At 31.1% G+C, this 65,119-nt stretch overlaps 2 protein-coding genes across 2 annotated transcripts; both read right to left on the reverse strand.

Annotated features, from left to right (window-relative positions):
• Positions 1–11,128: 11,128 nt before the first annotated feature.
• LOC148272136 (proton-coupled amino acid transporter 1) lies at positions 11,129–31,433 on the reverse strand. Its single transcript, XM_088240472.1, has 6 exons — positions 31,327–31,433; positions 28,027–28,177; positions 24,838–25,047; positions 24,238–24,510; positions 22,550–22,728; positions 11,129–11,372 (listed from the first exon to the last, which is right to left on the reverse strand). Exons 2-6 carry the CDS (start codon positions 28,126–28,128, stop codon positions 11,360–11,362), a joined length of 777 nt encoding a protein of 258 aa, XP_088096598.1. The 5' UTR covers positions 28,129–28,177; positions 31,327–31,433; the 3' UTR covers positions 11,129–11,359.
• A 14,397-nt stretch (positions 31,434–45,830) lies between these two features.
• Positions 45,831–53,792, reverse strand: LOC148272137 (uncharacterized). Its single transcript, XM_088240474.1, has 2 exons — positions 53,655–53,792; positions 45,831–46,702 (listed from the first exon to the last, which is right to left on the reverse strand). The coding sequence occupies exons 1-2, from the start codon at positions 53,736–53,738 to the stop codon at positions 46,118–46,120; spliced, it is 669 nt and encodes a 222-aa protein (XP_088096600.1). The 5' UTR covers positions 53,739–53,792; the 3' UTR covers positions 45,831–46,117.
• Between the last annotated feature and the right edge of the window lie 11,327 nt (positions 53,793–65,119).

Raw genomic sequence — 65,119 nt, forward strand, 5'->3', positions numbered from 1 at the left:
GTTTTACAATTTCTGTCATCATACATTCGTTCTACATGCTCAAACCATCTCAGTAGCCTTTTCTTTAACTTATCAATAATACCTGTATCAAATTTTCAGATTTGCACTCTAAATACACAAAACATGCTTCCCAGATACACAAATTCTTCTGCTCCTTCAAAACATTTGTTGTTCACGTTAGTTTTGCACTCAGAAACCTTATTTCCCCTTTCAAATACCGTAACTTTTGACTTACTTTCGTTTATCACCAACTCATTCCTAGAAATACATCGTAATATTATAAGACTATTGCAAATCCTTCTTGCTAAAAGAAATGCATAGTTGGCGTATACAACAAACAGATTACTGCAATATTTTCCATTTTCGCTCGAATACCCGTACATTCTATCTATTTCATACAGTTGCCCGTGTTTAGAATATGCAACCAAGGTGACATTACACATCCCTATTTTACGCCTTTTGAAATCACAAACCATGATGTGAATCCTTCATTTTAACGTTTATACCCGTTTTACTTTTCTCGCAGAGATATAATACCGCTCGTATACATTTATTGTTTACTCCGTACTTTTTCAAAATGCCCCGCAATTTCATTATATTTACTTTGCCATACGCTTGTTCCAAATCAACAAATGCTCAGAACAGTTTTCGGCTTTTGGCCAAAAACTTCTCTGTTAGTATTCGTAGCGTAAAAAATTGATCCGCGCATCCACATCCACTCATGCTCGTAAAGGCTCTTGGCAAATTTCACACTTAATCTTTCATCACCTTTCTTACTCAATCATTTTTTTCCAAACAGTTTACCGACGCTACTCGGAAGACTAATTCCCCTATAGCCGTATAATTTCCACACTCCGCACGAGATTGCTTTCCTCTATAAAAAACCATGACAACTGCCCTCCTCCAATCCCGAGAACACGCCTTTCCTCTAAAGAGAGACTGAAAAATCTTTCCCGCCATGTGACCTCGATCTGACCACCACTTTTTATATATTCCACAGCAACCTATCATACTTTTATATAATACGAGATAAACCTGACAATGCTTTGCTATTGCTTGATTTGAGTACGTATTCATATATACGAGTAGATTAAATGAACACAATTGAAAGTTTGATATAAATTATTGTATTTAGTCCAAATCAGATATGTACATATACATTATTGTTTTTGTTATTTCAGTTTACATAAATTGTGAGGACAGAGAATTTTTATAAATACTTATAAGAATATTGTTTTCCTGTCACTGTCATTCAGATGCCTCCCTGATACTGTGCGAAAAAGACAACTGCATGTCAGGCCTTTAAGTTTTAAAAACTAAAAAATGAGTAAAAAGATGAAGTTTTTATAAATATATTGACATGTGTTTGTCAATATATTGATTTCTTTAAACTTATCTCTAAATAATTTTCTGGTATTCATACTGTAAATTGCTCAAACAGCTCTCTTCTGCAGAACAAAAACAAAATCAATATTTGCAGCATTTCCCCGCAGCAGTTTACCGTAAAACATATCGCTGTGGAAGTAACTGAAGCAGCCGGAAGTAACCCAACCTAGCTGTTTCTACATCAGTAAGATGTCTTATTTTTTTAACAGCGTAGGCTGCAGAACTTAGTATGTTCGATAAACCAGCTATACGTGGACCCCATTGAAGCCTAGAATCTAATTTATGCCTCCATACAATAGTATCAACAAGATCCAGTTCCTTGTCTTTGAGTTTTACATTAAACATAGTTTGTTGGACATTACGTGTCACAAATATGACACATTTAGTATTATCAAAACAACTCAACACCGTGGAGAGAACCATTGTTCATGTCGTCAATAGCCGATAAGTGTCATTTTATTTTGAATGGAATCGATATATCATCTGCAAATAATACAATCTCCTAATAATTATTTAAGTAAGTTTAATTTAATTCATATAGACGAGGAATAGGAAAGGCCCTAATATGGGACCTTGTGGTACACCCATTGTAACAGTTGATTTTTGAGATTTTATACTAAATTTACTCTGTAAACAGTTTTCTTTTGATATCTTTTCTTTTACAACTTATAACTTGTATAAGCTGGCCACAATGACCAGAGTCCAATTCACTAATTGAGCCTTTGCCTTGAATAACGTTGTATCCAACAATAAACTAGTTTTGAGAAATATAGAAAAAATTAAACCAATGACCTTTTTTAACATTTTATCATTTATTCATTTTCAATGTACTAAAAAAATATTTTTAACAGTTTTAAAATTAAAGTGGTGAAGGAAAGCGATTAAATAAAAATTTATATTAAAAAAACAATGTGAATTGGTGGAAAAATGTTGTATATGAAAATTTCATAAGCAACATTATTCCGCAAAATGTTTTTTTGTTATTCTGCTTCACTCAATAGAGCCTTATAAAAAGCAGCATGTTCATCTAACATAAATTCACACATGTCAGTGATATCTTTGAGCTTAGCAGACTTTATATGTAGTGGATTTGAGTACATTTGTGTGAGTTCCAGGCTTCTTAATTGCATGAAATTATTCCAAATGGTAGCCAATCTTCTCTTTCCACCACGAATAGATGATAGTAGGCTGTAGGAGATACATGACTCCAATTTATTGTGGGAGGTTCGAGCTCTAATTGTGGCGGGATCATCAGCAGAGTGCCGAATCCAAATGGCGTCAGTGATTTTCATTCTTGCTGGCCTCTGCATTGCATTCTCAACTCCAGTAAATTTTTTGAAGTCATGCGTTATTGCCATATTCAGTGTATAGAAGGGGTTGTTAAGCTTTCTTTAATCACTCGGTTCCCCGTCTGACCACAAAATAAGTTTTCTCTCTTGATTGGTTTCAAGTACTGGAAATTAGCCTTTGATGTATTTGAGTAGGCATTATGCTATTTCAAGTGAGCCCCGCCCCTTCTTGCAACAGACTCGTTCTACTGGCACATTGTTCCATCTCCTGTAGACATTTCATGAACTTCGTAATTGTAACAAGAGAATTGACGCTGATAGAAAATATTTCCATGGGTCAATTGAGGCGTAAACAATACTTGTATATCGCCACATATAACATGCAAATTCGGATTTCTTTTAGCAGCTTCTCTATTTTTCTTTAAAACTGCATAGCCTTTTTCGGCCTTACTTCCCTTCACTTTTGTTCAATATGTATTTATAAAATGTTTTTAATAATAAGAGTTATAAATCAATTTAAAACGATTTACGTTTGACGTAATAATATTAAAATTGTCATACAATCAACAGAACTGTCAAATTGCATACAACATTATTCCACAAATCTGCTTCGGTGGGTTAAATGCAGGCTTAATAATATTTTTTTCTCGATAAATACTCTTTTCCTGCCTCCTTCAGTATTTTGGCTTTGATATATTTTCAATTTAAAGCATTAGATATCCGTTTTTCCCTCTATTTCTATGAATTAATCCTCGCTCCGTGATATTGACAGACGGCGGTGCCATTTCGTGTAACAACATACAACGTTATTCCACAAATCAGTAACTTTAAAATGTTGCGACGTGCATTAATATTTTTTGTTTGTCATAGTTATTACCTTAAAAGATATTTAATAACATACCCAACATTATTCCATCAATAACTCAAAACTCGCATTTTTTTTGGATACAACATTATTCGGGGCAAGGGATCAATTATTTATTTATGTATTGGTACAATATCAATGAAAATATCATCAATATATGTAGAAATACTGGCAGTTATTCTAGTCAGCCCATAAACAAAGTTATTAGATAAAAGTTTTAAATAAACTTTTGATTTTAACAGCTTAACATGTGGTATCTAATAAGTTCATGTTAAAATCGTCACCAACGATAGCATTTTTTATTTATTTAAATAGTTATTTACAACTTTTTCCATATTTTTTTTGGAATTTCTAGTTCAGTTTAAATTTGGAATTTCTAGTTGTCAAAATACGGCGTTTATTGTCAAAAAAATGAAAGAACATACTTGCAATATAAAATAAAACAATACGAGTGTTTGACATGTAAAAATTGCAGGAAAATATTCTAATATTATATTGAAGTCATCATGTGAAACTGATAGATGTCTGTTTACACATACAACAATAAATTGTTCCAGTTCTGTAAAATTTATTTCTGTTTTTCTCTCAATAGAGAGACTCATAATGTCAACACATTCTTTAACTTTTTATTGCCTGTTGACTAATATCGGCGAACCACCGTGTATTTCATTCACTCTGTTGAATGAACTGCCAAGTTGGGGTAGTTACTGAAATTAAACATTAACTCATGACGTCATAACCAGTGCTCCGTTATACAAACATTATTACTATTCATGAACAAGGCAATTTCTAAATCTTTTTAATTCATTCCTCGGACATAATGACTGAACCTGTAACAAACGATTAAGATAAACTGAATTTACTTTTTTTTTCGGCCTCGTGGTGTAATGGTCAGCGCGTTTGCATTCCAAGCGAGAGGTCTCAAGTTCGATTCCTGACATGGTTGATATGAAATATTTATTTAAAACGGTGTTTTCACACCAGAATATTTCATAGTATCTGGACTGGTACTTGAAGCGTAAGACTTATCTTATCTTCATGTAACAAAAAAAATAAATTGTATGCCGATGATACTGTCATTTTTTATCATAATAGTAACCTAAAAGAACTAGAAAAAATAATGAAGACAGATTTCGATAGTCTTGCCGACTGGATGCGATTAAACAAATTAAGTTTGAATATGAAAAAAACATCATATATGATTTTTGGGAACAAACAGGATTTGAAAATTAATATTTCTCTAGGAACTGGCTATATTGAAAAGACCAATGTTACTAAATACTTAGGACTATATATTGACTCTCAACTTTCATGGAAATACCAATATGAACATGTTAAATCAAAAATAGTACCCGTAACTGGCGTTTTGCATAGACTTCGTGGTCTGCTTCCTCACTCTGTTTTGTTTGCCGTCTATTACGCTATGATACATTCTCACCTATCCTATTTATGCTGTATTTGGGGTTTCGCTAACAAAAACCAGATTTCTGAGATTCAAGTTCTTCAAAACCGAGCTCTGAGAAGCATTCTTGGTTTGAAATGGGATTCCCATGTCAAGGATATTTATCGTAACACAAAAATACTTCCTTTCAAGGTAATGGCACTGTATGACATCACTAACACTATTTCAAACATCATAAACTTTTCTGCTCACACAAATTTAAAACTTACATTTAATCATGAAATTCACAACTATAATACACGACATGCAAAAAATCTTCACATTTCTAAATTTTGTTCCACGAAGTTCGGCAAAAGGTCTCTGGATTACATTGGTCGTATACAATTTAATAAACTGCCTGATGACCTTAAAAAGGAAATGTCGAGTGGTAAATCTCAAAGACCAGAAATGAAGACCTATTTCTTGAATCTTTTTGAAAGTGATAGTTTTTAGCTCAGTTTCTGTGAATAGTCTATATATTGTGTTTTAGGTTTAAATGTTTTTCTTTTCTTTTTTTAATATTAAGTTCACAGAATGTTTAAATGTTTTTATTTTCTTTTTTAATATTAATTTCACAGAATGTTTAAATGTTTTTCTTTTCTTTTTTAATATTAAGTTCACAGATTGTTTGAATGTTTTTATTTTCTTCTTTAATATTAAGTTCACAGATTGTTTAAATGTTTTCTTTCCTTTTTTAATATTAAGTTCATAGATTGTTAAAATTTGTTAAAATTTTTATTGTTTAAATGTATACTATGTATTGTTACAAGAAATGTACTATTTTTTTTATGTACCGTCCCAAATGAGTTTTCTCGTACAACTCCTGGGAATATAATATCATGATATTCATGTCTTATATGTTTTATAATAAATAAAAAAATAAAAAAAATGATCGAGATACGCTGCGATTGGTGTACCAACAGTGCCCTATGCACCATGAGGTGCGGAAAGGGAATGATGATGACATTACTTTGTAATGCAATGCCCCATGCACTATCAGATGCGCATAGGAGTTTGATGATGATTGTTAGAATACCTATTGATCACTTTTTATGATATGATCTCATATCGGTTCTGATAGCGTAGACTCATAGCTCATGACATGTCAATATTATAAAAACGTTGAACTTTCGTGTCGGACCATATGTACATATTATTAAATTTTACAGACTTTCGAGGGTGGTTTTTTCAACAGATAATTTTCTTGGGTTTCAACTCAAACTTTTACATGCATGTGTTTCAAGTAGGTACCTACAGATATTACCGAAAATTATATTTTCTTTTTGTTTGGTTATTAAGTGGAACAATATAAATATATCACAATGTTATACGAGTATATGTTTTGGCTGTTGCCATTACGATCACAAAGATTTTTTCATTTTCCTTTTAAAAAAATATTATACAATCGTGTCTCCACTGGACTAGGGTAACCCGTGCCGAGGATACCTACTAATTATGGAGATCAAAACCTTGGTGTCAGCTAAATGTTTCAACGGTTTTAAACAAACTTGTACAATTTATGATTTTTTAAATTCCATTATATAAAAGATACTCAGGTTTAAACGGGTTTACAGCCTGTTACTGCTGTGTGTGGTACTACTGATACTTCTGTACCTAAAGTGTAGGAAACAGGACACGACGCTCTAACGGCGTGCGCCTGTGTAACTGTGTATACTTACATGGATACCACCTTACACATATACTGCCATCGGACCTGTTCTCTTGTTACTATGTCAATGTTCTCAATATCCGTCTCTCTTTGATTCCTTGTAATTTTATTTGATCCTGTCTGAAGTCATGGTAACCACCGCGCCATCTCAGCATCTTTTGACAGGGAGGTAGGGTCGTGTTGTTTAATGGAATTATATTCAATACAGGATGAAACCAAAAAATAAAAGTTGCCTATTTAGTAGACTATCAATTACCAATGTCTAGACGACCTTTTAACGTATCACGTTTGTTTTTATTCTGAATACTTACGGTTCTAGGTGACTCCAATGTTAGTGAGTCCATTTTTAATATTATTGAAATAACAACAGTTACCTATCTTTGGAAAATCATTTGAAAGATTGTCAATATTGAAGAAAAGATATCGTAGGATATTTGTTATTAAGACACTTTTTATTAGCGGTGTAAACAAAAACTTCTAACCAAATGTTTATGAGGAAAAGGTGAAGATTTCTGGAAGCAAAAAAATAATTACAAATGCTGTTTTATTGAGGCAACACTTACGTATTAAAATAATATTACAACTTCAGAAAAATAAACAGATTTTTTTATTTTTAATAATTTGTATTTCCACCCTTTGTTTTAAATGTTTCTTTTAAGACAGGCGCCGTGGCGTAGTTGGTTAGGCGGCCAACTGTGAAACTGGCGTCGCGGGTTCGATTCCCGCCAGTTGAAAGAAAAAAAAATCAAGAAAGATTTTTTTCTCAATTGGTCGGGGTGTTGTGGTGTATTTTTCATTACCTCCTTCCATATCCCCTCAATCCCACCTGCTGACAAGCCTCAAAATTAGCTTGGCGGGTTATTCATTCAAAGAGAGAAAAAAGCATTTTGGCATACTCAAAATAATCTTTAAGCCTTTTGAATTTTTGGACCCCTTTAAGAATTTCCCCTGCATATTTTTGTGGGTCAAATAAGTTTGTACTTATCTGGCTGTATGCTGTATCCTGCTGCACAACAAACTTATCGCCAACGAGTTATTTTTCAGGTGGGGATGGAATTATTCTCCAGAATGTTCAAATACCCCTCAGCATTTAATTTTCCTTATATTTTTACCAGGTCGCCAGCGCCAGATCCAGAAAAATATACCCAAGTCATGACAGAAACTCCTCCGTATTTGACAGTAGGTGCCAAACGTTTTTCTACATATTCGTCTCCTTCTCAGATAATGACGATGACAGGAACCGAAAATTTTTAATTTTGACTCATCAGTCCACAACACTCAATTTCATTTTTCCACGCCTTTCCTGTGTATTTTGCTGGAATTTCTTTCTTGGTCTTAAAGATGATACTTTTAAAAATTGCAATGCTGAATCAGTAAGTTTCTTTGGTCGCCCGCTTCTTTTTATATTGTCCACAACAATCCAATTACAGTTCCGTATTATTATTTTAAATCAATATATTTAGTTTTTCTACTGTCACTTCTTGAAAGAACTGCATTATTAAATAATAAATATACGTATTTAGTTAAATTCTACATTTTTGAGAAAATTCTAATTAATTTTTTTTGTGCTTTCACCGGGAATGGAACACATAACCTTCCGCGCGTGAGTCAACCGTCTTCGCCGCTATACCACACCCACGTATTTTTATGTTTATAAATTTCTTTAGAAGTTATTGTTTCCCTAATGTATGATATATTATATTAAATATTTTCTATTATCTTTTTAGTATTACTTCATATTAAATACTGTTTCCTTAAACCTTTCTCAGAAATATGAAAAAAAAAACTCAATCAATATATTTATTAGTACATACGTAACATTATGTAAGTTATGATATGTTACTCGTACCCATTTATGTCCATTTGGCCGTTATGTACTGAAAATAAATGTAAATAACTAAGGAGGGGCGTTTTTTTCCTATTTTGGGGACTTTTCTAAAACTTTTTTTGCATCTTGCACTTCACAATTTGCGTTATTTTTTAACCTAAATATATCAACTTTCAAACCTTTTTATAAAATAGGAAACAAATTGTGATGAAACGGGATTCTTTGAACTTCGACCTGATGAAGTCCGCGACACTACCACAAGACCACCACCCGTCTAATATTTTAATCACAACCCGTCTGTTAACGAAAGGGCGAACGGTATATTAAAAACGAATTTCATTCAGTTTTGTGATAGGTTTGGAATATTTGTAGAAGGGATAGGAACATGGAATGGATACCTACCTTTGAAATGATGTGAATGTTCTTCAATCTTAACAACTGGGTGATGAAATGCACTATGAATTGTAACAATGTTTACTACGACGTGCGACGAATCCAAGAACTTTTTATGGAATTTTATGTACTGTCAAAAATGTGGTTTTGTTTTTATTCTAAATCCAAATCTTCTAATTTTGAATTTCTTCTATCTTGATGTTAGGTAGGTACCATAAGGATGGGAAAGAAAGGTAATTGGCCTGGAAAAACATTGATAAATGCTGTTATTTACTTAACACCGTCTCAATATTTTTGTCTTGTCATTTAATTTAATTCAACTGGTAATGAAAAATATACAAGTCCATTGTGTTAATTTATTTATTGATGAATTTAGATCCAAGAGGCGTTATATTTATATGTACACGTATATCGACGGTGGAAAGGCAAACTTTTTCTAAAGAGAAAATTTAAGTTTTTTGTTTTATTATAATTAAAAAATTAAGTATTGAAAAAATCTCGTATTCTTTATACCTTTTATATTAGCGTGATTCTAATATTATTTTAATTAAAATAAGAAAATAAAAAAATTAAAAAACTTTATTTGGCTCTACTGTAAATTTTTCTACACGTCATTTAGTAAAATTATCCTTTCCAGCGTCGGCGTCGCACTGTGGAACCAAATTCAGAATTCACGTAAAAAGTGTAAAGTTTTTTTTAATAAATAGGTACCTTCTAGGACATTTCAACATTCCAACATTTACCAACGAAAAAGAGTTATCATCGGGAGCGCCAGCGTTGCTTGTACTTTCAAATATTAGAAATGCAACAGAGTTGTGGAGAAGAAGCACAAAATAATTAATGATTAAAAACATGTGAATGATGAAATGAAGACTAGTGTTGAGTCTGATTCAACAGATTGTAAATAATTATATATACGTATAAATATTTAAAATAAAATTGAATACGTCAAATAAAAAAACTTATTTTTTATATTTTGTGCATACATCTGTTGCCTATTTTTATGGGAAAAACCTGAAAATGATTAAATAAATATTTAAAAAATATTTTTAGTAATAAATTTAAAAAAATATTTTTATCGTGTTTTGTGAATTTGGGCCCTCGGTACGTCACATCGATACGTATGTAGGAAATATACATATGATATTATGTCTTATATTATTACATCTTATGTAATTTATTCGCATCTACTACATTTCTAATAATACAGTAAAACTCCAACTATCCGAATTAATAAAAAACAGATTTTATTGCTATTGAAATAATACAGCGAATTGGAATCACTTCAAAAACTTACTTTCCAGAAAAGTTAATTACACAATTCAATTTTAATTAAAAACTTATCCATTATTTTTAATTTCCTGATAACGATCTGGATAGTTGGCAATCCAGATGACTGCAGTTCGGATAAATGGTGTTCTACTGTATGTGTATATGCCTAGGTACCTAGTATTTATAACACTGGCGTTAGGACACAATCTGATATGTCATTTTTTTGTCATATCATCTTTAGTCTCCCAGTTTGTATATGGTAGCAAAATTGTGTGTCTTTCATTATCCTCACAAAAAATAATCACAATTTTATATCGTTTGGACCTTAGAGTAATTCGTTATACGTTAGCTGTTAAACTAAAAACCAATTTTTCAAACGCTTTTGTCGTATTAACATTTTAGAGAAGGTAATATAGAAGTCTAGGCATCTATAGGGCCTCTATGATGTGTCATTGGCCGGTTTAAGTGGCCACTTTACACACTGTGGAACATTCACCATTTTGCCCATATTTTAACATCTTTATTTCTTCAATTCTTTAATCTGTTGATGACCTTTATTTATGCGGGTGAGATTCATCGAATGAAATTATTTTACCTATACTACGGCAACGCCTGAAAATGTTTTTTTAATAATTTATATACTTCTTTATGAACCGGTGGATTTATCAACAATATTTTAAGTTTGTCCAAATTTTTGTCGACAAGGACTGGATTCAATTCCCTGGGGATTTGTTCTCTAAAATGCTCTTCATCTCTGTAGTAATATGTTAATATTAACAGCTCCCCAGGGAGTTAAATCCAATACTTGTCTTTAAAATTTTGGAAAAACCCAAAATATTGCTTTTGTTGATGTTACTCTGAGGTTTGGACCTAGGACTTATAAAGTTTATATTTCTTCTCCTAAGGTAAAACTAACATATCAGCTTGTGACGTAACATCAATAAATAATATAAAAAATGTTTTTATAAGTTATTTCAACATGTTATTTTATACATATTCGTTTATTATGGCACGTATACTTTCATAGGTCCCAGTGGCAAATCCTATAAACCCAAGTAGGAGTATTAGACAATTTTTAGTGATGATGAATACAGGTACTCCAGCAGCATCTTGACTTCTTGAGATCAGCTCCAGAATCGGAGGGAAGATCAGCGCTAGGGCTGTGCTGCTTACAGCTCCAACCAACGAAATGAATAAACCCAAATTAGGAATTGCCTCAGCACAAGCAACTGAAAATGAAATTCGGAATTAATAGAAAACTGAGAGAGAAAACATTTGTTAAGGGGAAATATGTGAGTCTTGGTATTTACAGGGCTTTTGAGACAGCCAATGACTGGATACAAGCCCTGTTCTACTCGGTTTTGTGCATCAAACAGATTATTGCTAGAAAAATACTTCTAAATTTGTGACAACGGAGATGGAAAACATTTTCGAAAAGGGAATATAGAAGTCTAAGCAATTACAGTTACATTTACCATTCTGCCCGTGTATAAACATCCCCATTTCCTCAGCCCTTCCATCTGTTGACTTTTGTGAAGTAAAAGAGCTGAAACCTTTATCATGTGGGTGAGATTATTCCGGCTGAATTATTTCACCTACTAGGCTACCACATGATAAAGGTTTCAGCTCTTTTACATCACAAATCTATCAATTTAAATTTAACAGAGATGGAGAACAGGCGAGAGAAGGAAAAATGGAAGTCTAGGCATTTACAGGGCTTATGGCCTGATATTAAGTGCTTTAATAGGCCACTTTGCACATTGTGTAATATTCGCATTTTGCAAATGTTTGATGATTCATATTACTTCGACTTTTTTGGCGGCTTTTGTAGAGATAATCTAAATAACCCTCTAGAGTCTAGAAGGTAAAATCCAGTATTCCTTAACAAACATTTAAACAAGCTCAAAATATAATTAACATATTTTGCAGATACTGCTGCGGATATTGCATAGATTTATAAACTAGTTAGCGTGTTTTCGAGATGTTTTTTTGAAATATATGTTTATGTTATAATTAAAAATTTTATTTTTGCTATTGTTTAATAATATGCATGCTTCCACTTTCCATTATGTTGTATCCCAACTCAACACAGGGCTCTTGGCCTCATATAGTTAGGGATAGGTTGTTATTTTTTACAATATACTCGTATATAAGTATTTCTATGAATAAATAAAAGTCTCGGTCGGCCTCGTGGTGAAGTGTTCAGCGCATTTACCTACCGAACAAGAGGTCTCGAGTTCGATTCCCGACATGGTTGAAACGAAATATTTGTCGAAAGGGGTGTTTTCACGCCAGAATATTTCATAGTACTCGGACTGGTACCTGAAAAGTAAGCCTTATCTTTATGTAACGAAAAAAATATCAAGGTACAGTGCTGTGATTGGTGTACCAATGCAGTGCCCTATGCACCATTAGGTGTGGAGACGGAATGTTGATGAATATTTAAAATAAAAAATACATGTCGTTTAAAATTTTGAGTACTACGTATATTTTGACTTCAGACCTATAAAACAAAATGATTTATTACGAACTTCCCGGTGGAACATTATAGAAGGATGCTTGACCTTTCCCGGGACGTTTTCCGGAACCTTCCAGCCCTTGCTGGGCGGAGCGTGGGTGCGCAGTTGCACTGCACACGCAATAGGCACAAAAGTAGACTGCCAGCTGCACAGGGTATGCTTAGAGCTACGACGCGGGGGTGCATAGCATCGATCCAATAACGCTCAAACGGCTCGCTTAATATCGATGTCGGGAGGGAAAGCTATAAACTGTGACCATCTATATTTTGTTTTTTGTTTTCTTGCACCTAATGGTGCATAGGGGACTGCATTGGTACTCAAAACGAAGCGTATCTTGATCATTTTTGTTGCATTAATGTTAGGTGATCAGTCTTACGTTTCAGGTGCCAGTCTAGAGACTGTGAAATTCAAGTGTAAAAACACCTTTTCAAATAAATATTTCATGTCAACCATGTCGGGAATCGAACCCAAGGCCTCTTGCAAACGCGCAACCACTACGACACGAGACCGATATTATCACCCACATAAAAAAAACCTCAGCTCTTTTAATTTATTTTTATGTCGTCTGTTTAATTATCGTAAACATTTAACACAACATAAAATATTTTAATTTGTCGCAACAGAGATGGAAAACGTTTTTGAGAAGGTAATTTATTTATTTAGTAACGGATATTTTCCATGTAAACAATTTATATGGAAGTCTTGGCTTATGACCTGTCATTGGCTGATTTAAGTGGCCACTTTATACATTGTGTAACATTCGCCATTCTGCCCTCATGTAAAGATTCGCATTTTTTTATTTATTCATTTAAAATTACTTTTGTATACATATTCACGAACATATATTAGCTTTTAAGGTTGTGCCCGTGTTAAGCCATAATAATTAACAATAAAACAAAATATAAATATAAAGTACTCGTGAATGAAAATAATTAATAATTTGATATGAACAGTCAAAATACACGAAATAACATTAAATATTTTGATAATAATAATTTTATATGATACAATCTTAAAAATTAAAATAATAATTAATCTTTAAAATATAGCAATCCAAATGAAAGAAATAAAATTTAAAACTTACAAAAGTACGCAAATATAAATCATACCTATAAAGTAACACACATAAAATAGTATTAATACAAAAATATTATATCATTAAAATTAATTAATTTTTGTAGGTATAAATTAACAGTTCATAAATTTAAAAAAAAACATTAATGAAATATTTTTAAATACTGAAGTGAAATGTGATATTTTTCTTAATGTATACTATAAGTTTCGTAAATCTGGGAATAAATACGTAAGTATTTCTGAAAACGCGTCAGTCGTTTCAAGAATATTTCTAGGAAACATAGGGACAAACAAATTGTTCACGGTGTGTAATTAGGAAACCAACATTGTTTGGAGTAATAAAACAAGACCAATTATTATTACACAAAGTAAATGTGTACGTCAAATAACTTCATTATCCTATAAACCACATCTATGGTATCATAAAATTACACTTTGCCTTTGCATTTAAAATGGACGAGGTTGCAATTGCAAATTGTCGACCTCAATTATCATTCTATAGAAAATTCAAGTTATGCGGTGGTGTATAGAAAGCCATATAAATCTCGTTTGACTAACGCAATTAAATTATACACATTTCTTTATGTGAGAGGTAAACTAAGGTATCTGCAAATATTATGAAACTGAGTTATTACCATGTCGAAATCTAAATTTACATAATAAATATCATCAACCTCAGAATTTCTTCAAAAACCAAAATATTTTTTTAAATCTTTATTGTTACTCCACACCAAATAAGAGGTTAAGACAGTAAGAAAACATACAGTACTCCCAAAGAGTTTTAAAATTAGTAATTTTGTAATGTGTGTCAATATATTTTAGAAAACAACTTTATTTTAAAGCTTCTCATTAAAAAATACTATGTGTTTAAAGGATAAAAAATACTAATTCGCATCTCCTGAAAAGTTGGGTTTTTGGAGATACCGTAGTTTACTTCTCGCATACAGATTCAATTTTTTTTTTAATTATACTCTTATGGGTCAAAAATACTGTTCTAGGCTAGTTGTAAATTTGAGTGTGAAGATAATCCTAGACAATATATTCGCACTCCGAAATATAGTAAATAAGTATTGATATTATATTTTCGACTGTCTGAGCGGATAATGAATACAGCTATGTTTGTGAACCAGAATCCTAGACGAGTGTTTTAGACTCTAAGGAAGGAAATCGAGGTGAGAAAAGTCCGCTATGTAGTAAATTGGTATACAACTATGCCTAAAGTCCTGGTTTCGGTTCCTGAGAGGGTTAACATAAAATATTTATTTTTAAGGTGGTTTTCACTGAAAAGTTTCATTGTCCCCGGACTGGCACGGGAAGTGTAAGACTGATCTTCTTGCCTTTCTGTAAGAGATAATCGAGATGCGCTGCATTGTATTCAACAATGCAGTGCCCTATGCACCTTTGGGTGCGTGATGACAATGATAGGTCGAAGATTCATATTTATTTCAACAGAGAGGAAAAACATTTTTGAAGGGAATATAGAAGTCTAGGCATTTACAGGGCTTATGACCTGTCGTTGGCTGGTTTAATTGGTAACATTCACCATTCTGCCCATGTTTGTACATCCACATTTCCTCAACTCTTCCATCTGTTTACTTTTGTGAAGTAAAAGAGCTGAAACCTTTATAACGCCTAAAAACAATTTTCCAATTTTTATACTTCTTTTGTTACCAGGTAGTTAATTCAACAATGTTTGAGTTTGTCCAAATGCTTGCAGACTGGCTGGATTTCCTCGTTGGCAGGCGTTGCTCAAAAAGTTTTTCCCACTCTGTTGAAATAAATTTGAATATGAAGAACTCCCTAGGGAGGAAATCCAGCCAGTCTGCAAGCATTTGGACACACTCAAACATTGTCGAAGGTTATAAGTTATAGCTTATAATAGATGGTCTACTTAAGCCTAGCAATCAGATATAGCAATTAGCTAATATTTTTAATTTAGTATCTGTTTAACACTAATGTATTCGCGCAGACTTCGCGCTACTATAGTAATCCAGGGGTGTTTACCTACTAAATACATTCTAACAGAGCGATCTCTTTGCGCTCAATTCCGTTAAGAATACAAGCCCTGGGAGACACTTTTATCGATATTTTTTTACCTGTCGGCATTTGCGAGTAAAGCTTCCGTGTATTCTTCAAGGACAAGTGAACGTAGTTATGCAGAAAGCAGACAGTCCTTTTAAAAAAAGGGTATTGGTGTAATTGGGTGCAGTAAGGTAAAATCTGTTAAATGTTCTGCTAACAACAGCCAGACTGCTTTCATACAAAAAAATGTAAAAATAATCACCTTCTGAAAATAGTGCTGATCACAAAAACACCAACACCACTAGAACAAGCTTACGATATAGATGCTGATTGGAAGAATTATGTAACCAGAAATCTATTTCTCTTAAATAAATTAAAGTATATAAATACATGAGCTTTTTACTTTTATGTATTCATTAATTCACAATTACCTTTAATAAAAAAAAAAACGTTTTAAAACGGAATGTCACCTCAGCATTCAAAGTTTAAATGAGGTTTCATTCAATATTAGATCTGGCTGTTTTTTGCAAAATTCATATTTTAGGTTTTGTGGTCAGCCAGGCTTTAAAAACCATTAAAACTGGTCAAATAAATAGTAAAATTATTTTTTGTATCTAAAAAAAAAAAAATGTAACCGTCATTTATCATTTGACAAAGTAAAAAGTAGTCCAACTGTAGTGTAGATTAGATAATTCATTATTTTTACAAAAGTGCTATTTTCTCAGTTGCACTTTTCCATGGCTGGCAGCTTTCTGCATAACTACGTTAAAATGTGCTTTAAGAATCGGTGCCTTTTTACAATAATAATAAATTTGTATGAAAATAATAATGTAGCGCCTTTAATACGATACGTAAAAATTTTGACAAATAAAAAAAACCCACGGAACTTCTTCATTTGAGGTTTCGTGTAATTTTTCTTAGTGTTCAAACTTTATATTTTGTTTTTAACTTTAAATAAATGTGTATTACATAAAATAAAAAATCTTGTTCTATTTTGACCTACTATAGTAAGCCAAGCGATTACTGATGTAAAAAAATAATTTAGAGGGTATAAGACTGTTTGGTTGTATTAGGTTAATACTAAACATTTTAAAATGCATTTTTTCACAAATATTTCATTTGTTTATTTATTTCATTTTACAATATATTTTACAGTCGTCGGACTGGCACCCGAAGCTGAAGACTGATCCTATTGCTTTCATATCACAAAATAATACGAAAAAAAATACTGCGATTGGTTTATCAGGCAGAGCCTTGAGTAGCATTTGATTTGTTTATTTCAATTTAAAAGGACATTTCAGCTCTTAAGGCAAAAAGTTGAGAGGCAATGTTTTGTTGGGTGTTAAAATAAGTTGAATCCGTTTTTTCTGAATTGAGAAAACAAGAGGTAATGACAAAAAAAAATACAAAAAATTGGTCAAGAAATGTATTCTCCTTCCTTGTTTTACAAAGAATTCGCCAAAAATTCCTTGCATATTCAGCGTACACTGTCCAAACATCGCAACCAGCTTTGGCAGCCTTATTCCTTCGACTGAACGCTGACAGAAAAATGTGTCGAAGAAGCTTACTTTTGTCTGCTTGATATTTCATTTTGTCGGCTTGTAATCAAACAAAAGAATATATGTAAAGTAAAAGCAAAAACAATATCTTTAAGATCAGAAAATTTTCATTTGAATGACGTGTAACCGTTTTGTTTTACCATTTTGTTTTACTTTTGGTACTCGTTTTCGAATTGGGATAATACGTACACAACTTATGTTAACACCTAATACATACTAATACAAATTTTTTTTCATTATATATTCAAAATGACAAAACAGAAACTAACAAAAAAAATTATATGTTATGTTATATTGTTTAATTCTTAAGTAAATGTAAATATGCAGTTAAAAAATAATTAACAATATCAGTGTACAGTAAAAAAAAGAAGAAAAAAACAGAGAATAAAATAACAATTAATAGGTAAATATTAATAAAACATTTTTAAATGTGAATAATACTCATAATAATAATAAAGCTAAAATGCGAATTAAATTTGGACTAACGATGTTTTTGAGTTTGTCCAAATTTTTCAAGACAAGGACTGGATTTAACCCCATAGGGAGTTATTAAGAAATTAGCATATTTCAACAGTTTGATTTGGAGAACATTTTTGAGATGAGCCTAGACCCGATATATTCCCGTTTCAAAATATTATCTATTTGTGTTTTAATGTGTCATTATTAAAAACGTTTGTTAACGAGGTGCAAGAGGTGGGAATAATGGTGAATTTAATTCATTAAAAATATAGTTCAATACCTATTTATTGTCTCACTAATGTGATATTTAATTATTATGATCATTATCAACATATATTTTTTTAAAAACACATCAACATAAAACTGACTGTTGGTCAAAACTCGGATAAGAAAATAATATTATTAAATCGATATTTTTGCATTTCCAAAAACATAAGCTCTTTACTGTGAAAAACATACTTTATACTATGTGCTTACATAATTATACTGAATGTCCAGTAGGGTAAAATGGGTAATAATTGCCACTCTATAGTGATTGCCCGCTATCACTTTAGTCATTCTTTTTTCTAAAATGCATCTAAATAATTCACCGAAATATTTTGGATCTGTCTAATTTTAAAATACAAACAAAAAACTGCTTAACAACAAAAACCATGACGCTGCTAGAACGTAAAAAAACATTTTTTTAAAGCTCAACGACTTTTTTTCAATTTGCTATCATTTTACATTGTTAAATATATTTTGTTTCTCAACTACATATCTTTGTAATACTTGTATATTTTTACTGGTAAATAAATAGTAACAGGGGCATTTCAGTTTATTTCTAACATACAAATACCTCAATTAATATTTAATTTGGTGGGCAATAACTGTATCACATAAAATTGTTGAATTTATGTAATAGCCTGCTATTAATAGTTTGATAATATAAAATAAAATCGTTAGTGACATAGTCGCAACAGGCAATAATTCGGGAATCGTTAAAAATTATATTAGTATTATGGCAAAACAGTATGAATATGTTATTTTATATCAGGATCCGAAGAAAAAATTTAAACGTTTGGGAAAATAAAAACTATAGACGATTCATACAATTTCTTAGTTCATTAAAAAAAATCGTATCACTGAGACAATATAACTTAATAATATATAACTTAGCAATATCTGTTTGAGAGGAATAAAAATAAGTAATGCTTAATTGCAGCATATGCAAGAAGAATTTCCATGAAAGTTACATTCCCTGGTTTTTTAAGGAAACACATCTTAGAAAACGTGAAAACATAATGATTTTTAAGTCATGCGTGTTTCAAAATAACGGATTCTAATGATTCAATTTAATTTGATGACATGGAAGACGATGAAAAATAAAGGCGATTCATCGTAATATTTTTAAAACATATTCCAGTTCTATTTATTTTTGTTGTTAAATTTTAATAAAAAATACATTTGGGGAAAAAACGTTCTAATAATTATAATGACATACTAAAGTGGACAATCACTGTGCTAAAGCTGGACAATCACTTTAAAGATGTGGGCAATCGCTGTAATTTTAGGAGCTTTTTTATTGTTAAAGAAAATGGTCACTCTTTTTCGTTTAATAAATTTTACGCAAAAGCATAAGAGGTAAATAAATGAAGATTTGATATTCAACTGTTTTATTGTTATTTGATCAGTGAAGTCAAACTTACAATCATATAAAATTAAAAAATTCTTCATGCGGGCAATCATTACCTAATTTACCCTATTTAGACATTTTCAATTTTCCGTGTTGTGCGTTTTACTTTAACCGGATAATACAAACCATCAGAATCCAATAATATTTTGCTCGTTAAAATGGAAAATATACTCACATGTTAGTAAAACTAAGCAGATTCGCAGAAGTAGCTCTATTATTTTAGGAGACTTAAACGGTCCATATTTAGCAATTAACTCCGGCCATATTATATCCACTGGAACGTACATTTGAATTGGATATGTTAATATTATTCCCACAGCTAAAATCCCTTGAACTACTATACTCATTCTGAAAAAAAAAACAAATTGAAAATATGACGAGACGCTATTTATTAAATCATTATGTAGTACAGTATAGGGATTTAATGATGTCAAATAACACTTCAAACTGTATTTAATTCTATAATAATTATAGAATACGAAACGTAAATAAAAATGTGAATAATTATTTGCACAAAAATATTTAAATAATCCAATTTCTTGGACTTAATTGACTTGACTTTCTTGACTTTTCGTTACCGACTGAATTTTTGTTTTTAGATTGGTAAAAATGCGTTTTTTCTGTTTGACAACCAATGAGGAAGTTTGGTGGTTTTAATATATCTTTTTATTTGTTAATAAACTTAACAATAGTTATCAAAGTTAGATATTTAAAAAAAATGTTTCTATGATTTTTTAAGTGTTGTGATTTTGAAATTTCTCCGCCTGTGACGGCACATGTTCTCTACGGTCAGTTGTCCTGATTAGTAAGTTGGCTAACCGGTAGCCGGAAATGTATCACAACACTCTGTTATTGGTTGAATTCGGAGAACTAGTGACGTCGTTCAAAGTAATACATTTTGATCAACTTATTATACATTTTGAAAAACTTCGCCAAATAATTGAATGCTCTAATTTTCACCGTGCATAAGATAACATTCTTTATATCCGATTTCCCGTTGCACTAAACTTCTTCATTGAATAAAGCCCGTGTTACGTAGGTCAGAAATTGTTGTAAGATCATGCAGTTTCTTGCAGAATAGTTCTTGCGCCATTTTATTTGCTGTTTTACAAGGAGCAGATTCGGTGATGCGCAGTGCGTGGATGTTTCGGCACCATGATAGATAACAAGCAGTTTACAGTTGACAAAATCATCTATCTTGACGACACGACTACTGACAACTAACATTATATTATTCTGCGACAACAATCAATTTGATGTCTAAAATAACACGGATCATTAACCTAATTAAAAATCAATATATCTAGAGAAAAAACAAGCATGAAGGGAGGAAGTGCCATGAAACAAATAAGTAGAAGAATAACTAAGTGACACGAGCAACAACAAATACGCGTTGACAGTTGAAGTTCACAGCTAACAATACCACATGCGTGGGATGCGCGCGCAGATCTTGGTTCAAATACAGTGGTCTCTCGGTAACCCAGCAGATATCTGTAGTACAGTGGGATGTTGACATTTATCTTTAATTATATTTACAAAATAAACATAAGTTTTCTGTGTGACAAATTCAATATTATATTATTTACACTTTTTTCTAAACACGTTTAATTCTAGGTTACCGACAAAGATACTTTAATTTTTCATACAAATTTACACATTTTTGCGTAAATATCGATTTTACTTTACGCCGTCTCGATATGTACCGACGAAGATAGCGTTAGTTATCGCGGCCTAGAGCACTGCCCGATTACTGAAAACGCCGGTTCATCGGAAATCACTTTTAATGACGCATTTAATGGCATAAGCTATGTTTTGCTGTATACATATCATTTATGTAATACTGTATTGTACCCTATATTAGATGTACACTTTAGTGATGGTTTTTTAGAGGGATGAAAATATAACTAAATGTGAGATCAGTGAGAACGGAAATATTCTGAATCAGGTAGAAGAATTTGTGTATCTGGACCCCGATTACAATGGGAAGTAAACAGAGTTATCTTCGACAGTCTATAAAGAAAAAGCGATATTTGTGTACGAAAATGAGTATATTTGCATTGACATTTAAAGTATCTTCGTCGGTTACCTTTAATTGAACATGTTTATAAGAAAAAATTGTATCCATATTCTGCTTTTCATACAGAAAACTTAATTTTTCTTTGTTGATAAAGTTGAAGATAAATGTTAACTTCCCATTTACATCCCGATTACAATCGGGGCCCTGGGAAGTATGTTTACTAGGGATGGAAAGGCTGAGAAAGAAATTGAAAGAAAGGTGAGTGCCGGGAACAAGGTAAACGGTGCACTGAAATCTACTTTGGAAAACAAATGTTTATCGCAGGAGGCTAAACTAGCAGTTCACAATGGAGTTCTAGTGCTAACTCTAATGTATGGGAGCGAACTATTGAATTGGAAAAAAATATGATGAAAGTAAGTTAAATGCTGTCAAAATGCGATCCCTCAGGCGAATGTGTGGTAAAACAATGTGTGATAGGTGCACAAATGTCGAGATCCGTGAACTGTGTAAGACTGAGAGATGCATTATCGACAGAATCAAGAAAGGGGTGCTGCGATAATTTGGAAATGTAGAGCGAATGGACAGCGAAAGAACGCCTAAAAGGATCTGTGATGCGAATGTTGATGGATGAGGAAGAAAGTTAACAGATGGAAGAGTTGAGGAAATGTGGATGTTCAAACATAGACAGAATGGTGAATGTTACACAGTGTGTAAAGTGGCCACTTAAACCAGTCAATGACAGGTCATAAGCCCTGTAAATGCCTAGACTCCCATATTTCCTTTTCAAAGATGGTTACCCTCTCTGTTGCAACAAATTTAAATACAAAAAACTACCTAGGGAGAAAATCCAGCCAGTCTGCAAGCATTTGGTCATTCTCAAAACATTGTTTAATTAATATATTTGTGTTCTAATTTTTTTGAATTTGATCTCAGACTGCACCCTGTCTGTGTATTACACGACGTAAATTCACAAGGACTTATTGCATTTACTGACCCATGGTACGCTAGCTTAACACCAGCTTTAGATTTCGTAATTCGAAATTATTAAATGACATTACTAAAATATGATTAAATAACATACATGTTGTCGTCCTGCAAATTTAGGGTTAAACTTCCCTTCACCTCTTCTCCCCATTGTAGATAACCTAAAAATCCCACTGTTATCAGTAATGCTGTTACCACTGTCATGCCAACATTAAGAACTCCAAAAGCTGTCTGAAATTTCCTTGGCTCTCGCATTTCATTCTTCAAAGGCAGAATCTGGAGGAGAAAATATATGTACAGGATATTTTTTTCAGTCAGGCAGCTAAATAATACAGTTCTGTGTGAAAAAGAACTAGAACCATGACGAGGCTTTTCAACATAGCTTTTCTCAGGTAGAAATCTTGATAAAAAAGGCGAGTGGAGGATAGTCCGCCTAGTAGTGTATAATAGTTTTTATGTATCACAACACTCTGTCATTGGCTGATTTCGGAGAACTAGTACGTCAACGTCGTCCAAAGTAGTTCATTTCAGATAAAATCATATTTATAATTTTTTTCGTATATTTATAAGGATCTTCGCAGTACAATTAACATTTTTTTTTTTTTTTTGAAAGAAATATTTGCGTTCTTATGATTTACCCAAATATTTAATTTTGAGGGCCATTTTCAACGAGTTGTAAATAACTCACTTTTAGAAAATTAACTAACTGCTCTAATTTTTACCTCGCTTATAAAAAAAAATCTTTCTAATTTCCAGTTGCGCTGAACTTCCTCATTGCTGAATTTGGTTGTACCATGATTTTCTAAATTTAATTTCTAGGTTTAGGCGGATGAATAATAAAATTAAATCCGTAAAATAGAACCAAAATCCAGGACGAGTGTTTTAGATTCGATGGCTACTCTCAAGTAAAAATAATGAAGTAAAGAATTAGGTGGAAAAGAGTACGACTCATCATGTGGTGGTTGGCGTATTCGTCAACCATGCTTGAGGTCCTAGGTTCAACCCCTAGCAGGATGGATGTGAAATATTGATCTCAAAGGTGGTTCTACAGTTCTACATTGCAATAATTCATTGCTCTTATATTCAAGTAGATTAAGATACGCTGCAATTGGAGTACCAATGCAGTGCGCTGGTGGTTTGGGTATGGAGATGATGCTGATAATATAAAATTTATGTATTCTTTTACAGTTCTTTTTCAAAGCGAAAATAAATGATAAATTGAATCAGAAACTGAAAAATGAATGTAAAATTTAGGATAAATTGCCATCAAGAGCCAGACATGTATATATGTATCTGACAGGGGAATACATTGTCTATATTTATAGGTAGATGTATACTATGATGTATGACCTGTCATTGGCTAATTAAATTGATCACATTGTAAGCTTGTTGTTTCTTTCTTTATATATAGGAGTTTCTGTAATTTTCCACCACAATCGCGTCATACGTGCAGTGAAAAAAATACTTTTTTCACGATTACATTATTCCATAGCAGTTATTATGTGTAGATATTATTTTACTCATGAGAGTGTTGCTCTACGTAAAAAATGACAAAAATTACTTTTATTCTATTAATTCAACAATACTGTATTATTGAACGTACACCCTCTATTAGTTATTTGAGAATGCCTTATACATATTGCAAAACAACTTAATACTATTTCAAATTTACAATTTTGAATCATAAACCATATTCAGAGTTATAAATATGTGGAGTTATAAAAACTCTCTCTGAATTAATAAATTCTTGTTAGCAATCAATAAATTTTTTTAAAACACTCTTACCAGTCCAATGCCTTCAAATGCATATATTGCCGTTCCAAAAAAAAGTGGAAGAGTGCTCCATTCTCCCATAAGTTTTCTGGAGCTAATTGAAGGAAGATCCAAAGACGCGAAGTAAATTGTTATCGAAATGCCAACAACCATCAGAACATTGGCGATTGCTGACAATGGAGCTAAATACTTCAAATTTCTTACGAGACACGACATGAGAATTGGTATCAACACGATGGCCATATATATGTGAATATCCATATATATCTCATAATAGTCAAATATCTGTAAATGAAAATTATTGATAATTTTTTTTTTGGTCATAGGTAAGCCACCGCCAAACCTTCCTTAAATAATTGTTAAATTTGTAAGACAATGGACAACCATGTTTGGCAATACCACCCTGCTGAAGGTGTTTTTTTAAATACAAGAAAATTAAAATTAACACAATACATTAAAGTATACTCGTAAAAAAGTATATTGTGCAGAATAAAAAAAGTAGAAAAATGAAAATCCACAGTTAAAAGATACTTCAGTGTTTTTATGTTTCTTTAGTAAAATAACATGAATGGAAAAGGGTCTAAAGCGGAGACAGAATAATATAGTACTTGCCTTTTTTAAATTCGCCGATACGAAAACAAAATAAACGCAACAGAATCCCAGTTGGGTAACACAAAGGAAAATATTTACTAAGCGCCTCATTGTAATGGCCATTTTTCTGTATTTTACAGGACCAGTGGAGAATGTAATCTCTACCGTTTGTGCAAAGTCTGGTGGACTGCTGAGACTTAATCTTTTCTGCATTTCATCAGAGCAAGTAAGCTGAAAATAAATATAAAAAGGGTTAAAACAATCAGTTTTTGACTTACCTGCCCTTTTACGCGATTGCATTTGTCATTCACATATTAATACACATAGACATGCCTTAAGCCCTCAAAAATCATGATACCTACTTAGTCTTGCCTGACGCGTATTTAGTCGTTTTTTGACTTTAGATCGAAACCAAAATGTCTGCTTGTGTCATTGTAAAACGGATTGTGTAATCTTTATTGGTAAATATTTGTTCGTGACTGATTAGCAAGGCTCAAAACAATTAATATTAAAATATAAATACGTTTTTTTGTAGACGTCAAACTTCGCCTAGCGGCGCAATTGCGAAGCTCTTCTCACAGGAATGCACTGATAGGAATACGTTTTGAAAATAAAATAAAGTGAGCTAATATTATTCTTCCATTCCCAAAAATCCAGTGTAAAGAAATAAATGGCCCGAAATTATAAGGAATTTAAGGAAAGAATCTGATTGGGATCCACCAAACACGAATGTTGTTTGTTAAAGTTAAAGTTTTAAAAAAATATGTACTAAAAATGAGCATCCTCCAATTTTTGGTAGCATATGCATGATCATTGAATGTAGTAACTATGGGTACGTTTTCGTGTCACTACTTTTAAAAGTATTTTACTCTATTGGGCGCGTCTATGTATCAATATATCAATATTTTTTGTCCATAATTTTTGTAATCATCTTCGAAAACCATGTTTTTATGGGGTGACAAATGCACACGCGTCACAAATATATTTTTGTTCACCATACATTAAACGGGTTTACCAATGGGGACGATAGGATTTTTATAGCTCATGGCGGCCATATTTAAATTTGAAAATTTGGAAATTTGCTATTTCATCATGAATCGTTTCGCGTTGTCCCAGCGTTTGAAAATTGTTAAAATGTGGAAAATATTCTATAAAATTTGAGAAGTTTTGTAGCTACTCAAAAAGATTTTCGTGCAAAATATGGTGGTCATCTTTTTGAGCATGTTATTTGTCACCTAATTTTAAAAAATGTATACTGAATTAACTCTAAACAATTATATGTTCTCCTTCAGTATTTTACAACAAATTAGTCACAGAGTTTTTCAAACGTAATTTGTCTAGTAAATTTTTATTTTATAATTTAAAAAATCCTTGTCATCGCATATTATATTCTTATAAAATTTGTTTATTAAGTATATTTGTTTTTTTAAATTTTGTGATCTTACTTTCATCGTTCTTTTTAAAAATAATATTTTATCTTGTGTAATATTTACTCTAATTTTATTATTTTTCAATACCTTCTGCATTTGTTTATTCGTGCAAAAAAAACAAAACTGATTCTTAAAATTCTGCTTACATTGGTCAACATGATTTCTTGTCTCACGAATACCAATAGATCCACTTAATGCTGTTTTTCATTTCATTTTTAAATATTTATTGAAAATTTCACCCTCATCCACAGAATTTCATCAAAGCCTTGGACAATACTCCTGGTTTCATGTACATCAAACAGAAGTTTCTTAAAATTAGTAATGCAAAACTTAAAGAGGGAATATTTGTGGACCCACAAATATTCTCAAATGTTTCAAAGTTTGAGAAACTTACTCGTGTTAAATCCACTAAAGAATGCAGCATAGCAAGCATTCAAAATTCTTACTCAAAGTTTCTAGGTATACCAGAATATTCGAATATCGTGCAGTTAAGAATGGAAAAAGTACTAAAATGTTTAAAATTATAAATGCCAGTATCTTGGAAATCTTGGAAAAAGCTGACATGTGTATTTGAATTCAGGAGAAAAAATGTAATCAGAATAACATATTTTTCTTTCTAAGAAAAAAAATATTTGTTTTTGTTGCCGAGTGTTATCATTTTATAAATATTACCCATATTTCAAATCAAATTGATTTTATTTACAGTTGCTATAGTAAAAAGGTTTTTTTAAATAAATATGAAATTAATACGTTTACCTACTAGAACGTGAGTGCTTTGAAACAAACTTAATCGAACGACTTATTGTAGATAAGTGATTGTATGAATGTGTATTCGAGCGAGTGTGTATGAATATTAAGATGTGTTTAAGAATGAACGTTTTGATTAAATGATGAATATGTATGTAATAGTGCGTGAAGCACAACACGGCAATGCGATTCAACGTTTCAAATAATAATAAATTTTACCGTGTAAATGATATTTAATGTAATATCGAATCAATATTTCCAATATTTTTATCTTTGTTTGGTCATTTAAATAACAAAAATCACACATTTTCAAGAGTAAAAAAACTACAAGATTAAGAAGTTATCTCATCGACATCAAACCTTTATCCACAAATAATGGTGCACATGGCACTGAATCGTTAAATAAAATGTAGCGTAGCTGTATGCACCACTGAGTGCAGAAAAGATAAAGATCATTTTGAATAAAACCGAACAATCGTTTCGCTTTGTTCTGGCATTTTCAAACGAACGTTCTAATAAGGCGAAATTATTATCCCTTAAAAAAAAGAGATGTCTTTAATATGTATCTTTCAAAAGTAATTCCGTTTAATTCGTTTCGCTGCCATTGCAGGAATCATTATTCCCAAATCAAAATCAACATGGTTCCCGGCACTACACACTACAAAAATGACACGGAATGCGCCTACTCCCGACTGCGATTTGGTCCAAATTACTAGTAGATAAACCATATTATTATTTTTTCAAAACAAAACTTCGAAACGTCGCGCGTCGGGACGAATTCAACTTACGCGGGATCACCCAAAATATTTACAGATTGACAACAGCAACCGGAAAAACCACGCACCTATTTTGATTTATACAAGTGAAGTTCTTAAATGCAATGAAGTTCTAAAACATAAATAATATAGTACTTTTTCAGTATTTTTTGGGGTTCTTCTTTACGTGTTTTTTTCCCAATTATGATTCATAACACCATGATACAAAATCAGGCTTTAAACCAGTTCAGAACGTAGGAAGGTTATGCATATCTTACCAACAAATGTTGACTGTGTACACTGATAATTCCCAAAAACAGTGTGCAAACAGATCCAAAAATTAAACCAGCATTTTTAAATGCGTCTCCCATCGCATACATTCCCGACCCAACATTTCCCTTAAACAGGTGAGTAAGAGTCTCAAAGTACCTGAAAACAAATTGTCATTAAAATAAACATAAAATATATTATTTTGCTTATGTGTATAGTGCATAGTTATATGATATTAGCAGTGAGCATTGCATTAAAATAATAATATTTTGAATATGACCAAATGTCATGTAGACCTAATACTGAGTGTTTACATGAAAACGCGACATAAATTTGGAAAAAAAAAACTTTTTATTTCAATAAAATTAATAAATTATTAGAAATTTAAAAAAATGGTATTAATTTAATGGTTCTTTGTCTGAAAATTCCTAAGATGATATCTCAATACTAAGTAAAGGCTCAGAAGAGTGAATCTTGGCCGTGAATTCTATTATAAAATGACTATAAAGTTAGTTATATTACTATTCCGTACAGGCCTTACTTACGCATTCTGTTGAAAGATATGACTTCTTAAATAATGTAACGTGAGTTACTTTTATTTTTTTTTTTTTCATTATTTTTCTATAGAGATAGCGAAATTTGTTTATCGTTATTTTAATAATCAAAAATCTCTTAAAGTTTCCGTTATTTTTTTCTTGCATTTTTAATTAGACAAAAGTTTTGGCATATAACATTTTCTTATATTTTTTTTTTGCACCACAACAGGCCAGGAGGCCTAATTACAGTGGTGAATTACATCACAGAGCACCCAGGCTTGAGAAAAATCACATTTTTAATTTTTTGTGTTCTCACCGGGAATCGAACCCGGAACGTTCCGTGCGTGAGTCTAGCGTCTTGACCACTACACCACGTAGGCCGCCGAGATGTCGAACTAGATGTCGAACAGCAGTCGAATAGCCTGTGCATAGAACTAGATGTCGAACAATGTAACGTACGTTACCAAAGTGATTTTTTTTTTTTTTAATATTTGTTGAAATGTTGTTTTACTGGAAATAATTCCTTCGTCGATGTTGAATGTACAGTGACATACGGGATAAGTATTTTTTACATGATATAAATAAAACTCATTGAAAAAGACTCAATTGTGGAGTTAAATGTAACGTGGGTTACCGTGGAATAAAAAACAGGAATTAAAATTCTAAGAGGTTTTCACAAAAACACGAAAAACAGTTATTTTCGAGGAAAATCCATTGTTTGATTCAAATTTAAAATTTTATCAAGGAAATTAAATTTGAAGATCGATGGATACGTACAATATTTTTTAAATAATGGAATTATGTAAGTCAGGGGCTTATTTCACACCGGTCCACGGTCCAACAAATCCACATGACGCAACGCAGAAATTTTAAGTAGGATGGATTGATTTTTATTAAATAATTTTTATTTAGTTACTTCTATCAGGTTAAAAGCCTGCATAAGAAAATCGAGTGTATGCTAGTCGGCGTCGTGGTGTAGGTAGGGTATACTGGGTACGGCTGTTCCAGGGCACAGTTGTGACAGTTGTCGTATTAGCGAAACTATAAGGAATAGCGAGAAGGGTGCAGAGTGAAGAACGGCGTGCCCGTCTGAACGTTTTCCGCAATATTGCGTCAGCCATCGCGCGACACTAACGTCTGCAGAGGCCTACATGACTTTTTTACAGTAAAAAGTAAGTATTTTTATTCGATCTCTATTAATAATAGTTGTTATATGTGTACAGACAGAGTAATGAGTGTTTTTCCTTGTTTTAAGTTTAACATTAATAGTTCAATAGCAGTAATTACTAAATATGAAAATCACCTCAAGGGCGCAGTACAATAAATAATTATCCCACCACATCTTGCAGCTACAGAGCGCATGAACGGTTGGGATTCTTGTTCCTTGTCTCCAATTATGATATATGGGAGCTAGATTACAGCACGTCTTGCAGCTACAAAGCCCATAGACAATAACAAATCTAGCCCCTATTTACATTTTGGAAAATACTTTACATACAAAATACTTTTTACGTAAAGTATTTTGTATTGTCATGGTGGTTGTTTTTTTGCGAAGGAGTTTGTTAGGCACTGTTACAACTGCCCCTGTGGTGTGGTCTGGTGTGACATTTTTTTTTCTTCTCGAATTTGCTCCTATGAGTTAACCATTGTATTTAGGGACAAAATTTTAGTATTTATACGTAGACAAATGTACATTTTACTATATAAAACTCCTTTCTTTCAGTTTATTGGCATACAAACAAAATTATGGGCGATCAAATGAAAACTGACACAACCGTACCCAGTCTACCCTACTAGGTTAGTTTGCCTGCCACTAAAAAAGTAAAACTGTGTTAATTTTACCGTGCCACGTGGACTTCATAAAATCTACAATCTGCTTGAAATAAGCCTATCTTCTTTAACGAGAGATCATTAAACATTTGTCTGACAGACTGACCTGACCTCCGATATTTCCGATATTTTCAATGTTTTAGTGTGTTACCGACGCAATCCAGCCCGCGCCTCTTAGTACTTTTATAAGTGAGCAAATTAATATAATTTACGTATCGAACATGGCGAGGGAACAACAAAAGCCTTTGAAACGTAGAATATTTTTGAAAATATTGGCTGATTGCCTCATTGGCCATGGCTGCGGAACGTTTCAATGTTGTAACTTTGAGGAGGAACATCAAATAAATTTAAAGTATTACGTCTCAAGCACAGTGGGTCCATATTAAAAGCGCAGATTGATAAATTGCTCTTGTTATTCCTGCTGCAAGGCCATTTATGGTGAACACACAGTTCTAGTTTGCAATTAGTGCAAATACAATAGCTTTGAAATAGTTTTCAGCTAAATTTAACCGAATGTTGTCTAATGTAAAACACTTTTGAAATAAAAAATATACTTCTTTAAAAAACATTGAAATTTCATTTCATCAGTCTGTCGCATCAATGTTTAGTGGCAATGTCGATAGAATATATAGTGATGTAGGGTTAAGCCCAGCAATTCCTTTTGCAAGAACCATGAAATATTGCAAAGTTATAATATATTTTAATCAAAATATATCTAGACAAACTTGTCCGAGGTCGATAATTGAACCTCAGATCCTCGTACATAGTAAGCAAATGCACTAAACTACGAAATAAATTAATATTTTTTTTTTTTAATCTGTAATTCATAATATCTACTAATAATGCATAATAATTAGTTATATATATCTAGTGTCCGACAATTCAAGTACGAATCGTGGTTTTTTTAACATAATTTGTTGTGAAATAATTTTAAAATCTTACGATGTCGGATGTGTAACAGTGGATTCGTTCGGCCCATCAGTCTTTTTATCTCCATTTTCTGCCTCTCTTAGCTGCAAGTCATCAAATATGGGATCTTTTGACTGTGATATACTGAAAAATCAATAATAAATCTACTTAGTCTTGCAAATACGTTCAACAATATATTAAACATGGCCAGATATTTGTAGGCAAGTATTGGATTTTACCCCGTAAGGAGTTTATCAAAATCGATATACATATATAGTACCTATATTAAAACAGAGAAAGACAATAGTTTGACAATTACAGAGTCTGCCATTGGTTGGTTTAAATGTTCATTTACAAAATGTGTTACATTCACCATTCTGCCTATGTCGTTAAAAATGTTCTCCATTTCTTTTTAATAAACCAATTTTGTTAAACTCCCTTTGGGGTAAAATCCAATACTTCATGATGTGGGTGTGACCACCACCACTACCATCACGCCATTTCCCCGTAAGGGTAAAGATGGACCGTCACACACGTCTATCCTGGCATACATTCCTAGCATATTCCAGATTCATACATCTTGTCACACATGTCTCCGGTTCTATCTGCTTTTGACATAACCAGACTTAAGGTTTTGGTCTTCTTTGGTCGTCCTCTTCCCATGTTATAGTTCATTCTCGCCATATATACCTGTTTTACCATTCTTTCGTCATCCATTCGTTCTACATGAGAGTGTTTTAATTAATTTATTTATTTTTATTTATTTAAATCTTAAAGTAGGGCACACATATCATACATATTGTTATGTGTGTTCTAATAATAACATTACAAATATATTTAATTTATAAATTGTTTATCACATATGTCTTGACCATTATTTTAAATTTTGATATGTTTTTTTCTTCATAAATATTTTTTTCCATTTCGTAATACTTTTTAACTGCTTTAAATAAAATCGAATTTTGTGACTTTGCCTTTTTCCTAAATGGAAGTCTAATTTTGTTCTTTTCTCTAGTATTGTGATCGTGTTAATGCTGGTTCCGATCAATTTTATTCCAAAATTCTGTTTTTTTATTAGAGTTTATAATTTTATGAACAAATATCATTGTATTGTAAAATATTCTTTGTTTATATGTTAATAATTTCATTTAATTTACCATCGACTTTACCCTCGTATATCTGTTTTTTTTTCAAAATGATTCTAAAGGCTTTATTTTGTAATACAGTTAGTTAATAGAGAATATAATATCGTTAACAATTTAAAATCAACATTACATGAACAAAATTTAATACTAACCAAAGCTTACAAAGGAAACTCAATGGTGATAATAAATAAATAAGACTATAATACAAAAATTAAAAATTTTTAACGAACAATATTTTTAACATAATAAAAGATCCTACGAATATATACCAAGACCATATAAAAATGCAGAGTGACTCAACAAGTGACTTTTTTTCCCGTGTTAAAATCAGAAATCAATTAATTTCTCCCAATCTAATGTCCCCTAAATTACATGGTTTATTAAAAATTCACAAAAAAATCATCCAATATGTCCAGTAGTATATTATATTACAATAATGCCCCTTTAGTCAAACTCTCACTCTAGTCTTCTTTTATATAAAATTTAAATAATAATTTAAAAGTTTCTCACAAACATCAACAGATGAAAGAGTTGAAGAAATATAGATGTTCAAATATGGGCAGAATGGTGAATAATACACAGTTTGTAAAGTGGCCACTTAAACTAGTCATTGACAGTTCATAAGCTCTGTAGATGCCTAGACTTCTATATTACCTTCTCTTAAATGTTCTTCATCTCTGTTGTAATATGTTAATTAAAAGTTTTTATAAGAAAGTACACACTTCAAAATTCATTTCATTTTTAATCAATCCATTTACATATCAGATGCGAAAGTTCCAAATAATACAGAACTTATCTCATTTATCTCAGAATTTTTATACAGTTTAGATTCGGATAAAAAAGTGATTTCTGGTTTATGTAGATTTTATAATATTTGTTGAGACCAAAACTTTTTTCAGGATGATAATGTAATTTATAGCCAAAAACAGGGTTTGCCGATGGGACAGCCTAGTAGCCCATTGTTTGCTGACATATTTATGAATGAAATATGTTTAATGAGTAATAGTAATTCACCACTTCTTAAACGTATCATATTATGGCGACAATATGTGAACAATGCATTTGGTATTTTTACAGGAATGGATCAAAAACTTTAAAATTCCTTAACTTCCTAAATTCATTACGTAAAGAAATAAAATTTAAATAGGTGCGAAGGTTTTCACGGTCACTGTTATCAATATTATGTATCTTTTTTGGGTGATACCGTGTATGTTGGATTTGATCCGACGTTTCGGCTACCATTGCAGGAGCCATCTTCAGGGAAAACTGTGTGTTTTATAAAGAAATGTATGTGTTTATGTACTAGTAATTTGTACCGTGTCACAGTCAGCAGTAGGCACATTTCTAGTTTTGTAGGAAAGAATAATTATGTTTATGTACTAGTAATTTGTACTGTGTCGCAGCCGGCAGTAGGCACATATCTATTCGTTTTTGTCATATGTAGTGCTGGGAACCATGTTGAATTTAATTTAAGCCCGTCGTCATTGTTTATATTATCTGGATGTCTGTGTATTTCAATTGCCTCTTTTATTATTCGTGCACTATAATTACTAGGTTTATGTAGAATTTTAGGTTCAAAGGCGAAAAAATGTCCTGTGTCTATAAAGTGTTCCGCTATTGCGGATTTGTCTGGATGCCCAAGTTTACACGCTCTTTTGTGTTCGTCAATTCTCTTCTTTGCTGTGCGCCCTGTTTGTCCAATATACACTTTATCACTTTATCACTGTATCTTCTAAAGTAAATAAAATTTACTTTAGAAGTACTAAGTTTACTAAGTTCTAAAATAAATAAAATTTACTTTAGAAGTAGAAAAAGATAAAAAATTAAACTTTTTTGACTTGCCTTTACCAATATTTTATTTTTATTTTATAAAATGTCGATATCTACCGTTAATCGACATACACAGACACAATTATTCATAATCTCTTAAATCATCCAATTTCTCATGAACATTACGCAATCGGCTTAGGCCGTACATCGGTAGTCAGATGGCAGAAGGGACCATCTGTATTTTTGTCTATGTTTTAGTTTTCAAAAATTTGAATGGATATTTCAGTAAATACATGCAGAAAAAAAAATCAGCGTCATTTAGAATAGTTATTTACTATTGAAAAGCAAAACTAAAATATTTTAGTTTGTGGATTGAAGTCTTGAAATTACGTATTTCGTAATTTCAAGACGTATTTCAGCTCTCCTGAACATTTTTGAAAATTACAGATGGTCCCTTCTGCCATCTGACTACCGGCGTATAATAAATAAATAAAAATACATTGTTAATGTATATTTTAGGTTTCTAATTCGTAGGCAATGAAAATAAATACAAACTGACATGAAAGCTCAATTTTGATACATAAGTTACCAGTAATTTTACTTAATGATATTCAAATCCTTTCAAAATATTTCTGCGTACAAAAGATAATGGTTGTTTGCCAGAAATTGAGTCACCTACACCATAAGGCTTCCTACGTTATTTTTGATTCAAGGTCCAAGTGGAGATTCGTAACTATGGCTACGTTGAAGGTTTAAGGTATATTAAGCACGTCAACACGTGCCGAAATAAAGGCTTTTTTCCGTAAAAAATCTCTTCTCTTTCTATTTGTGTTGCTTGCAGCTACAACTAAAGTTTTCGTAAGATCGAAAAGACAATGATATTTTTGTAAATCACTATTATAAAGAGGAAACACTGATTTTTCTTCTTTTTCCGTTCTATAGAACTACTGTATTGTGCGAATTAATGGAATAAGAGTAATTTTTGTCATTTTTTACGTATAGCAACACTCGTATGTCAATTTGGCAGTTGTTTAGCGCTAAAAATTATGGCTTACAGTTCATTAATTTTTTAAAAGCACATATTGATGTTTGTTGGTGTACTATCTGTTGTTTTTTTACATTTTCCTAATAAAGGACTAATTTTATAAATTGTTTTTGAGTGGTTAAAATCATGGATATCACGTCAAGGAAAGGGAAAAAGATTATAACCTTAAGCGAACATACATCAATGAATAGACAATTTGTGGGCAATTTGTAAATCTAGGATACAAAAATTGGGCTGCACCACCAAGATAAAGATGATAGAAGTTGTTATTCAGAAGTGGTTTCGAGATGACAGAATAAAAGAAAATTGCTGAAGTTTAATTGATTCCATGCCAAAACGTATTCAGGCTGTTATAAAAGCAAAAGGAGGACATAAATCCTATTAAATAAAAAATATTTTATGATTGTACGTCACCTGTAACTCAAAATATTTATAAAACTCTTATTTTATGATTACAAGGAATTTTATTCCATTAATTCGCACAATACTGTATGTGGTCTGTTCTCCGAAGGTACTGTCCTTTCCTCTTTTGGAAGGTCTTCCACGAGGACGAATTCCATCAGACTGATCATCTAGTGCAATATAAATGAGTCTGGCGGTGTCCATTATTTGTTTATTGTAATAATTAAATTATTTATAATTATTACAATATTTTTTTTATTATATTGAAAACATATTATACATAATTATATACAATATTCCCAAGGAGTTTTTTTTTTAAAAACTCATTTAGGGACATACAGATAATAATTTTTTTATAGACGTTTTTAAATTTTAAACTATAATATTATTTAACAAAAGCAGAAAAATTAAAATTATGATATACTACAAATTAAAAAGGGTATGAAAAATACTTGAAAATAACAGAATAAACAGAATACTAGGCATGGAAATAAATTCAAAATAATGTTTACATTATGCAATCTGGGAAAGAAAATTGAAAAAGTTTAAAAATTACATGTATGTATATATACATACTGAACTAGTACAAAATAAAATCATTTTTTTTAATTAACAAAATATGCGCACACCCAATACAGGTTATTTTTTTTATCAAAAACGTTGAAAAAATTGAAATTATGTATACAAGCCAAAAAAAGTATATAAAAAGAAAAAAACACAAATAACATTTAAATAGTATTAAAAATTACATATACAAGCAAAAACGGTGAAATATTAAAAGGTATATGTTCAAGATGCGCATTCTCTATAAACTAACATTATTTATTCAAAGTACTTCTGGAAAAAATAATTCTTCAATTCGCACGTCCTGTTTCTATATTTTGAAATAGGTACTTTAAATTTTTGTGGCAATTTATTAAATTCCTTGAAACCTATGTATTGTAAAGATCTAGTACCAAACTTCGTAGACTTCACAGATCCAATATATATATTGTTTTTTGATCGAGTACTGTACCGATGGATGTCTCCAATGAAAGCTGGCTTTATGTTACTGTGCATTGAGTCGAGAGTAGTATTAATGATAGTGTCAGTTATCTCGAAATAGGAAAGCATGCTAAAAGGCATGATTTTTGTTTCAAAATAAATGTCCCTTACATGAGTATCATACGGTAGGTGAAACACATTTCTGATCGCTCTATTCTGAATAATCTGCACCTCAGAAATTTTGCTCTTAGTTGCAAAACCCCAAACACAGCATAGGTATGATAAATGCGAATGGACCATAGAAAAATAGATTGCTCGAAGCAGCGAAACTGGAAGCATTCTCTGAAATCTGTACATTATTCTGTATTGATTCGCTTATTTATATTTTTAATTATTATATTTACCTATATGAAAACGTTTTATACAAAATAGATTTGAGTCCACTTTGCTAGTAAAAATTGTTTTGACTGACCCGGTTTGGGGTCCCGTGGCTAGTGTCGCGAACTCACGGATCAGAGGTCCAAGGTTCTCACCCCGCTCTACCACAACTTTGTTTCAGCTATTTACAACTAGCTAAAAATGGCCCCTGAAATTAAATATTTGAGTAAATCATAAGAACGCAAATATTTTTATATTTTTTAAAACTTTTTTTCTTTACGTGTCTATCTTTATTTCAATTATGTTTCAGCTTAGTTTCAATTTTTCAATTGAAAACTCTATTATCTATCAACTTAATTTACCGTTTAATCCCGTGGTAATGATACATTCAACTTAACGTTTTCCAGCACAATTATTAAGGACTAGTTAAAAATGAACCTTAAATTGAAATGTTTGGGTAAATCGTGATTCTCATGGCAACCATTTATTTTTTTAAAAAAGAGCCTTCACTCAAATAATTTGTTTAACGAAAATAGCGAGTGTTATCCATTTCTATAGCAGAACCCAGAAAATATTACTTAATCTGTTTTGCGTTTTTGCTATAATGTATTGATATCTCCTGCCAGTAAAAACAATTTAGGAGTCCCCGCAGATTTAGTAATGACAAAGACAATTGCTCCATGCACGAACCTCTGGATTCAATTCCCGGTTAGACCACAAATATCGAATATGATTATTCTCAAGTCTGGGTATTCTGTAATGTAACTTCTATTTTAACCTATTTATTTGCCTTCAACAAAAGGAAAACATGATGAAGACATACCACAATATTATTTGTAACGAATAGTTTAATAAATATAAACTACTGTTACTGTTTAAATTAAAAGCATAATTTAGTTTAGAAATTATTCATCAATAATATTTCGACCTTTACCTTTTTACTCACGAAATTTATTTTAAGCTTTTCATACAGTGGTTTATTTACATACACAAAGGAGGCGAGTTTATTGCCTTAATCAGTTAAATGGAGAAAATAATAATAACTTGGAAATATAGCGTAAACCGAAGGTATTCGGATCGGGGGTGTTATTTAAATCAAGCTAAGAAATGTGGCTGTATCTCGGCTATTATTACGAAATATGAATGAAATAAAATGGGCTAGCTCCGCTATCGATTAGACGATGTAATAGTTAAATTACCGATACTACAGTCTGCGTGGTTTGACAGTTAAAAATCGATATTTGTGAAGATCGTTCATGTTACGTGTCAAATAAAAGGTAGATTTAATATTATACTCTGCATTCTTAGTGTTTTACGTAATATGAACATATCGTTTATTTACCATTCAAATGCATGGTTAATCTAATAAAAGTAAAAATAATCTATTTTTTATGTTTAAATGATTTGTTTTAAGAAAATAACATTTTGCTAAATATGACGTTACACGGACTGGGGGGCTATTCGGATCACATTTTTAATGCTTTCAAAATCCATTGCGTTAGTTGATTTACATTTTTATTCAAAGGTTCGCAACTGATCAATTGTGGTCGAATATGGCAATGGACAAAGCTGTTAGGAAAGTGAAATCCGGCGTAGTAAGAAATCACTCACTCCGATTTCTGATTACACTGGAGGTACCGTTTTTGCATATAACATCTCAGTGCGAAAATATAATTAACAAAAACCAAACGCTTCTATCGCTAAGCAAATCAATAATTCTCTCGCCAAAAACCGACCGCAATCACAGTTAAAGTAATAAAATATTCAACTGGGGCTTAAAGAAAATAGCTTTCCATTTATTGCAATAAAACTTTTGTAAATCTCCAAAATAAGATTAGATTTGGTGTTCTGCTGTTTGTTGTTTGTGGGTTCTAATACTTATGATATTATTTTCTTCATGTATTTATATTTTATTGAGTTTGATCCGAGTAACTCCAGTGCTGTCCGAATCATCACATGCATATATAAGCGGAGAGATCTACATGATTTAATTTTTAATGTATTTCATAGTTTTTCAATAAAAACAAATATTTTTTAAATAACGAACGATTGATATTTTTTTAAAATATGCATTAGTTTTATTTTTTTTAAAGGAAACACAAAAAATAATTGAAATTGCTTCGGTCTACCTTGGATTAATAATATAGTTTTTTTTGTTGTTTTTTTAAATAAATTGTAACATTTGTTCGGTAGGTATTATGAGCAGAGTGTGGGTGAATATGAGAGGGAGAGAAAAAAAGGAAAGAAAAAAATTAAATAGTTAGATATCAACTGTGATATGAATGTGTACATTGTTGATGAAATTAATTTTTTTTTTTTTCATTGAATATTTTTTTTTTTTACAAAATACATTTTTGAAATACAAAATAGGTAAGTATACAGAACATCTTATATATAACGTTTCTACCTCTCTAATAAAGTAGATACTTGTGTTTAGAGAGGGAGTTCGTTTCACATTTTTTTTTTTTATAAACAAAGTAAATTTAAACAAAGTAAATTAAAATTAAAATTAAAAATTTATTAATTTAATTTTACTATGTTGAACACACATATGCGGTTAATACCATACTTGACAATATATAAGTAATCGGAGTTAATTTTAAGATGTTGTAAAAATAATAAGTTGTCTCTTTGACTTTTGTCAAACCCACCTTAATATTTTTTTCCTAAAACAATTATCTACAATTCTCATTGAGAATCTCATTTTTCATCTCATTTTCGATAATAACCATTCGATTTTGCACCACGTTTAAAATATTGTGTTATCCGCGAAAAAAGAACCATGTTTTTTTTAACTTTGGGAAAAAATACAAATAGTTAATAACAGGGGTCACTAGTTTCCCCTCTAGACCATCATCTGTTTTAAGGTAACGGATTATTTTTTTTAGATACATACACTTCAATAAATATATGCACTTTTACGTAAAAAAAAATCCAGTATTAGAAATAATCAATTACTGTAAGTTTAAATAAATATTTCACGAGTGAAAACTCCGTATTGTGCTTTCAACCCCTCAGCGTCGGCATCGGAGTGGAGAAGTTTGTAAGCTTCGTTGAGTAAAAAAAGTATTCCCAAGGAATTAGCCCAACAACGTAATTTGATTAAGACAGTTTTTTGTCAAAAAAATAATACTCAAACTGTTAGCATTAATGTCATGTTAAAACTCTTTGTAATGCTTGTAAAGAAAAGAATAATCAAGTGAATTTTTGAGTTCATTGATTGTAATATTTTTAATTTAATTTGTTTTAAAAACAAAAATGTTTGCAACTGACAGTTAGCTTGATCTGACGTAAAATTTCTCGACATTGTACATAATTTTACAGTAATTTTTTTTCTGTTCAAGGTGCCAGACTTTGGAATAAGCTACCTCTTCATCTCTTTTCAAACTCATAACCCGATTCCACACCCCTCATCCTTACGTGTGCAGAACAGAATGTGCTTTTATTACGTTTATGTATGCGATACTTATCGACCCATAAAAAAACAGCCGTTATTTTTAATTAATTTGTTTTTAATAAAAAAAACGTTTTTTTTACCAATTCTTATTTCGACCAGTCTGTTTTTTGGTTGGCCGGAAGATATTGATTTTAACATTAAGTCTTTAAAAAAACAAATCTAGCACTCATCTACACCTACACTTATACATTACACATGGAAGTACCTTCCTAGGAAATCGAGTTGAGATAAGTCCACCTAGTGCGCTGGTTGGCACATTTGCCTACCAAGCTTGAAGTTCTGAGTTCGATTCCTAGCAGGATGAACGTTAAATAATTTTGAAGGTGCTTCTACACATCAATGTTTTATTTTTCTTAGAGGGGCATTTGAAGCGTAAGGCTGATTACATTTTATTTAATTTTTCTTCAATGTAGGTATAATTTACACGCTTATGGAAAGTCTATTTATAAATTAATAAACAAAACAACACAAAAAGATAGTCAGTATTCAATAAATAACTACATATTCCAAAAATAATCAAATAAACTAACACAAATAGAATAATATTGCCAATTACAAATACTGCTATCTTCCATGTACTTATTAAGTCCATCATTGGCCTTTTTTAGAAGTACGTCTTTTATCAATATTTTGAATTTATTGTCCGTCATAATTAGGACATAGTCGGGTATTCTATTGTAGAAGCGTACGCAGTGCCCCACAAACGATGTGCTCATGCATTACCTTCTATGTAACAACAATTGTCTAGATAGGCTGCAATCATATTAAAAATTCAGTGCCCTGTGCACCACTGTGTGTGGATAGGGAAATGATGATGTATTTAAACAATTTTTTCAACCTAATTTCTTGATTATCGAACCACTTCCTTCAAGTGCGTGTTTTTTTTTTTTTATATATTTAGACCTTTGTATTTAGTAGTAGCCTTACGTGTCATGTACAAGGCTAAGGTACTCAGAAAAAAACTTTTTTGTTTGTCTTGGAAATGGGATGTTCGATCACTGATTTTCTTTTATTACCTTTATGAGTCCAATCACCATTGTTGCAAAGTTCAAGAACAATGGCGCGTGATAACTACTTTTAACTACAGTGAGGATATTCCATCTTTCCTGCATTCTGCTTCAATACTATGGCGTTGAAAACTGAAAAATGGGCACTGAAATAACAGATGTTCGATACTTTGTGAAGAAATATCATCACACGGACAATGGTCATCATTCCTTAATTTAAACCTATATAGGTAACTTCTCATAGCTCCGTGTCAAGTAAAAATTTGGGTCGCTTCGAAAGTACTTTGGTGATGACGACGGAATCTGCATCAGCCAGCGTTGGGAAAAACATTTCGGTGATTTTACCTATAGAAGAAGCGCGGTAATGATCCTCCCAACGCTGCTGCGTATTTTGTTTTATACAGCGTTTAGCAAAGCTAAGGGTAAATTCTGAGAAGAAAGGTGTCGTTCTTTTACAAGTTGCGGCTCTTGCTCGTTCATCCGTTCTCTCATTTCCTACGATACCTGCATGTCCTCTTATCTAGCATATTTGAATAATCATCCCTCTTATTTTTAGATGCTTAATTTTATTCTGAATATTTACAATTAATGGATTTACCGACCGAGTATCAGTTATAGCTTGAACACCCGAACGACAATCTGATAATATTTTTGCAATAACCCACCTCTCTGGTGGTTTTTTTAATAACCATTTGAGAGTTTCTCGTATTGCGAGTACTTCAGCCTGAAAAACTGTGCAGAAATTGTCTAATTTAAATGTTCTGCGTGTTATTTATTCAATGTTTGCATCCCTCAGCGCCGCGCTGCGCGCTGCAGTGTAATGGCGATGCCTGTAGTGCATAAATGCTTAATGTTAATATGTGCGATAATAATATGAACTAAAGTACCTGCGAGACGACGCCGACGCCGGCGGTATATTTCAAAGGTCTACTATGACTGTATCTTTGTAAAACTCAATTATTGCCTTTGACAGTATATTTCCATACCCATACTAGCACATGTCGCAGAACTAATGAGAATATTTTAATGGAAATATGTTATGACGGGGGCGGAGTATTAGAATTATTTCCACATCATACATTATTTATTTTACATAAATGTTCTAAATTGCCTTTAAGAGAATACAAAGAACATACAAAATGGAAAAATGTTTTTAAAAAAATCTTATTTTTAACAATAATAACTGAGTTGCGTTCGTACGTTGCCGGATAAATTTTCTACAAAGGTTTAAAATATGGTAATTTTGAATTATCAATAATAATAAAAAATTTAAAAAAACATAATTTTCCAACGAAGAGAAAAATTGAAGAGCTGAAAAACAGATTACGTCATCATCGTTCCCTATCCGCACCTAAGGTGCATAGGGCACTGCATTGGTACACCAATCGCAGTGTATCTTGATCATTTTTTGTTACGTGAAGGTAAGATGATCAGTCTTACTTTTCAGGTACCAGTCCTGAGACTACGAAATAATTTAGTGTGAAAACACCCGATCAAATAAATACTTCATATTAACCCTATCGGAAATCGAGCCTGAGACATCTTGCATGGTAGTCAAATGCGCTGACTATTACACCACGAGGCCGAAAAATGGATTAAGTTCGGTTTAAAATTAATATAATTATAACACATTGTAATACTTTCTTCTCCTTTTCGCTAATAGTAAATATTATTGATGTTTGCTATATAATTCATTTAATAATTATTTATTAATTTTATAGTTTTTTATACTATTGAAATAACTCTTAAAGAAATTGAACGCTAAAAATTATCAGTAAATACAGTAATAGTGATTTATATATATATTTTTTCTTAATACAGGATTAAATTCCCTAAATCGGTGTTATTCAACCGGTGAGTCGCGAAGCCTCGGTTGAGGAGTTGCGGTCGCAAGCACGATAAAAGTAAGAGGCAAGGGTTTTACGTCATACACGTAAATAAAAATACAATAATTTCAGTAAGCAGACTACTCCCGTGTATTTTTAATAAATTTTTCGAACCTAGGTTCTATATTTGAGACACGAATAACCAATTTGTCAATTCTCCTTCTAGTTTTAATGTCCAACATTGAAGAGAACCTGAAATCATATCCGTAGGTAGGATGTGACGAATTAATGGCTCTGAAAATTTCCAAACTTAGCTGGCGTGCTCTGGATACTCTAACTGTATCTTCGTCCAGAAGACGCCTTTTTTTATTTATTTTTTTATAAGAATGAGGAAGTTCAGTGCTACGGGAAATTGGATGTAAAAATGTTTTCTTACACGCGGTAAAAATAAGAACATTTAATTATACCACAATATTTCAGTTTTTCATTTAGTTATTTTTTTATAAAGAAATATTTGCGTTTTTATGATTTACTCAAATATTCAGTTTTGAGGGCCATTTTCAACGAGTTGTAAATAACTCATTATCAGAAAATGGAATCAAGTTGAGGTAGAGTGGGATTCGAACCACGGACCTTTGGTCCGTGAGTCCGAGACATTAGCCACAGGACCGCAACCCAATTCATGTTTGTCCAAATGTTTGTGGACAAAATACTGGATTTCACCCTCTAGGGAGCCATTAAGAATAACAAATGACAACAGGGATGGAGAATACCTTAAAGAAGGGAATATGGAAATCTAGTCATTTACAGGGCTTATGTCATAGGCTGGTTGAAGTTGCCACTTTACACACTGTGTAACATTCGCCATTTTGCCTATGTTTAAACATCCATATGTCTTAAATTCTTCCATTTGTTGATTTAACTTTACTAAAATCAATAAATCAACTCAGAGATACTAACTGACACTTATTCCCCTTCCCACAAAAAATTTCTTACATAAAATGCACAGGAAAATTACTGATTCGACATACAAGTATATTTCTTTGTCAACAATGTTTTGAGCATTTAAACAGGCTGGATTTCCTCCCTAGGGAGTTATTAATATTTAAATTTATTGCAACGGAGAAGAATAACATGTTTTCGAAAGGAACATGGATTGACGATCGATCGATTGGTGTGGTAATACCCTAATAGTTTTTTGAGAACTAAGTCTCATGGGCATAGAAAATTTTATATCATTTTGTTCAATATTTTTATATGTCTTCTTTGTGGGGTTTTTTTATACCTTTTCATTTAATATATTTCAAATATTGATTATAGTTTCCACGTATTTACTTTTTAAATAACATAAAATACTTACGCATACACATTTAAAGGGTCATTAATCGGGATATTTGCCTGATGATACTTACTTATAATCATAATGCTTAATTTTGCATTGATTTTTTTAAGTTCGAAACATAAAATGTATGCTCTTTCAAAATAGAAATTATATTTGATTGGTTGTTAGTTAAAACTTTGTAAAGTCTCTATCGCACAACTTACTTTATATTATTCGTGTGTGACTCGTTCCATATGCATACATACCTAGTGATTACAAGAAAAACAAAGGTATTGTAATTTTCGACAAAAGTAGGTATCTTTCGCTACAAATACAAATAAAATATATGATTTTTAGCTGCAAAGAAGCATTACCAATTAGGGACGGTAAATTTTTAAATAGAATAACCTACCTAAATTAAGTTATACAAGATTAGTGCATTGAAATATCTCTAACTGTTTGGAACATGGTAACAATTTAAAGGCAATATTATTAGCATAGTAAAAAAAATGTTTTTAAGGATCGTTTCTATTTTATTTGTAAGTAAAGTAGATTTTAATTGAACGCTTATTACAATACTAAAGTACATTCACGGAGGCTGGACCGCTATGCACGCGCGAACCACGAGCCCACTGCGTGATATCAAGTGATTGGCCTCTTTCACACCTTGGCAAAAATCCACACAGCATGGTAAAATAACATACAGTGGATTGATATTTATTTATTTTGAGGCAAACGCAGTAACCAGTACCAAGAGCCGACTAATCTCTATTTGATTGGCTTTTACAGAATTTTTAGCCGAGAGAAGCCGCTGATTAAATTTAAATGAACACAAAATAATATAATAAATATCAATCCACCCTTATGTTGCCGTGTCTCGTAGATTTAGACAATATGCCATTCTCTGTCGGATATCACGCGACTGGTATGCTTATTTGGAAATTCTAGCAATAATGAACAGATTTGAGGATACTCATTATTTGTTTCTATTTTATATAAATAACTTGGGCTGGTGGTTGGGCATCTTCAAATTATGATATTTTTCCATCTAGTTTTAATTATATTAATTGTTTGATTTCGTCAATGTTACCATGAAATATTCTGATAAGTCCAATAAACTGTCAAATTTTTAATGCCGTCTTTGTGAATTACAAAAAAAATGTATCTCTCATGATGTGAAAATGAATTAAGACAAGAAGGAATTCGAAGTATTCGGCTTTATTGAAATACATACTAATAATATTCAACAGGAGCAATGATTATATACAATGAATAAGAAGTCATATGTCAACAGTTAAAAATGAATGAAAATAATATTATGAATCTTATTACCTAAATATCGATTGATCATTTTGTTAAGTTTGAAGTGATTTAAAATGACATTTATTTAAGTCGTTTTTCGCAACTTATTTTGGCTGTTGAATGTGTGAACAGCTTTCATGTTATATTAATGCTAATATTATTTGTACTAGGCACTACGAGTGTTTTTTTAAAACAAGCGATATAATGGTCGAAACAGTCTATCCAACTCTCTATTAAACTGTCGGTACGCTTTTCTTGCGTTGAATTCGTTATATCTAGTGAATTTCACTTCATCCGGTACTGATCCTCCGAGTGGGCCGACTCCGACCGCAATAACGGGATCGGCTGCGGGTTTGTTGTTATTATTGCCGAAAAGGACATTTGAGAGAAGGGATCCGAACCCCCCCGGTTTGCCTGGACGATTGCCATGGGGTCTGTTGCCACCCTGATAATCGTCATCGGAAAACCCTCCTGACTGGCCTCCGCAGCCGGAAGAACTTGTGGACAGATAATTGTTATGAGTAGCTCCTGCGTAATCGACGTCCGAATAATATACATTGATGAGGGTCTTGTCGGACTCCAAAGGTTCTACTTTACTGGAGGCGCAAGGGCGCCTTCGGCGCTTGTGGCGACGCCTGGTCAGTTCATCTTCATAGTCATCGCTGTAAGAATCTTCATTGTAGTAAGGTCTGGCGGTTGTAAGACCTCTGTTATCGTCTCGGATTATCACGGCAGAGCAATAGATTGCCAGGGCAGCGAATACCGAAACAAACTGCAAACGAAAACCTTTACCATTATTATTAATGTTTTTTTTCTATTAATAAATATTTCTTAGTAATAATTGCTACATATTTTTAGTATTTTTTTATACGATGTATCGAACAAACTTCTTGAGAGATTAATATTTAAAATTAACAAATCAATGAAATCTAGACTTTTATGGGGCTTAGAAACTACTATTATTATTGGCTCGTTATGGTAAATCAATGTAATTACTTTACACAGTGTGGAAAATTCACCATTATAACTTTGTTTTAACAACCAAATACAAAGTTTAGTTTTAATATGAAAAATAAAATTAAAGCAAGGTGTTTGATGTTTGGTTTTTCTCTCTTATTAAATTTAACAGCATAAAGTTCAACGTCTACCTACTTTCGTATGAATATTGTAATTAAAAAACAAAATAATTATTTATCTAAAATTATTTAAAAATCATTCATTAATTATTGACAAATGATGAATATATTCATTATTAAATTCAATGTGGATATTAATAAATTTTATAAATACTAAAAAAAAATATTATCATGTAAAAAGTGTACCTACTATTTTTGTTGCAATAGATTTCTCTGCATCATGTATTATTTACGTTAATGTAACTAGTTTTAAAGCATGCTTTCTTTTTTTTTTATAAATATTAAAACTATACGTTTTATCTGAATCGGGTTGTGGTCCCGTGGCTAGCGTTGCGAACTCATGGAGCTGAGGTCGGAGGTTCCAAACCCACTCTACCCCAACTTGAATTCCTTTTTCTAACAGTGAGTTATTTACAACTCGTTAAAAATGGCATTTAAAATTGTAAAAAATTATTTCAACAGAGAGCGAAAACATTTTTGAGAAGAGAATATGGAAGTCTAGGCATTTACTAGGCTTGGTCATTGGCTGGTTTAAGTGGATGGTTTTGGTGGATGTTCAAACATGGGCAGAATGGTGAATGTTACACAGTGTGTAAAGTGGCCACTTAAACCAGCCAATGACAGGTCATAAGACCTGTAAATGCCTAGACATTCATATTCCCTTCTCAAAAATGTTTTCCCTCTTTGTTGAAATAAATTTAAATATGAACAACTCCCTAGGGAGGAAATCCAGCCAGTCTGCAAGCATTTGGACATACTCAAACATTGTTAAATTATAAGAACGCTAATATATATTTTAATTAAATATAATTTTACATTTACATTTTTTTTGCCACACAACAGGCCAGGAGGCCTAATTACAGTGGTGAATTACATCACAGAGCACCCAGGCTTGAGAAAAATCACATTTTAATTTTTGTGTTCTCACCGGGAATCGAACCCGGAACCTCCCGTGCGTGAGTCAAGCGTCTTGACCACTACACTACGGAGGCCGCCAATAACAATAATAATATCAATTAAGAATGCCATATATTTTTTTTTCCGATAATATTCTTAAAAAAATATTTTAGGACAGTTTTTTGTTTTAGAATACTTCTAAAATCTTTTGGAACGCTTGGCGTTTGAAAAACCAATAGAGAAATATCACATACTACGAATATCGATATGAACATATGAAATGGAATTAGAATAATTTATTGTATTTTCAAAATCAATATGGATATTGTGGAGAAATGTTTTTGTATATGACTTTTAAAAATATTTTTTTTCAAATACGTCACCAGAAAAACGCGAGATGTTTGGCCTTAATAGTTGTGATTTCAAGATTCGTTAGAATGTTCTAAGCAAATTTGAATGGTCAAGAACAAATAAACATGAATCGTGACGTATTAAGGGCGGGCCCAATGAAATGACCGTTTTTGTGGGAAATCAAAATTACAAATTTAAAAATGTTTTTTATGCTACTAATAAATAACAAAAATTATTGTTTTTACTGGACAGTACTTCATAGACCTTTATTACTTTAAAAACTATTGATATTTATAAAACAGTTATTTTGAAACGCTCATATTCTTATTTTGCACCACAACATTCCTTGAGGCCCAATTACAGTGGTGAATTACAACACAGTACACCCAGGTTCGAGAAAAATCACATTAAATTTTTGTGTTCCCCACACCACGTAAACCACCTTCGTATGTCTTAAATACGATCTGTTAAAATAAGCCAATTTTATTTTTATTTATTGATATTTTGAAACTACTTTTAAGTCAGTAGGTATTTTGTAAATAAATTAATACCAAAATTTTTTGAACTACTTTTAATGCACTTCAGATGACAATTCATGACATTTTTTTAATGAATTATGATAAATAATATCAGTGCTTTGCACTCAGAAAATGTCAGTATTCTGATTTCATACTGTCATTTAATCTGGAAAATATTGATTAATTTATAATGTATCTTCTGACAAGATAAGTTACAATACTGATGACGTCTTTTATTTAATTGTACAACAAGGAACATGAGATTATAATTACAATGAATTGATATAATCAAAAATAATTAACATGATTATTACATTATTTATTTAGAATAATGATTTATTGAAAAAAAATATAGATATTTATTTTCCGCATCCAATATTAGCAAGTGTTTGATGCTTTATTTCAAGACACAAATTTTTACGGCACAGTAAAAAGTTTTTTACTCAAATTAAGATGAAATTATTTAGCAAATGAAATCATGGAAAATACTACAAGAAATCATTATTTGTGTAAAATAGCAACAAATCTAAAATTAGCCAGTTGTCTAATGGCGCGCCTAAACGCGCCGTTATCCAACCACGCGTGCCATTACCAACCAGTTTTTTTTTGTGCAGCTTTAAACATGTTACCTATTCTGCCCTGCTAAGGCTAAAAGTCGTATCTGCTGAATTGTAAAGTTTACATTAGATTACTGTTTTCTGCTTTCCCGGTTTGATTTCTTTATTTATATTTATTTACAAGAGAATATATCATATTAGAGAAGCAGAAATGACTTGTAAATATGTTAATAAGTAAATATGAATATGAATATAATAATATATGAATATCTATTACAAAAAATAAAACGCAAAACGATTTTTTTTTTAATTTACGACTTTTTGGCTTAAAACTTAAAACGTATTAACTTATTTCAAAACATTACGGCGGACACTCCAGTGTAAAGAAAAAAAATAGTGGGCTCCACAAGCAATAATTACTGCCTTAGAAGCTGTTAAAACTGAAAAAAAGTAGCTTGCAGCTTTGCAATTCCTGAGTCATCAATTTAAAGATCAATGCTTGAAACCAAAAATTCAGAAAGAAAGACCAAAAAATAAAATAACGAAAAGAGCAATAAATCATGTAAAAATAAGGTAAAACCAGCTTAGTTGGGAATCTACAGTTGGGTTCCAGCGATAAAACGAGTGATGAAGATGTATCCATTCAATGGGGTAATGATGATTCTGATGATGACAAAGTGGGTTAATATTCCACTGGACTATGTGCTGTTCGTGAGAAATCCGGACGAGATCAAGAAATGTGCTATTAATGTTGTGCCTGCAGTAATTGGGTGCATAAAGGTTGCAATGAAAAAAATATACCAGATGATTATATTTGTGATAACTTCACGAATGATTAGAGTATAATCAATTTCGAATCGTTATTTTTTTTTTATGTTGTTGAATTTTTATTTTTTAGTTGAAAACTACAGTATACTTATATTTTGATCAAAAAAGGCGCGCCATTAGCACTAAAGACATGGGTATTCTTTAAATATTTTTTATTAGATTTTTTAAAAGATCAGTAAAGGTTATCGTTTCAAAAATTAAGCTGTTTAGTGAAAAAAATAACAGCTTTTACATAAAACAGAAAATTAGTAATTTTCTAAGACGTTTTTTAATTTTTGAATTATTTTTAGTGCGTTTTATAAGAACTTTATTTTATGGACCAACATATATATTTTTAAGTTTAAAACTATTATTAAATGCAAATAGAAATCTTTAAATTTACAAAATGTCATTTTATTTATACCTTTAATTATTTTTATTTATTTATTTATGTACGGCAATTCTGCCGTTTACATATATGTAGTAAAAAGAGTACTTAAAAATAAAAAAAATGAAAAATCGAGTATGATATATTAATATACTCGTACTATACATATTATAACTTACTTGAAATACCTACATATTTTAAAGAAATTATACAATAACAAAATACATTAATCAATTAAATTTTAACTATTCCAACCCAATCTCCTGAAATTGATTTGCTCTTTTTGATAAAAATATGTTGGTCACTTTATTTTTTAAGTTAGGTTGAGATAAACTAAATATATTAAAATATGATATATTCATTCCCGGTATTCTGTAATCTAACAAAAGGTGAGTTATATTGAGCTACCTTCCGAGAATTTTGACAATAAAATATTGTATGTGTTCTGTTTAACCTAGGTGGTACATAGAATGAAACCAATTTTAGGAGATCAAGGGGTATCAAACATTGGTTTTATTATTTTATATAAAGTCGTCAGATCGGTCAATGTTCTTCGTTCTTGCAATTTAATTTATTGAAGAGAGTCTAGAATTTTGTAACAATTTTATTGATTACTAGGAAAACCCATCTTAATATTTATACATCTAGGAAACTTATTCTGAATTCTCTTAATAGAATCTGAGAAAGTGATTTGATAAGGTGACCATATTGGAGAATTATAATCTAGTTGGCCTTTAACTAGAAATGTGTACAGATATTTTAATGTGTTTATATTATTAAAATCTTTTCCGGTTCTAAGTACGAATTCTAAATATTTTACAGCTTTGTTAAATATTTTAATAATGTGCTCTTTATTTAATAATTTCGAATCGAACAAAACACCCAGATCGCTCACGGTAGACACATCAGTAATTTTAATTTGATTTAACATATTGTTAAAAAGAATAGGATTTTTTATATTATATAACCTCATAGCTTGACATTTGCTTATATTTTATTTCATTTAGTTTATATGCGTATTAATATGTACATTAATAGTAATTTGACATTCAGTATAAATAACCGACGCCAAATTAACAATATTGTTTTTAATAATTAAAAACATTAAACTATTTTCACCTTGTTTCGCGAATTAAAACGTAGAATTTTTCGCGAGAGACGAAATGTTTTTTTCTTTCACGATTTCATTTATTTTCGTGAAACTGTTCAAGCTGTTTCGAAAAGATAACTGTTTGAAAATAGCAGTTACATTTTTTTACCACCTCTATGGCAAACCGATAGGTTTAATATATAGCACCGCGCTTTGATGACGATTTCGATTAAAAACTCACCTAACTATTAATTTAACATTATTTTCAATATTTTTTTGTACTTAAATGTATGTTCCTATAAATGTAATCTTAGTTACAAAATCTGTTGAGTTCTTGTTGAAAAACCCAATTTAGCTTAGGGGTTCGCCAATATCCAACTCTCCCTTAAGTAATAAGACGCAAATAAGTAATTAATTAAAGACAATAATGATAATAAACAATCATGAATTTAGCATGTAATGCATTTTGAATATTCAAGCATACTGTGAATAATAATAATTGACATATTGCTATTTATAAATAATTTTATATTATAAAAACAAATTCCGTTCATATGCATATAAGTAAGAGGGGGATTATATATATTTTTTAAATTTAATTAATTTTGAAACACTTCTATAAAAAACCTTCATTTTAATATCTAAGGGAATAAACCGACAAGATATATTTTTTTAAATACATAAATTATAATTTAACAGTCTAATCGCATTTTTGAAACCAATCAACCTATAACTTTTATATTTCCATTTACATATTAATCCTCATGGATGTTTGTGTAAATGGATATATAAAAGATTGAGCATAATATTAAATTAACATTGCAGACATTATTTTCATAATTATCATTATTCATTTTGACACATTAAAAATTATATGCTATATATACTCCGCCAGAAAAAGAATTTTAAAAAACGCACCAAAATACAATTATTTCGCAAAATCCACAAAGAAACGTTGTCTATGTGTAACTTAATCGAGTATTATTTTATACATAAAACCACCGCATAACCTTCTGCTATCAATTTTAAACCATTCAACGTACCTATAAAATTATGTCACAGTATTTTATTAGATTTTTCGAATAAATCAAGGCTAGTAAATACTCGTACATATACATTACATAATATAATAATTCAATTGTTTCGAGTGAAATTTACTTGATCATTTTTTGATTTAAGTCATTAAAATATTATTCTTTTATCTGACATGAATCGTCTTTAAAAATAAGTTCGATTGATTCTTTATAATAAGAGCAGAAACAATAATTCACTAAAGAATCGTTAGTCATATTTTTTTCTTATTTATAATTTTTTTACTTTGTGAAATTTTATTTCTCGTTTTTGTTCATTTATTTGTAAAATAAAAGAAATATAATCGTTATAAAATAGGCTTTGCCGTATATAAAACCATGCAAACTCTGATCACTGCGTTTTTTTAAGAATAAATAATTTAAATATGTAAAAAACTTTTTTTTTACAAATTATAATAAACGTTAAATATATTTGAATTTCAATTATTTAAAAATATATATTATTAGATTTTTTTATAATGATGCATATTACAAAAAAATAATAACGTATCCCTAACTTTATGAGGCCAAAAGCCCTGTGTTGAGTTGGGATACAACAAAATAGATAGTGGAAGCATCCATATTATTTTTTTTTAAAACTAATAAATATATTACACAAACATAAAATTCAGTAAACATCTGGACAACCCGCTTAATAGTACAATATATAAAACTATGCAATGTCTCGCAGCAGTCTCCTGCAATGGTCTCTTCCATTGGACAAAACCCGTACACTTCTAAAAAATGGCCTTCGTTTTGGATAACTAAATATGTTCACCCGGGACATTGAACACTCTTGGGGCCATAAAAGATAAATTTTAATTTAAGTCAATATCTGTTGTAAAGTTAGTGAAAACAAATAGGATTATTTAAAATGTAAATAACACTCTCACCCTTGAATGTAACTTACCATAAAATACATGGTTATTTTTTCTAAGAGAGTCCTGGCAACTTGAAAGTCTTGAGGCGACTGAGCAGAAACTGTTTTGTCCATTATTTACAAAACCCCGCAGAGAAAGTTTTATTTGCTAAATATAAAGTTATGCAAGCACCGTATCCTGCAATCTGATATAATATTTGGTTCCATTTCACAAGTACCCACGTCCACCCAACGTTGGCTCAGAGTAAAAGTCTACAGTTTGTATTCATAAATCAATTTATTAAAAGTTTATGTGGAAAAAAATTCAATGATTGAAATCATAATAGTTGTTTTGTAAAATAACCACTTACTTCTTATTCTTCAAAACATTATCCACTTCTAATGATCACTGCAGTGGTACAGCAATCCCAATGTTCTACAAGAAAGCATTCTATTTTTTTGTTTCAGATACCAGTTCGGAAACTATTCAATATTGACGTGAAATAACTGATTCCTATTCCTGATTTAGATAAAATTATCAATAAGACGTCATTGTTTAGTTCCACTTTTATTTATTTGGTCAAATGAAATGAATGTGCAACTGAACCAAGAAGTTTTTTAATAATTTTATTTATCATTTTTTTATAAATCATTAACTATGGAATTTTATCAAAAAATATCTACAAAAAACGTCAATATAATTTCTTAATGGTTATTTCACGCTGATTTGAGACATAATGCATGGTAACTAAATAACCTAACCACTGCACTTCGAAAACGCACAAAAAACATTTTAAAATGTTAAAATTTGACAGGTGCATAACCAATCAATGAAAAAAATAAACAGTTCAACAATCAAATTATCAACAGATGTTATTTTTAACTCATGTATTTGAGACTGCCGACTGTATGCATGTAGAAAAAAAAAGTATTATGACTTTTTTAACCAATGTAAATTGCATTTTTTTAACTAAATGTCTTATCAGTAAATATTTTTTTTTTTAAATATACCAATGTTATTTATTGTGGCTTTACATAAGCATTACAAAAATGAAGCATATAATGGCTAAGCTCAATAGGCAGACAGTATTAGAGTTTTTTTTATGATCTTAAAGAAATAGTAGCTACAACACAAAATATATATTCGTTACTATCTTATAAGCTAATGAATTGTTTTTTCGAAATATTTTATTTTAAAATTCGTATATAATTATCGATGTAAGTGTGATGTAAACGGTGCCACATATGGGAAATACACGAAACTATTTTTCTGTTGCTGGAGCTAGGATTTTTTTGTTGTTATTTATTTTTTACTGCTAGTAAAATAACTTTCGTGGTGCCTTCTTTATTGATTTGCAAAGTAGAACAAGTTAACCCACTCGCATTCGTGTGGTAACGCTCGGGAGCGTAGGATGATGAGTACCTATCTACCGGTACATAATATGTACATTATACACGTATACAATGCGAAATCTTAATGATGACTATACACACTACTATGTTCTACTAGCATTTAGTATACACGGTGGCCTGAAAACAGCGATACAAGTTAAATGAGTCAATATAATTATTCTTTCGGTCAGAGACCGCGCAGACACATCGTCGCGCACGAATGATGTAAAAGGTCCATTTTTTGTTTGATTTCTTCAATTACAAACTTTATATGCTTTGCGAGGCGAATTGCTATCTTAGTAACTTCAGCTAAAAGCCTAAGAACGGTTATTCAAGTCAATGATCATTACTTACAATATTTGAGTTTGTCCAAATGTTCGTAGACAAAAGACAAAAGAAATATGGTTGTTCAAACATGGGAAAAATGGTGAATGTTGCACAATATGTAAAGTGGCCACTTAAACCAGCCAATGACAGGTCATAAGCCCTGTAAATGCCTAGACTTCCATATTCCCTTGTTTAAGGTATTTTCTATCCCTGTTGTAATTTGTTAATGATCATTACGATAACGTTGAGACTTCACTCAACGATTTAATAAGGCCATTAGGACAGATTCATTAGGGTCCGTAAGGCTAAGTAAATGAGTCAAATTTATTAAAATGTAATGGTTGGCGATAGCTAACTGTTATTATTTTGATATATTTTTCGCTATTTAATGTTAATTGCTGACTAATCGAACTTTTTGCGTAGACATTTAATACATTATATCTGTAAATTTTGTGTGGCTTTAGTAGCATTATTTTGAGTTACATATTCTTTTTTATTACATTTAGATTGCTCCGAACAACAAACAATAAATTGCGAGGCCCAAAGGGGCGATATTTCAAGGTACCCGAGATCCTAATCAACCGAGGCCAGAAGGACCGATTACATAAGTTCCGAAAGGCTGAATTTTCAAGCATGTAACAGTTGGCGACAGCCGACATGCTAGATTAATATGAATAATTTTATGGTGCTTTCACTGTGTTTTTATATTATTTTTATTTCAAAGTTGTGTATTTAAAATTTGAATTAAATAAAAAGTGTGTCCGTTTGTTTCAAATTTAAAAATGAGCACCAAAAGTAAAATAAAATGGTAAAGATTATACGTCATTCGAAAGAAAATTTTCTGCTCTACAAGATTAATGATTATGTTTGCTTTAGCGTTATTTATATTATTTTATTTGCTTAAAAGTCTTTAAAATGGAATGTCAAGTAGACGAAGTGAGCATTTTCAACACCTCCTTCTGTTTGTGTTCAATCAAGGGATTAAAACTGCCAAAGTTGCTCGCAATATTTTTCATGTACGTACGGTGAAGATGCTATGAATTATTGACTTATTTATTGTAAAATAATGGATAATATATTTTTTTTACTAATTTGTTCTAAAATAGTGATGGATAATACATTATTGACTAACTTCTTGTTTTTATTTTGGTTGTGTCCTCTTGTTCTCTTAATTTGGAAAATAAAAGACATAATTTTTGTTAACACTCAATACATTGACACGAAAGACGAATCGCGCCCATAATTACCGTGTACTTTTATTGTGTTTTTGCTGTATTTCTGTCTTTTGGATTCTCAGCTTTTCCAAAATTTTTAATATAATATATCACTTTAGAGGAAAGAGGTTAAAACTTTTTACTATGCATGTTTTTATGAAAATTTATATTATGTTCTATAAAATTAGTACTCAGTAAAACTGTTTTTTTTTTTATTCTTAATTAGGTACTTATTTAAAAAAACCTATTTTAAAAAATGTTTTAATGTGTCTCTTTTAAAGCTGTCAAATTTGAATTACGCTATGATGGATAGATAGTCGATAAGTATAAAATTAAAATCAACTTACTTTTTTTTTTAATATGTCGCCATATTTAACGTAATTCAAATTATTGTCTTATTTTTAAACATTTTTTTCGGTGTGTGCATAAGTGTACACTAATATACAAATAAATTGTCAATATTTATGTACGTACTGTTTGTTTACCGAATAAAATAAATAAATGTCGGTAGTGTAATGACAAAATGGTATATCTGTCACTTTTTCATAAAACATTCTAAAATCTGATACACTTTCACATGACAAAAGAAAATTCCGCAAGCCCAAAGAAACAGTGAGATATCTCTAAAGAACATATTCAGAGATAATCGGACTTTGAGGTGTGCAAAGGGTCTGACTGAATTAAATTATCTGAAGTAGATTATGAATATTATAATGCATTTTCAAATGGATTGACTATCTTATATTTTATTATTTGGAAACATATCTGCATGTGTATCTAAAAATCGGAATTTTTGGAATTATCTCACTGTGGCTTTGGACGAGCGATATCTCTGTAGAGATTTTCACAAAATGACCATATTAAAATATGTGTTTTTTTTCACGCTTACCTTTCTAGTTTAGAAGATGACAAATATGCCCATTTGCCATCCAACTATCGGTGTTTTATAAACAAATACGTTTTTTTACATAAGACAAAAAATAGATAAAAAAGTACATTAGAAAACAAAACGTAACAAAATACTACACCAAAAAAGAGTTAACCTTACATTAAATGTTTATTATTCATTGTGTTTTGTTTTAAAGATCAAAAGTTGATTTTAATGTTTTTGTTCATCTTGGTTAAAAGATGAGTGATTTTGTTTATATTTATTTATTAGTGTATACACGGCACAAATGCCTTTTATAACCATAATCTTAAATACAATTAACATATGGTGTTCTATTACAAAATTATGAAATAATATAATAACAATATATCTATACATATTACACAGTTGTTTTATAAATATTCTATATAATAACTTTGGAATTTTAATACTTAACATACTTAGGTAGAAAAATAATAAAAATAAAGATAACGCGATATATTCGAAATAGCAAAAATCATAAATCATTGATTTGTTGGTATTGTTGCAATGTATATTGAATTCCCTAGGAATAATACTAACTGTCTCCTGATAAGAACTCAGGGGCTCTCAGCCATTTTTAAAAATAAAATATAAAAAGAAACAAAATAATAAACCTTTTAAAAAATTAAATAATACATTTATGTAAAATATGTAAAAATTTGAATTTTAAAAACTAAAAAACAAATAACTAGTCGTACATATATAAATATATTTGACATTTTTTTATTTTTATATTTATTTTTATTTTTTACACATAAATACTTAAACATCAGTCAAAATTCTAAACTATTTCTTTAATAGCAAGTTTAAACTTTATTTGGCTAATGTGAAAAATGTCAATACAACTGATCTGGTTCCCTAGACTGTGCAATCTATATATATACATATATATTTTACTTTCCACTACTAATCTTGCGCCACCGAATATCTCTATGCCAATGACCACATACGTTTTGCAAGTGGTTATGACATAATCCGAGGAATTGGATCTTTGAACTAGAAATATGAACCGTCTATGTTGGTGGCAAGTTTTGATTTCAGTGTTCTTTTCTTGCAAAATTCGTTCAGTCAATTTATCAACGACTACCATAAATAATAAGCGTAGTCGTACAAAAGACTGTTGTGCCAAAAGCAATTACTTTGTGAGTATATGATCAAAATACTATTTAATTGTTGTGCGAATGCAGTGCCCTATGCACAATTTGGTTCAGCTATGCAATAATGATAACAATATATGTTACCTATTGTAAAAACTCATAATTTTGAATGCCTTCATAACTCTACCTTTGATAGAGCTTGCTTATGCGATAGATTAAAAATTGTGAATGAATATGTTTATTTAGGTTTAACTATTGATAACTTTTTTAAGTGGAATATTCATGTTATGAAAACATGCAAACGGTTAAGATCTGTAGTTAGTCAACTACACAAATTAAAGTTTTTAGTTCCTCTCTCCACACTAAGATTAGTATATTTGTCTCTGGGAGAATCTATAATAAGATACGGGATCACTGCTTGGGGACATTCTTGTTCAACAAACATTAAATATGTACAAAATGTTCAAAATGCACTTGTCAAATTGATTGCACCCAATTATGTATACAATCAGAGGAATAATACCCCATTTATGTATGATAAATTAAATGTTTTACCAGTTAAGGGTATTTTATGGAGCAAAATTATTATCCAACAGATGTTCAGCTCGATATATAAAAATAAATTAGAACACAGCTATCTAACAAGATTTACATCTGTTGATGGCCTAGTAGTACCAAAATTTAAAAATAAATATGGACAACGTACGTTGGATTATATTGTTCCAAAAGTATTTAATTTGTTGCCACTTGACATGAAAACATGTCATAGTAAAAATAAAATTAAGTTTCTATTACGTAAGTGGTTAGTAGATAAAACGTTCCTATATTGATTTATTATTTATGTAGTATTTATGTAATACATTTTTTAAATTTTTTAATATTCTTTACTTATTATTATTTTTTTACATATATACATTTTTTGAAAAAAAAAAAAAATTTATCCCTCATTAATTACATTTTTGTTATTTTCTTGGGTTAACCTTTTCTTTTCTTTTATTACTTTCTTACTTTCTTATTTAATTTACAAATGTAAAATGTTAGATCTTAATTTTAATATGTACTTTTAATTTTCTTACTATTTTTTTATATTTTTTTTTTCTGTAGATATGAATTGAAATTCTAGATTTACTTTACCTTGTTTAATTTATTTTCTTATCTTGTTTTGATTACATTTATGAGCACACACTATTTATATATGTGTCTATTATTTTTTTTTTCTTTCTTATATTTAAAATATATTTAAGTAAATTACTATTCTTTAATTTTAATTGTATTATTTTACTCTATTTTCTTACTTAAAAAAAATAAAAAAATCTTTAAACTATTTTTATGTTTATTATTTTATACGTATACAGTATTATGTCTGTACTCTTCTTATTTGATTATTAATTAAAAGTAATGTCTGAGCACCCGATGACAAACTATTATTGAATAGTTTATCGGGACAAAATATATCTTAATACTTTGTTTTCTTTATAATGTATTATAATGTAATAATATGTATATTTTATTGAATAAAGACTCTAAAAAAAAAAAATATATGTATAATAAATTAATAAAATACATTTTTAGATACTTCTATAAGCTATTAAAGAGTATCGAACCCATGACTTCATAATATTCGATAACTCCCTAGGGGGTTGAATACAGGACACGTCATTAAAATGGTGTTTTTCTTATTTTATTATTCTTATTATGGTTTACTTATACACCGTCATTTTCATAATTTCATACCTCACGGACGCTTAACAGTCACCGACTGTTACAAGCTAGAAAATTTGAAACTTCGGGCTTCATGTAATCGGCCCTACGGGGCTTAGTTCACCGGCTCTTCGGGCCTTAGTTGATTAGGTTCTCAGACACCTAGAATTATCGCAATTTTGGGCCTCACAATTTTTTTTATTGTTTGGAGCAATCGAAATGTAATAAAGAAGAATCTGTCACTAAAAAAACTAACAAAACCGCACAAAATAAACATGTGCAACGATCCGTTCGTTTATTGAGAAGTATCATATTTATTGTGTTAATAATTATAGTGGTTTAAAAATCAGTTTTCAAAAAGCAGTTTTGAACATTTAAATTTAAAGACGTTTTATTATTTGTATTACTTGTTTTATGAAATTTTATAATCATTATTGTGGTGTATCAAATTAGATACACCAAGTAACCTTCAGTAACTACGTTCATATCTTGGTACTTCGTATTGATGTCTTTCAGAAACTCTTGTTTACTAACTAATTACAAGAATTAATTCATTTTGCTGGAGAAAATCAAAATAATACGTATGGAACTGCAACAAGTAAATTGATAATTGAGATTTGATAACATAATGTACATTTATTATTTTTATTTTTTAACTCCCGTCAGATATTATTAATGTTAAATTAACAAATTACAATAAAATTAAAGAAAATTTTAGAGGAGATATGGAAGCCTAGGCATTTACGGGGTTTATGGCCTGTCATTGGCTGGTGTAAGTGGTCACTTTCACACTGTATAATATTCACCTTTTTGTCTATGTTTGAACATCCGTATTTCTTCGAGTCATCCATCTGATGATATTTGTAATTTTGAAAAAAATAATCAGAGGAAAAAAAATTGCTTGCTTTTATGAGTAATGTGAAGAAAAACATTTAGTCTTTAAAACGGATTGTTTCAACGTTGATTTGTTGAGTGATTTAAGTCAAATATATCTTAAACCTTTATTGATGTGAATGAGATTCATCTGACTGAATTATTTCACCTACAAGGCAATGCCTGAAAACATTTTTAAATATTTATACTGGGTCTTGAGCCAGATGGTTTTATCAACAATATTTTGAGTTAGTCTAAATCGACGGAAACGTAGAACAGTTATTCTACGATCGATCATTGGCATTAATATTGGGTTTCTTTTATATTCGGTATTGAAAAAGTTATACAAAGGGTTTCTTGAAGGTTTGAAAAAATACGTATATATATATATATATATATATATATATATGAGAAGTACATAATATTATATCTTTACTATTTAGCCAGCATTTTTTTTTATTTCAATTTTACCACAACATGATAAGAGGTGTAATGAAACTTGCAGTAGTGACATCAAAAAATACCCCGCCTTGAGATAAAAGAGTCGAATTTTTGTCATTTAACCGGAATGGGAAAACACGTTGAAAACTGGTTCAAAGATAACAGACCAGATTTTACACTTAACGATCAACTGCAGGGTCCCCTAAATTTAGGTCTGAAATTTTCTGTGTCATTGCTACCTCATCCAACAGTAAAGCATGTAGACACGATGACATCCTGGCTGAACTATTAAAACTAATGAGCGAAGACATTCACCACCTGCTAAGGCTATTTAAAAAAATATTTTCCCATAAGATTGGCTGGAATCGACTTTTATCACCTTGCCTAAGAAGCAGCACCCAAAGAATTGTGATGACTATCGCATGATACATCATCATTCCATATCCGCTCCCTAGTTGGAGCATATGGTGTCAACAAAGAGCCTCCATGCATCTCCATCGACTGCCAGATCCTGTGTGTCCTCCTAGGTCAGGTCGGCGTCCTGTAATTCTGACATAAACTGCCGACGAACAGTCAGCATTGGACGTCCAGGACGTCGAGAACCTGATGCCTTATAAAGTAGGCAAGCGTGGTTAAGGCTCTCAGAAAGCATCCGCAGTACGTGTCAACCGTATCGCCTACGCTTGATGACAGTTGCCACCGGAGTTTGCTGCGTCCGTTCTATTATTATTTCATACCACGGCACATTAAAGGTTCTTCTAAGACACCTATTCTCAAAACTCGGCTAAGAAGCAGCACCCAAAAACTTGTGATAACTATCGCATGATTCATCATTATTCCATGTCCCCCAGTTGGAGCATATGGTGTCCACAAAGAGCCTCCATGCATCATGAAGCGGGAATTTAAACGATGTCATATTTTACACTTAATGACACATATGGGCTCTTCAAATAAAAAAGAATTTTGTTTATACCTCACCCACAACTTGTTTTATTTCATTTCAACATCTACCCGCCCTTATTGAAAAACCCTTTACATAACTTACTCAAGTATCAAATGGTAAACTTATGTACTTATCACGTTGTGACATAAACTGTCAAAAAAAAATGTACTCGGCTCTCACGTGAAGTTAAATAAACTCACATGCACCGTTGTTCTACGATCCCGACAAAATGTTTTTAGAAAAAGACAGGTCATAGGCCTTGCAAATGTCTAGTCTTCCGTTTTTCCTTCTCCATTTTTGTTCTCCATTTTTGTTGTAACATGTTATAACTCACTAGGGGGGGAAATCTAGTCACTGTCCACAAACATTTTGACAAACACAAAATATTTTTAGTATATTTATGTACCATCAATGTCAATAATAATTGAGGACCGTTTTCACAAAGTGAAATTTCTACAAAAAAACAAAATTCGTTTTTTTATTGAAATGGATTCTTCCATGCGAGCTTAATCGATTGGTGAAATAAAATTTTAACAAAACGATACATTATATGCGAAGTTGTAGCGGTTCAAATTTCGTGATTTTTACAAAACGAAATAACTACACTACATAGAGTTTTCACAAAGCGAAATATACACATATTTTTTTGGGTGTTAAGTTTTTTAAAATTGTGATGACATACTGATTGAGCCAGATTTTTTTTTTCATAGCTTCTTATGACAGTAAATAATAAAAACATCATTACTGATAAAAATTACTCCATCATCATTCCTCTTTCCACCCCCCGTGGTGTATAGGGCACTCCATTAGTAAACCAAATGCAGCGTATTTTGATCATCTGTTACACGAAGGTCGGATAAGAAACCTATAAGTCCAACAACAATGAAATATTGCGGTTTATAAACCTTTAAAATAAATATTTCGCTTCCACCTTTCAAAAACAGAACCGAAGACCTCAATAATGGGGTAGTCAAACACGTTAACCACTACAGAACGAGGCGGATTTATCTCCATTCGATTTCCTTTTTCAGCACTTTTACGTGAGAGCAGCCATCGAGTCGAAAATGCTTGTCTAGGGTTCTGATTCTCAATCACACACAGAACTCTATTCGTCACCCACCTTAGCACAGAGTTAATTATATTCGTATAAAGAGAAAAATTACATTTGTGCATAAATTAAAAATCGGCGTTGTGGTGCAGTAGTCAGCGCGTTTGCCTACCGTGCAAGAGATCTCGGGTTCGATTCCCGACATGGTTGGAATGAAATATTTGTTTAAAAAGGTGTTTTTGCACTAAAATATTTATAATCCCTGGACTGGCACCTGAAGCGTAAAAATACTAATCATCTTAGCTTCATGTAAAAAATGTATACCAATGAAGAGTCATATGCGCTATAAGGTGCGGAAAGGGAATGATCTTCTCCTTCTTCAGCCTTTTTCTCTCCACTGCTGGATAAAGGCCTCATCCCAAGTTCTCCATTCCACCCTATCACCCGCTTTCATCATCCATGTTTAACCGGCTATAGAGGCTCTATCATCGACCCACCTTTTCTGTGGCCTTCCAACACTTCTTTTGTTTGCCCATGGTCTCCACTTTACTATTCTGGGTGTCCACCTGTCATCATTTTGCCTTGCCAAGTGTCCTGTCCACTGCCATTTTAATTTTGCTGCTCATGATATCCACGACTCCGATTCGGCGCCTTATTTTTTTCATTTCATATTTTGTCTCTTAAACATACACCGAGCATCTGTCTTTCCATGGATGCTTTTTAAGTTCTGACTACTTTTCTGTGTTACAGACTTCATTTCTAGTTCGTATGTTGTCACCGGCAATATGGACTTCCACATCAATATGGACATATAAAGTCTTCTTTTTTTTTAAAATATTTTTTTAATGTATTTTTTTTTTTTAATAAAAGGGAATGATGAGGATGATAAATTTAAAATTTAAAACTTATCCATTGCGAGAAAATGGAATTGATTGCTATAATTTACTAGTACAAAACGGTGCAAAACTTTGGCTATCCCCGACTCTTAAATGCTAGTAAATTCATTCCTTCGAGCCTCGGTTGATTAGGTTTTCGGACACCTTCTTATTTGGAGCAATCTAAATGCAATAAAGAATAATCTCTAAAAATAATGCTACCAAAACCACACAAAACGATTTGTTAACATAGCATCGTTATTTTGATTCAATATTATTTCAATGATTTATGATTTTTGCTATTTCGAATATACCGCGTTATCTTTATTTTTATTATTTTTCTACCTAAGTATATAAAACAACTGTGTAATATGTATAGATATATTGTAATAGAACACTGTTTGTTAATTGTATTTATGATTATGTTTATAAAAGGCATTTGTGCCGTGAATACACTAATAAATAAATATAAACAAAATCACTCATCTTTTAACCAAGATGAACAAAAACATTAAAATCAACTTTTGATCTTTAAAACAAAACACAATGAATAATAAACATTTAGTGTAAGGTTAACTCTTTTTTGGTGTAGTATTTTGTTACGTTTTGTTTTCTAATGTACTTTTTTATCTGTTTTTTGTCTTATGTAAAAAAACGTATTTGTTTATAAAACACCGATAGTTGGATGGCAAATA

The sequence above is a fragment of the Micrasema longulum genome, unplaced genomic scaffold (assembly GCF_059751315.1).
Source record: "Micrasema longulum isolate JH-2025_06_02 unplaced genomic scaffold, ASM5975131v1 h1tg002464l, whole genome shotgun sequence".
Taxonomy (NCBI): domain Eukaryota; kingdom Metazoa; phylum Arthropoda; class Insecta; order Trichoptera; family Brachycentridae; genus Micrasema; species Micrasema longulum.

Bases quoted from the DNA above. Each gene is read 5' to 3' on its own strand.
- LOC148272136 (XM_088240472.1), bottom strand. From the start codon at position 28,128: ATGTATGCGATGGGAGACGCATTTAAAAATGCTGGTTTAATTTTTGGA. The intron at 24,511-24,837 runs GCAAGTACTATA...TTTCATTTACAG, and splicing joins TATCGGCGAATTTAAAAAAG to ATATTTGACTATTATGAGAT. The intron at 22,729-24,237 runs GTAAGAGTGTTT...TTTCTCCTCCAG, and splicing joins CATTTGAAGGCATTGGACTG to ATTCTGCCTTTGAAGAATGA.
- LOC148272137 (XM_088240474.1), bottom strand. From the start codon at position 53,738: ATGGACAAAACAGTTTCTGCTCAGTCGCCTCAAGACTTTCAAGTTGCC. The intron at 46,703-53,654 runs GTAAGTTACATT...TTTCGTTTGCAG, and splicing joins AAATAACCATGTATTTTATG to TTTGTTTCGGTATTCGCTGC.